Below are 72089 nucleotides of genomic sequence, written 5' to 3'. Positions count from 1 at the left end.
TATAATGCACATTTCCAACAGCATAACCGTAAAGTAGCTAAAATTTTACATATTGACTGGTTTTTTTTATTTACTGGTCAATTCTTATTTTTTCGATATTCATTTTTGATGTATTAATCGCACTCTCGTGTAACGTAATGCAACTTTACAAACAACTCCTTTCTATTTCATGGTATATGATAATGTAGTAGAATTAAATAGATATTTTTGTGCCGAAACTTAGAACGGGAGGAACAGATTTTTTTTTATTGGAAGGAAACAGGACCCGCAAAAATATCTTTTTTTCCGGGTCACCTGTTTGCAATTATATTATATTGTAATCTATTTAAAATACAAGTAATACTTTTATTTAAATGCTCTTCCTGAACAATTTTTTAAAAATGGATATAGAACACCATAATACTCTGTAGACGATTTCTATATGCAAAGTTTAATTATTTTTTGTATCGGTTAAAATTAAAAGTATCGATACGATACAATGAGCATCTCTAGTTTAAACAATTGTATACATACATAAAAAAGATAAACTTTTTTAGATAAAGTATTGATTCTAAAATACTTGGAATTTGAATAAGAAAAATTTATAATATATCAATTATTGATTATTCGTAAAGTGTTATATATATTTAGTTCGTTCCTTGATAAATATATATTTAAATGAAAAAAAAAATTCGTTACTTTATGATTTAGTTGGTTTTGTATCGGTTCGCCATTAGTCAGAACACCTAAAGTATAATATTTTCAAATGTAAAATGCATTTTTTAAATAAAATATCTGTAGTAGCATCAGTTTTATCACAAATCCTCCTGGATCCACCACAAATGTAGGTGCCTCCCTCCCCACAAACTAAAAATATTCGATTTTAAAATGGATACCTCTGACAGGACTATTATATGCTGACTTTCAAACAGTGCTGTTTGATAAAACTTTTTGATGAACCAGGGGAGAAAATGTAAGTTATTTTTATAATGGGATTCGTGAATTGGAAACTTAGAATGCTTTTACTGACCTTAATTGATTCATGCCTCATTCTACCACGTTTGTTATAAAACATATGTATCTCTAAAAATAAAATCAAACCAAGTTATACCTTGTGACGGTTTTGGCTTTAAAGCGAATTTCGATGGGCTTACCCTAAGACCTGATTCTTTGGGAGAAAGCGTGAACTTGCTATATTATATAATAATAGTGAGTGAAGAAGTTTTAAATATAATATATATTTTTTAGTAGTGTTAAAATAACTTTCGGTTATACATTATTTAAAAAAAAATAATAAAGGATTTCTGAATTGTCATATTTTTTCAAACAAAAATCGGCAATTTTAGGTATAACTTGCAAATTCTTAAAAAATAATGAGTTAAATACCTTGAATTAAATTAGTTTGAGTTAATTTTACCTAAAAGCTAGGTCATCTTGGGTAACTAGTTGTACCAAAGTAATAGTTATCTGAAGGAAGGCTAATTACCAGTCAATAACGAATTTGCGATTAAATTTTTTTAAATCACAATTGGCTTATATGTGAATCAGATATCTACGAATTCCGGCCCGCACGTGTGACCGACCCGATCATTCAGGTGAGCTCGATGAATTTTTTTCACTCTTTCAGCTCCCGTTAAAATTTTACGAAAACTCAGACCCGGCCCGTTAAATTTTTTTCTGTACTCATTTTCCGGCCATCATATTTTCAATATTCCCAAATGTCAATTAATGTTCTTATTCTTACATCTAACCTCTGTGGCTATCTATTTCTTCTATAAATAACCGATTTCAGCAATCTGCATTATGCTATACATGTTTTTAGTTGGATCATGACATATAATTTGCTTGATTTATTTTTTCATGAATTTACTTTAACATTTATATAGATTTAGCATTTTGGTTAAGACAGACCAGCTCTTAAAATAATGCAAAGAAAATAAGCATTTTGTAATTTATTTTTTAAAAGTGTTAATAAAAATAAAAAATATTGGATTTTTATTTTTTCTTTCTTTCTTATCGGGGTAGATCCATTAAAATTTACTGAACCACTTATGAACTATAATTATCTATAAAATAGGGAATACATTTTTAAAATTTTTATTTATAGATTTAAGTTTAGCCTTTTAAAATTAATCACATTTAAAATCAAAGATTTAGGGGATGCCCATCACGACTTTTTCTATGTCCTGCCCACCTTTAAATTCCGGCCGGGATTTGCGGATTTAAGATGTCAATGCCAAAAAAAAATTTAAAATTTGTATATTTTTTTTTTATCGCTTTTGGGAGGCTAAAGAAAAATTGCGGGTAATATTTTAAGATCCCCCTTGACGACTGTTCTGTCTGTCCATCAATATTCTATAAAATGTGACAGGATTCGTTTTAAACATAAATTTGTGTTGCACCATAAAATAATATAATTAATTTTAATTAAACCTTTTTTTTCTCGTTCGTAATTTAATATATTAATTTTTATTGATAACGAGTTAGTTCATTAGTTCATAAGTTCATAAAGAAGAAAATTTATTTTAAAAAAATTGAAAAAGAAAAATCATATGTTGCTTCTCAATCTCTCCACAACGCTTCCATTTCTCTCGGTAGTTTATATAAGAATTTTTATGAAAATAAATAAAAATCCTTGATTATTTTAAATAATTTTTAATCTGCATTATTTGTAAAGTTTTTTAAGACGCAGTTAAATTTTATATTTTAAAAATTAAAAAATTTTTTGTTTTTAAAAAGAAAAATAAATTAAGATTCACGAATGAAATTTATTTGTTTCGTGGATTCGAATACTTTTAGACATTTCAGAAATCTGTGAAAAAGGGTGTCATTTATAGATATACTGCCTAATAGCGCTCACAAATTGAGCGTTTCAAACATTGCTTTGCAAGCACAAATAATGCATTTTAAATGGCCTTTCCCGTTTGGCGTTAGCAACCATTTTAAAAAACCGGAAATAGGTTTGCTATTTCAATACTTTTTGTTTATTTCTTCGCTTTTAATATTAATATAAAGATGTGATATAAAATAACTTACTTATAATCCCAAGAAAGGAATATTTACAAAATTAAAGAAATAAAAACGCAGACGATAATATAATTTTTAAAGACAAATCCTTTTTTTTAGAAAACTTATTTAAAATTTTAAATCGACGATTTTTTTTTATTAAAAAAATCACGGCTAAACGTAAACGCTCAATTTTGTGCACTATAAACAACGATCAAATTTTTTATATCAGACTAATTTTTCTTTTAATATTATATTGCTCTATCTAACCCTTAACTCTTTAAACCTGTCAACCCCATCTGAGACATAGCTGTCATTTAAAAAAAAATAATAATTCTTTCTTTTGTTTGTATATACCATATTAAAAATATTCTTAGTTTTCATTATAACCTCCTAAGCGCGATATATCAATTCGAACAAATTCAAGTGTCCCGTTTTGAAATAAATGTTCAGTTTAAAATTTGTTTATATTCATAGATCACATAGAACTAACCACCCGCTAATTTCGTAGGGACCCGTGTACTTTAGTTATAGCGGAAAAAAGAATATAAGGGGATTATTTAAATTAGTGTTCAAAAATTTGTTTTGGACATAACAATAATATTACGTGAAAGCTTTCTGTTAAAATGTAAAAAAGCCGAGAAAAAATTCAAGTGGGGAAAAAAAATACAAGAGTATGATAAGATTAGGATGGAAAATCCTACGAGGTTGAGAAACAGGAATTTCAGGAATTTTCTATCTGCAATATTTGGTCGAGGGAATATTGTTCTCATTTACCAAAAACTTGTCTCATTGTATCATTCTTGTGAAAAATGATAATTACTAAATGGGAAATTGCTAATAAGTTAATCCTAATTTTATAGGTATCAAATCACAACATTGTACTTGGATTCGATCATCATTAAAGTGACATCGTCATCGTCCAAAGGTTGATAACGCCCTTTCAAGATTCGCGGTTTTCCAGCTGCTTCTGTTTCGTTGGCCGCCAAAACATAAAATTTATTTAAAATTATGTAACCCCTCTCTCCCTAATGACTTTAATACCAATGATTAGGACGATCGTTCATTAAAAATGTATTGACTATAGATGCATAGCTTAGAACATCTAAGAATTATTAACCGTCTCTTATCGCTTTATATAACCCATAAAGGGGTTGGAGATATATCCTAATACTATAGTTACAGTGAGGACAGTAAGATAAAAAAAACCGAGCTAGATATTTGAAGTGAACCCAATGAAGTTGGCCAATCACATTTAGACGAAATGTGTGGAAGGCATTTAGACAAAATTCCCCTTAATGGGAGCCATTGATTAACAGCTGGCTTCGATGTTTGCCCGTTATTTTAATAAATGAATCGGGAGTCTAAGTTTGAATGACATTGAGACACCCCCTCTCCGAAAATAAATAAAAATAGAAAGAAAGAAAGAAGAAAGAAAGAAAGCTTTTATGGTCAGCTGTTATAACTGGCTCACCATCTGATTTCGGGGATTCGATTTCGAAAATAGGCATATTTTCTCCGGACACCCTAATCACCGGGTTATCTATTTTGATCGCGTCTATGTTGGGATATATCAACGGGATTTTGTCGCGACTCGATTTTTTTTCCAGTAACATATTTTGTTCGTAGATATCCGCAACAATCGGTGGGACAAACATAGCCGGTATGGGTGCCACTATCGTACTGTCATCGATACCATCTTTCCTTGCACTACCATCGGATTCGTTCTTTAAGCAACTGTCCTTTTTTCCGCCCTTTTTACTCTTTTTTTTCTTCTTACTTTTCCTTGGGCCATTTGTATCTTCTTCGACATTCTCCAGTTGACCTTCCATCAATTTAATTAAGTTACTTATTTAAGATACAATATGAAAATTTGTCACGATACATAGATTATCAAGTAAAATGAGAAAAGAAAAAACATTAAATTAAAAAATAAATAATAAATATGATTGTTAGAAGGATTGAGATTTACTATAATTATAATATACTGCAACCATCGACGGAAAAGAGAGAATACGGGCTAAGCATTCCTTCTAAACCCACCCATTTTTTCGAAATTTTAGTAAACCCAAATGCCATCACACCTGGGGTTAGATTATCAGGGCTGAGTGCGGAGGGCTGAAGTCTGAATGGAGTATTTGTAGATCTCAGGAATCTGGCTCTATTACTGAGTCCATTCCATAATGCCTGGGGAGTCTTAACCGTGAAAAACGAGAATAGGGGTTCTAGCTTTGGCTATCGATCTGCATATTTTGAAGCGTAAGAAAAAGGGTAGATGTTACTATACAATATCACACCATCATCAAAGTTTCCTGCCTATTCCCAGCTCTTCGCTGATAGATAATAGGTCTAGATATTGTCTCCAACATTATTCTCCTAGTTAAACATGTGGCTGAGGGGTGGGAATTAATTGGATTGGTAAGAGAGAATATTTTTGCCATTCTGCCGACTGTTTAGATGGAGTAAAGAGGGTTAGGGATTTTTTTTTTTACGACTTTTAAAGTGTAGGTATTTGACGGAATAACAAAAACGAAAAATGCCTATTTTTAACCTTTTTTGTTTATAATATAAATCATTCTCCATAATTAAAAAAAAAACATAGCATTTTAAATACCCTTAAAAACATTGATTTTATCGAGACTGTGAGAATGGCTGAAAACATTTCTGAAAAATTTCTAATTTCACAATATCGTGTAAGAGGGCAGGGTAAACTTTAAAAATAGCAGCTAACAAGCTAATTTTTTCAAACCGGTTAGGTTAGGGTCTTAGCTGTAATAATGGTTAAGCTTCGATATTTGGCAAATAGATGTCCAAGCATTTAAGCCAGCTATGGGCAAAATCTTTAGACTCGTATATTGTTATTTTGGTTTACTCTGCATCGGGTCTTATTTTTCAAGCCCAGCCCGGCCCGAACTCGAAATTTTTTTTAAAGAAAATTTAACGGCCCGGCCTGGCCCGAACTCATTTAAATATATAAATTAATTTTTATAATTACTCAAAATAAAAGACGCATGTGTTATATGGCGTATAATAAGTTCAATAAATAATATCAAATATTTTGATTTTACATAAAAAAATTAGATATGAAATTGATAAATTTAAATATATTTAAAAAAAAAATTTCCAAGGCCCGACACGACTCGATCCGGATTTTATTTAAAAGTTCGGGCCGTGTTTTAAAATCGATTCGTCCGGTTTTTGAACAACACTAGTTTTACAGCTATGTAGTATCATAAATTTACAAACTTAATTTTAATTATTATTACCCTTGTTTATCAAACTTTTTATAAACATTTTTTGACCATAATTTCGCTTCAGGTTTTGTAAAAAAAAAAAGGAAAATAAAATTGTCATTATAATATAACAAAAAAAAATAATTTTTTAATCCACCTTTGAAAAAATATTAAAATACAGTATTACTTTTTCATTGTTTTAAAAATTTCCTTCCTTTATTTTTATTGACATTTATACCTACATTATTGACAAAACATTTTAAAAATTATTCTATAATTTTAAGCTTTCTTTTCTTTCTTTCTTTTCTTTTCTTTTCTTTTCTTTTCTTTTCTTTTCTTTTTCTTTTCTTTTCTTTTCTTTTCTTTTCTTTTCTTACATTTCAAACGCTTCATTTAAACAGCCTTCAAATGTAGCGTTAAAGTGGACCAGGCCTTAAACTAAATTAATATAAAATAATTAGAAAAATGGCGGGGCATAATATATATTCATAAATTTACTATATCTCATTCTCCCCCCTTTTTCTCCGTAAACATGTTATACGATTTTGTTTTAGATAGATTACATTATGTCATATGTAATCTAATTGTTGCGTAGAAAATGGGAAGGTTTTCCAAAAAGTATTTCTTTTGAAGGATTTTTTTAGGATTCACTTATAAACCAAAATTCCCCGTATTCTCATAGGATCATAGCCAGGTTCTGCTATCATTCTTTTATAAATGGTCTGAAACTTTTTTTCTTCTAAACCATGCAAATTATCTTTCTCCGCGCTATCCTGTAAAATGCCATCACCATTTCCACTAAAATTTTCCATCATTCAGGTACCTCCCCAATTCTTCGAGAGTTCTTCCTCCACCAATTATTCCCTCCCCCCCCCCCCCCTCCTCACTCCATTTTGTCGAAAGTAATAGAACAGCTTTATCTGAACTTTCTCCTGTCACATTTAATCTTTTTTTTCCCGGTTAATCTCTTCCTCAACGTGATCAATCCTTTGGAAACTTGTCTAGAAAAATTGCATCTAAGATCTGAGTATATTTAACATAAAAGCATAAAAACAAATTCCTTTTTTATTCTTTAACGGGTAAACAACATTTGACTTGTATATTTATTTTAATTATTTCTTATAAGTATTCTCTATTTATACCATATTCTGTGTTTTTATTTTGTTAAATGGCTCTTAAAAAACAGCTGACTCAAGATTTCACATCCGGAAAAATATCAACTCAGCCCTGAAGATTTTTGCTCATTAGGAAGGAAACAAAAGGTCTTTATTTAAAAGAAATTAAGGTAATATTTTAATTTAAAACTTTTTTTCGATATTTGAAAAAGTTTTAATTAATTAAATTTTTTTTTTGTCACATTAATTAATCGTTCATTCGTTACCTTGATTTATTTAACCTATTGATCCTATGATAAATTTGTGAAAAAATGATGAAACTTAAATTGGAATTTATTATAGATTATTTTATTTTATTATACCTAATTTTTTATTTTTTAAAAAAATAAATTAAAATAATTTGTTATTGAATATTTTGTAAAAAAAATTTAAAATGATTTTTTAAAAAAATAAAAAATATAAGTTTTTTTTTTTCAAATATTTTTAATTTGCGATAAATTGAAAAAAAAAATCGTAATTGTGTATATTTTAGATTGTGTTTGATTGACATCGAAATTGTTTAATTGACTGAAGGATGTGCTCCTAGATTCGACTCAGTACAAAACAGCTGGCTGTTTAGAGCCGGCGCCATATTGCTTCGGGTTAAACAAGTCTAAAAAATTAAGAGCGAAAAAAACGCAAAATAATAACGACAACCAAAGAATCAAAACAAACTAATCGTTCAAAAAAACTGTTTAGCCTAATCAAAAGTAAGTTGCAAGCAGGGACACGACCGAAAAAGCTTAGAAAAAGTAACTGTTTGTATAAGTTGCTTCAGAGTACCCCTTAGCTCAGATTCTAAACCGTAATACGAACTAAATACGCTAAAATTTTTAAAATGACCTTGACTCCCCCCCCCCCACCCTGCCAATTCCACCAAACCAGCCCCAAAGATCAAAAGGGTTAGCATAAATCTTCGGGGAAAAACATTTTTGTTGTTTATTTATTATCTTTATATAAAATTAATATTTCCTATGGTTCTTTCTCCCATTTATAAATCATAAAATATTCGAATTTATTAAATAAATGTTCTTTGTCGCAGGTTTTTCGTATAAATATTTTATTAAAAGCTCTTATCACGTAGAAAATCACCTGATTCGAATCGAATGACAAATTAATATCTCACGTGATACAATTTTTTTGAGGGTGTGATTTTTTTTTAGTGGCATCCAAATATTGTAAGTGTTTCTTGGAATTTAAAATTGCTAATTAACCTTAAAAAATAAATTGTTTCAAAAATAAAATAAATTTAAAAAAGAAATAAAAATAAAAAAATAATTCAAGGTTAAAAAAAAAGATATTTTTATTTTATAAAGAGAGATAAAAAATATATAAAATTTTAAAGAATTTCAAAAAAATTAAAAAAAAATGTGACGAATAAAGAGATAATAATATCTAATAAGCTAAATAAGAACGCTGAGATGATAATGATGTTATAGAACACGCGTCACCCAAAAGTAGCAAAAAAAACGCGTAAGTGATTACGATTACGCGATTAAACTTGGTTGCGTTTTCTAAACGCGATTTTAGAAAAATTGATAATTATGATGATTTTTTTTTTAAAAAAGACTTATTTATTTTTTGATATCATATTCGTTGTGAAGAAAAGTGACAAAATTTTAAAGAGTCATTAAGGAGTCTAAAGAAGACCTTTTCAGAACGGGATGAGGCTAGCTTATTCTACTATATCTTTGGTCATGAAGTAATAAAATAAAACATAAAACTTATTATTTCAAAAATAAATGGGAAAGTTGAAATCACGTCTTTTTTATATAAAAGAAAGAAAGAAAGAAAAAAGAAAAGAAAGAATTATGATTTTTTTAAATATATAGTTTGTATAAGGAATTTAAGTATGACTTGATAAATATAAATTTAAACACGTGACTGCGATCTACTTCGGTGCGAATGTTTTAGGGTAAAACTAGTGCTATATATTTATGATAAAAAGTGAATGTATTAAAAATTGGCCAATGGGAAGGTGACCCTACGAATCTTGAGAAAAATAAAAAATCCACTTATCAATCACATGACTGTTACGAAAGTTTGGCACGTGATATAACATGATTTTTTTTAAAAAAAAGATATCGGGGCCTGATTTATAGCATAAAGGATCATTTAAACTTATATTTGTCTTCTCGTGCTTTCCATTTTCAGTTATAATATTTTTATTTGAGTCGGGGTCTAAGAATAACAAAACCAAGACTAAACCGGAAATTGGTATAGAGAGATGGAACGAAGAACAAAAATGCTCATATTTTAGATAGAGGGGGGGGGGCATTTGAGAATTATCCAGAATGTGTTCCAGGTGATTTCAGAAATTTCTGGGGGAAATCTGGAAAGTAATGGGAGAACAAAAAATGGACCAAAACATTTTTTGATTTTCAAAGGTTCTATGGAACAAAAGCCTTGCTTCGGGGGTCTCTGGAAATGAAGATTTTTTAGGATTCTGATGATTTCTAGGTAGGATCAGTTTTAAAATACCCAGTTTTTATCCTTCCAAAACTTAGTTTGAATACGAATTTTGTGGCTAAAAATTTTATAAAATTAAATGTTATCTAATAAGCATTCAAATCCTCAAAAATATCTTCGCTAATTTTCATTGAGCTATATAAGAAAGCAGTTATAATTTCAATTATTAAAAACTGATTGATCGTATAATAATCAAACTTTTATATAAAAAAATAAAATAAATTAAGTGTTGTAACATATATATATATATTTAAATAATATTTAAAAAAAATATATACTATATATCATTAAATTTTCAAGATATAAATATAAACAAAATAAATTATAAAAAAATAATAGATAAATACGCTAGCCTAGGCTAGGCTAAACGTAAGTAAAAAATCAAGTTTAAACACAAAAAAAATAAAATTATTTTAAATTATTTTAAATTATTTATTTATTATTAATATTAAAATTTATTATTTTTTCCCCCCTGTCATTGTCAATATACCACATAAATTTATAAATATAAAATTTTTCAAAAAAAAAAAAAAATTAATTGTCAAACTTTTTTCCGGTTCACTGGAATTCTCGTCTTCCTCAGCGAGCTAACGAGCGATAAAAATCCGCGATAATAAAAATATAATATATTTAAAAAAAAACAAGATTCGTATCGGAGAGAATTTCGAGAATGACTATTTCGACATTAACCGGTCCTAGCAGCTGGAGCGAAATGCAGGCCGATATCCGAAAATTATTCGAACGGGACACGATTGACATTGATGTCCTGAAGAAAGTCATGGAGAATTACGAATCCAACGAGAATGAATGGGGACCTTACGCCTACTTCGATCCTTACAGGTTTAAATCATAATCTATATCATATTATATAAACTCCATATGGACACGATGAAATATTCGCAATGGTATGCTTAGTGGAGATCTTCATGGTTCCTTAATCCCCTAATTACAATATTCAAACTAGAAAATTAAAATGGATGATTTATCTGTCTTCTCTTCTTTATAGTCCTAATGTGAATGAGAGGTTGAACATTTTAATTTTTTTTAAATAAATTAATTGACCAAGTAATTAAAAGTGAATTTTTTTTTATTATTATTGTAAATTACCTTATCATGAGCATGTGATTTCTTCGAAATTCGTTTTTTTTCCCCTTATGTTATGATGATAAATGTAATTACATTCACCACTTTTTAATCGTAAAATCATTAACAATGCCAATTAAAAATTTTTTTGGAAGAAAATTGATTGGAAATATTTTGAGCAGTTGATCAAAGCTTAAAAATTCAGGCAAAACTTGAGCCGGCCTTAAGACAACCAGTTTAATTTCTTTTTTTTTCGGTTTTCCTTGAGGCCATTAAAATTTGAAGCCGCTACCATTTTTTGGGGGGTTGTGTGGGGGGTTAATTTCTGTCATAACTGAATTGGTCACCCATCACGAAAATGATTGATTTATTCAAAAAGCTACCACAAGATTTGATTATTTAAATAAGTGGACTTTGCATGATAGATGTCTTTTTCCAAATTATATTCCCTTTGCCAAGAATCGAAACAGCTTCATGTTGACATTTTCTTTTTTGACGAACATTTATATATATACTTAAAAAACACGTTTTTATGCCAATTTTACTAAAGCACATATGAAAAAAGGTAAAAAAAAAAAATATTTGTAAATATTTGCTGACTTCAACTTTTCAACTGTCTTATTATTTTTTTTAAACTTTTTATTCCTCGCCAAAAATAAAAATTATTATAAATATTGGCAGGAATGTATAGTTTAGTCTAGTAAACACACATTTTCAAAAATAAAATAAAACCAAAAAATTAGGACAAAGTTCGTAAAAATATAAGCCCTTGAAAGTATTCCTTTAAAAATAGAAATTAATTTTAGAGGAAATGGACGGAAGGAAGTGAGGAAGAAAGGAAGAGGAGGATAGACTTTTCGGGATGTCGGGACTCGATGGAGTGCTCGAACTCTAAATAATTTGTAAACAAATAGAGGGCGTTATCTTAAAATTTTGACTACCCTCGAGCTCCAAATAGCCCCACCCCTCCTAGTGATAGTGACGTCACTACTTTTAGATTCGCGCAGAAGCGCAGACAAAATACTATGACGACTCACAAACAAAAGAGCCAATAAGGGGATACGAATTTCATTTCTCATTAAATTTTTATAAATTAGATACACGCGAAATTTGATCGACAAAGGCAATGGCAAATACAATTTAATGCTTTTATGCTGGGGACCAAACATGTCTAGCAGTATCCATGACCATTCAAATTCTCATTGCTTTGTTAAGGTAAAATATTTTTTTTATTTGAGTTTAAAGATCGGCGCATGCGTGGAAACTTTTGATCGATTCACCTTTGTTTTGCCCCCCCCCCCAACCACCCCCTAATATATATATTATTTTTTTTCTTATAAAGGAAAGAGACTTAGAAGTGCCTAGATCCTAAACTTTTCAGGCCTTCTATAGAAACATTTTAAGCAATTTGTCTGGCGCCGACTCTAAACTCAATATTTTAGCCAGAAAAAATAGTGCCTAAGCCGCGAGATTTCGGTAATATAATGTTTAAACTTTTTTTTTCCTTCTGCAAACAAAATCTTCAAGCTTGCATAATTGAGTTAGCCCTTTAACAACACTACTTAAGATGGAGGCATTGTTTTGTGGTATAAAATAAATGATTTTGACTCAAATCAAATATTTAAATGACTAAATGTGGAATAATCAATACAGCTCCCTAAAGCTAATCATGTTCATAATACAATTTAACTTTAAAAAATACATTTGAATCAATCAATTTGTGCATTCATTTTCCATGGTTTAATGTTATAAAAAGGAAATGAAATTACCTATCCTATATGTATTTTTATATGTATTTTTTTAATAAATTCAAAATTAAGTATAATTATTACAGAGTTGTTGAAGGATCTTGATACAAGTATCTAGATCCTGTATGTATCAAGATCCTCTAGATATAAAAACCTGGTATCTGTATCTAGATCCATTTAAAAGGTATCTTTTAACAACTCTTAATTAACTAATTTTATGCTATAAAAAATTTTGTTTTTAAAAAACAAATTATCAATTGGCATACTTACCAATCACGTAATCTTAATATTTTCAACATAAACAATTATAATATTTAATTTGGTATATTTTCAAATATAAGATTGTAAAAAAAATACAATTTTCTAATTGAGTTCCATGGGAACCATAATTATGTCCAAAAAATTTCTATTTGAATATTTTGGCGTGTATATAAAAATTCTCTGGCTTGGTTTTTGTAAAAAAAAAGCCGAATTTTATTGCTTAGAGTGAAATATGTGTATTTTTTTAAAAAATTTTTTATAAGTTGTTTTGTAAGCATTTTAATTTGATTTTAAAATTGAGATAAAATATTTTTAAAATTTAATATCTATTTTGATATAATATTTATATATCGGCATGGTTTGGCTTAGTGTTGTTGAACTGCTCAATTTGAGCCAATTTTTTTGAAAACGGCTAAGTATAATAGCTTCGAAATTTGCGTGATAGATGTCCAAACCTTTGTGCCATCTATGAGACAGGTATATATATTATGTCACCCCTCTTATTATTACGGTGAGGGGTGATACACCTCTCATATGATATACCCCTATATCATTTTGAAGCACTTTTCCACCTTGCTTACCTTGGTTATTGGAATTGGGGACAATGTGTTTTGTCACCAACCCCTATATGCTGAATAAAATGAGTTTAGCCGTTTTTAAGAATCGGCTTCAGAGTTTTTATAACCAAACTTGTTTAGTTGTAAATGATGGTATAACGTTCGCTCAAAAATAATTTGTACGCATTTTGAAATTTTATTTTTTTTCGAAAACCACCAAAAAATAAAAAATATTTTCTTATTTCTGTCATATTGTATAAATTAAAAGTCGGCGCGGACCGAAAGACCGAACAGGGGAATTAGCGCCAAATATTTTCATAGATCGAGCCCTAAAATTAGCATATTTTTTTTTTAAAAAGCCTAAAATACAGTGCTGTTAAAGTAACGATATAGCTTTAGCGCGCTACATTTTTTTTAAATCAGGTTTTCATTAAAGATCTGCGAAAGAAGGCCTGGCCAAAACGGACTTCGGTCTGGGTCGGGTGGGGCCTTAGAATATTTTTTTAAAATATATCTTAAACTAATCAATTTTGTGTTGAATTTTTTTTATGTAAAATAAAGATATGTGATTTTCTTTATAGAAAGTAGACGCCAAAAATAACGGATATCGTTTATTTTAAACAAACTCGGGCCAGGCCGGACCGGCAAAATTTAAAAAAATCAATAACTTCGGGTTCGGGCCGGGCCGAGTAAAACTTTATAAAAAAATTTCTGCCGGGCCGGGTCGGGCTTGGAGAATTAGGCCCGATGTAGATCACTTGTTATCACATCAAAATTGAGGTCTAATAAGGTAAAAAAAAATTGTCGTGAACCTAAATATTCTTGTTGAGGGGGTTAAGAAGAGTATTCAACTTTTCGCTTGTAGGATGTTCGGTAACGGTAAGTAAGCGATTATTAGAATGATACGTTATATTGACGTTTGCCCTGAGTATTTGACAGCCTCCTATACTTAATGGAGAAACTCGACTTCAAAATTTTAGTAGGAAGATATAACGGCTTTATGTAGGTTGATCAATCATCCGCAAGCCCGGCCTAGAACGGGCCGAGTAATGGTACGAATTTAAATAATCGGGGGCCGGGTCGGATTCCAAAAAACTATAATTACGTTCATTTAAATCGGTTGGAAAAATATTGGAAAATCAGTATAATGGAACGGAATTTAATATTCATTTTATTGCTTCATATTTTAAATTACCCCTTTGAAAACCATTCGGCAAAAATAAGCTAAAAATTATTTCGAAATGACAAGATCTAGAGGCCGCGCCCAAAAATTGATCAAGGAATAGAAATCCGGTCCGATCTCCGGAATATTTTTTTTCAAACCCGGGATATTCAAAAACCGCTAACTCAATATTTCATTTGGAATGATATAAGGCAAGCCTGAAGATTTTGTTTGTAGAAGGGAACAAAGGATTGGACATCTGTTAACGAAACCTCGAGGCTTAGACAACATTTTTCCGGCTAAAATATCGAGTTGACGGTTTTTAAAAATCGGCTCAAATCGATCCGTTTAACAACACAACTAGTTAAATGTTGAGTAGAAGTTCTTGATAATTCAACTATTATTTTTGATTCCTAAGGTGCTGCAGGGACGCTTGAGCGAAGAATTGTACCACGTGGTAAACGATTTCGACGAAGCCAAGATGTACCAAACCGGACACAACGTATACGTTAAAAATCAAGTTTCTTACATCAATGGTTAGTTTATATTTTGCTCATTTCGTTATCATTTTTAAATAATTAGGACACTAGGAAAGCACAAACTTATATTCGTTAAAATATCCTAGAAAAGGAGTTCTAATATCTAAAATGGCGGGCGGGAGTGGTGCCTGGTGAGGGGAGACCGGGGTTCGTGTTATCCACGGGCACAGGAAAATTTCTTCTCGAAATAATTTAAAAAACTAATAATCCTTGAGATTCGAAATATAGGCCAAATATGTATTTTAATATGGTGAGTAAGTAGGTTACGAAAAATTATAAATGCAAAATCTAAATTTAGACATACCAAAAATAAACTTTTTAGAAATTTACATTTTTTTTATATAAAAGTTGACCAGACTTAAATTTTAAATGTTTTTAGACATCGATTATGATAATTTGATATGCTATAATTAATTTCTTAAATAATCCTGAGGACCTGGTGGAGGTATTAAGTCGGCGGATCTCATCTTTCATACATTCACTAAATTATACTTACAAAATGATTGGGAGTTATTTAAGAAAACAAGATAAATAAAATTTTGACGACAAATTTACAATATTTTCTATAGGATTAACAACAGTGACATTGTTACTAGATTTGTTGTATTATTTTTTAACGAATCAAATGTATAGAAAATGGGAGGCTCAAACATGCCCCACAAAAAAGGATAAAACGTCCCCAATGTATTTTTCCTAAAAAATAGATACTAATTTTTTTTTGCCATATATAAATAAATATATAAAAACAACGTTTAAAATTTAAGTCACTTCTTCCTCTCTATTTCATTTACCCTCGATTTATTATGGTCAATATTTCTTAAATATTGGACAAATTTTGGGCTCGTAGTTATAAAAAAAGTGATGGATATGAGAACATTCTAGAATAGAAAACCGTGCTGATATTTGTTTCCACTATCTCCTTTTCCAGAAATATATTTCTAGCATGTGCAAAAGTACCCCCATAATTTTCAGAGCAATTTGAACATGAATTCAATCATTCTTAAATGTACCGCGTCTGATTATAGACATTGCCTTTACTCGTATACAATTATGAGAATTGTCATTATTTCTAGGAGAACTTTCAGCGCAAAAATCTTTTTTTTTTTAAAAAAAAATTGATTCGTTAAATAAAAATAGTACAAGTTCATTCAATTTTTAAAGATACTATCGGTGTCCATAGGATGTCCAATCAGGACAGCACGTCCACAACGGTAACCTTACATTTATATTGCCCACCTTTCGAATCCTGTCACACATTTGACGAAAACAGTGGAAAAATAAACACCTGCAATGTCACCTTTTTCAGCCAATATGGCACAAGGATAGGAACGGTAAAATTTTTATTTTATATATATGTATGTATATATATATATATTAAGAGCGATAAAGCATTTCTAAAAATTATTTCCTATATCATATCAGAATATCGGACCAGACATGGATAGAATAAATCAAGTATTAATATATTTATCATTAATATATTTCGACAATATTGATTTTCATTATTAAATCATTCATAAGGGGGATAAAATAAATTCACTTTATATAAGCCTTATTTTAGCAAAAAAAAAGGACAGTATAGCCCTAATAAATTATGGAAGTGTTTGTTAATAAGTTTTATAGAGTCAGACTTCCCCCACTCATTTAGAGAAGTTGGTAATACTAAGGGTCATTTATAGCGTTGTTAAAGGTCTAGTTTCTGAGCCGCCTTTTGAAAAAAACGGCTAACTCTATATACAAGCTAGAAAAGAAAAAATTTGCTTAAGCCTCCAGATTTTTGGTAATGAGATGTCTAGACTTTGGTAACCATTCTCTGAGCAAAATCTTCAGGCCTGCGTTATAGTATTTTTTTTTCTGGATTAAATGCTGAGTTAGCCGAGCCCTTCTAACAAAACTTGTCATTTAATCTATATCTATATAAAAAAAAAATATATCATTTTTATGGATTAAAAGAACTAAACTAATTTTTCATATATATATTTTAAACCAATTAGAACCCTGTAGGCGTCACGCCTTCATTTATCGCTACGAAATAGTTCAGAATATTCGCTCGACTTATCCTACAAGACTGGAAAACGCGATTTTTATTTTATGATTTAGTAGATATATAAAACATGTGTAAACTACGAATCAGGGAATTCGATATACATTCTAATTAAATACTTCCTAGATTTATTTATTATGTATACATTATTTATTAAGCACTTGTAAAAGGTTTTTAATAATTTTAATGCTTAAAATATATACAAGTTTTTTTAATTTGTGAATATATAATTTAATATAATTTCGGAAAACTTGACAGTTTATAATTATTTTCTAGACTCTTACACCCATCCTTATTTTTAATTAAATAAATGCTATTTTACCCTGGATAAAATTTTTCATGTGTAACGACGAGCTTTTGTAACCGTTACATTTTTGTAATGTAAAAATGTAACTCTTGTTTTCTTTTAACTTTATAATTTGTAGGCTTTTTAAAAATTCTCCCATTAAAACCGTCAAAATAGAATTTGCCATCTCACATCACGTTAAATTATAAATAAATTTATTAATAATGGTCCATATACACGATGAAAACTCTCTTCCTACAAGTATTTTCTGCATATGATTAAGCCCAAAGATCAATGCTAAATTTGTTTCCATTATATAATTGAAATGAATGAATAAAAAAATGTAAGATTTGAATTTAGTGTCAATTTTTTATCATGAACATAAATCATTTCGATGATTTACATTTTGAATCCTTTGTGTCTTATTATTGACACTTCATGAAACTTGGATCACTTGACTCTATATTTACCCTTTAATGTGAATATTTTCTTATTACAGGAACCATGTACCTTTGATGTGGATTCCTTGTATCTCTACCTTAAAGATAAGTTTTGGGAGTATTCAATTTCCCCTATTGGAAATGTGTTCCTTTTTTTTTTCTATACAGAAATTAAGTATCTTTAAAATAAAATTTTCTCTAAAATCATGGGGAAAAAAAACTATATTTGATGGATTAATTTTTCCGGAAATATGACATAAAAGGGATGTCCACAAACAATTAATCTCACGTGACAATTTCAATACCAATATTTCCAGTTTTGGCTTCATTATTTTTATCCGATTCATTTATTCCAATTTTTATATTGCAATTTAAACATACAAATTAACTAACTAACATTACATACCCAAAGTCGAAAATGTGAAGAATATACAGAGAATCCTAAATCTCATGCAGATAATTTACATTTTTCCAAATATCTGTAATATCATGATTTTTTTTTTTAGCATGAATGCTTGAAACTCATTTTCAACCCCCCAATTTCAGAAGTTATTATAAAAATTTATAAGTTAACAGTTAAGAAAACTCTTCAAAAAAAATTTTGGGGTTCGTTTGTTCCAGATTTAGCTTTGAATCCTGATTTACTATTTAACGAGGAATTTAAGGGTCTAATGTAAGGAATAGAATGCTTAAGAAGAAAAAATCACATGCCGGAAACAAATAAATTAAAATTTAAAACAATGAATCGAAATTAATTTTAAAGGGTTTTAAAAATAAATTTCAGTTATTTTGTGATTTTTTTTTAAATATCCTTCATGAAAATGTGCGCAAGGATAATGTTAGCTTAGCCAGCCCCCCCCCCCCCAGAGATTGTAATGGCTAGTGCCTCCCCTGACCCCCTATGAATTTCCGAACAATTTTTGCCACTAACTTAATATAATTTATATTTAGTTTTCCCATAGATATTTTTTAAAATATATAAATTATATAAAAGACTCAAAGGTTGGAACGGCAACGATTGTCTACAATTCATGAGATAGTAGGTATTCTGAAGCATTGCTGGAATTACATTTCCGGTGGGATCGGATTTTATAATTTTTTTTTAAAAATATGGGCTCAAAATAATGATTTAATGCTGAAAAAATAACACATCGACACTAACACATATAATCAGCGTATACTGGGGAAAGTTTATAATCTGGAATTTCTTTGGGAATTTGAGCTCATCTTACAATGAATTCTTTAATGCTTGGGTGCCAACCTGCCTATGTATACAAAGAAGGTCTAACCCCGTTCAATCTATTTTCAGAGGTATTAAGTTCTAAAGAGTGCTGTTAAAAATGTTCGAATCACCCCTCCCGTTGCGTGCGTACTTGGAAATCCGACATATACCTTAGAACTTTTCCTATTTCCCTTTTTCATCTTGATAGGATGGATGGGCGACATTACGACCTTATTTAGGTACTTCTAAATAGTTGTATCTTTTGATATATACCGAATATATTGCTCTTTCAAGCATTCAACTTCAATTAGCCCAATTCAAACAAGGTCGAAATAAATATTGTAAGATTGAAATATTCTAAAATCTAAATTCATACATCTATTCTGCTCATTATATTACTCAAAATACCAGTGGTTTTTATCCATTAAAGCTTCTTTTTTTTGACATTTTCGTTAAAAAATTGCACTCCTACATTAGGTTAATATGGTAATGACTCATCACTTTTCCTAAGAACTTCAGGAAAAAAAACTCACTACTATCTATGATGACTCTAAGGGTAACTATTATCTCAGACAGAAAAGATTCCTAGAAATAGGCAGATATAACTGCATACCCATCCACAGATCTTATTATATTAGTTCGTTTCTTCTTCTAAATTGTATAATTTTTGCATCTAAATGTTTTTTAGATGAAATTAATTTTTTTAATACAAATTTTTACCCTGTTAATTTTAATGTATAAATATCCTTATGTCTAATTTTTAATGAAAAAATAATTATAAAAAATTTTGTATGATTATTTAATTTAAACGTCTATTAAAAATCGCTTTTGCCAATCATTAATTTTTTTCGGAAACGTTATTTAAAATATAAATGTAAATTTTTTTTTAGTTTAATGATGCTTACTACCAAGTCAACGTATAGCAATTTTCTAAATGCCAACCAAATTTGCTAAATAATGACCAAAATTTATTAAAATTTAATAAGATATTATAACGAAATCACGTGGTCGAATCCGGCCTCCATCACCCCCCCCCCCCAAGTACGGAAGCACCAAGTTCGATTAAGAAAAAAAAACATGACCATCGCTGGGATTCGAACCCACGACCATCGGATCGGTTGGCAAGCGACGCTCTTGCCGATTACCATTTTTTTAGAGCATATAACGCCAACTAACGGAGATATATTTATTAAATTTTAATGACGAAAATTCTCTTTTGGGGCATTTAAGTTGTTTAAAATAAATCTACCTTTTGGTCAAATACTATCGATCGAAATCGTTTAATTTACGAATCGGTTAAGTGTCAATCATCCTAAACGCGCGAAATATGCTTTTATTTCGAAAATATTTCTTAAAAGTTATATTTTAGCGTGGATATTAAATAACTCATAAAATATTAAATTAAAAAGCCCAGATGATTTTTGATAATTTATTTATAAATTATTTCGCATTCATTCTTTCACACTTTTAATTGTGATAATTTTGAATATAATTTTTTTTAGAGGAAAAAGTCTTAACTTGATCATCTTGATGGTTACTGCTGTTCATATCCGGTCCAGGAAACTTTATAGAAGAACCAAGTTGAATAAGTACACTGTATCTGTACTACTGTTTTTGAGCCTATTTCCAAAAACGGCTAACTCAATATTTCATCCAGAAAAATAGTACGCAAGCTTGTAGATTTCGTTCATCATAGAAGGAACAAAGGTCAAGACATACATTGTCTGTCCAAATCTTGAGGTCTTTGGGAATCTTTTTCTGGCTAAAATATTGAGTTGAGCCGTTTGACAACACTAATTTTTACAGGTATTTATATTTAAATCATGTTTATTTTTAGGTTTTAATTAACATAGCTAATATAACCAGGGTTGGCATGTCGGTCAATTGACCGGCCAAATACTCTAAAATATTAATGGCGAATAAATATTTTGATATAATTAACTAGTATGCATTAAAAGCATGTTTATCAATCTTATTAGGTTACAATTATTTAAAAAATTATTTGTATCATGAATTGTTAAAAACAAAAGAATTTTTTTATTGTTTGTAATTTTTCTAAATATAGTAATATTTTTAGTTATTTTTTTGCCTAATCATTGCCGTTTCTCGCCTTCTTTATTTTTTTCAATTCATTTTTCTTAAAAAAAATAAAAATGCCCGATTTATTATAATCATAATATAATTTTTTCATTCTTATTTTTTAATAAATTTAAATTTTATTTAATATTTAGCCGAGTATAAATTATATTAATTCTCATTTGTTTTACTTACACTTGCTATATTTGGTTTTTAAAATTAATTTTCATTTTAATTGTTCTGGTCAGATTTACGGAATATTATTCAATTCTGGTAAAAAGTTATATATATTATATTATATTATATTTATAATATTAAGAAATTATTGGAAAAATTGGTCGATAATTATAAAATAGTTAGGATTGATTAACTTTACAATAATCAAAATCATTTTTTGTTAAATTTTAATATATTAGGGATTATGGCCAAACCAAAGCATCATGTTTGGAAACATTTTCAAGAAGTACGCGATGGTAAATCAGTTAAAGCGGTGTGCAAGTTTTGCAAGATGTCCTATATCACCCACGTTGATAGAATGGTCAAACATTTATTAAGCAGCTGTACTATGTGCCCTGTTATAATTAAGGAAAAATTTTATTCAAATTCCAAAATATCAACCTCTACAAAAAATATCACAAATGTAATTTGTAATACTTCTAAGTCTAACTCTAATGAAGAATTGGGTGAAATTAGTGAGAATGATTATCAAATGAACAATATCTTGTGACTCAGGAGAATTTGATTCCATTATTTCTAATCAATCTACAAGCAAGGCGATTAAATATAAATCTCAATCTTGTATAACCGGTTTCATAGATAGAATTAATCCCAAAGAAAAAAATGAGCTGGATCAATTGTTTGCAAAGGCTGTATATGCGAGCAATTTACCTTTCCACATCACTGAAAATCCCTACATCCAAGAATTTTTTAAAAAAATACGTCCTATTTACACATTACCCAGGAGAAGGCAGCTGGCTGGATATCTTCTAGACAAAGCGTCAGGTGATATGGAGGTGAGAGTTGCAGATATAATAGATAAAGCTCCTTACTTATCAATTGTATCAGATGGCTGGAGCAACATTAGAAACGAGAGTATTATTAATTTTATGGTGATGACGCCTGTTCCAGTGTTCTACAAATTTCTAAATACTGATGAAAATCGCCATACGGCAGATTATATTGCCCAGGAATTTAAAAATGTAATTCATGAATTGAATCCGGTAAAAGTTTATTCTTTAGTTACTGATAATGCCGCTAACATGAAAGCAGCCTGGAGAATTCTAAAATTTGAATCTATTTATAATCATATACAATATTATGGTTGTGCAGCGCATACATTGCAGTTATTCTTTCACGATTTTGAACGATTGAACGCCTTCACTGACCATATTTCAATAATTAAAAAAATTGTTAAATTTTTCAAGAATAAACACATACCAGCTGCAGTATTTTCCCGTAATAAGAATCTTCATGGCATACCATCTACATTAAGTACAATTAGCCAAACAAGATGGGCATCGTCAATAAAATGTATGGAGCAAATTCAAATATGCAAGAAAGCTCTAAAAGCATTAGTTGTTGAAGAAGCTGTTTGTGATATTTGTCCCATAGAAATTACCAATAATATATTAAACGAAGAATTTTTGACGAAAAATTTAAAATTTTTAGCTATACTCCAACCTTTAGCTACCTCATTGTTGAAAGTGCAAGGGGATAAATGTACTTTGGCCCAAGTAAAAAACGAGATGCTTAATTTGGAAAAACACATAATACAATCATGCCATGATTCTATATTTTCTCCATCTCAAGAAAAAATAATTAAGGTTATGTTTGAAAAGAGAAAAACTGATCTAAATACATGTGCTCACAATGCTGCTTATTTATTGGACCAATATCAAGGGGAGCATCTTACTAATACTGAATTTGATGAAGCATGTAATATAATACAAGAATTGGGTATTTTACAAGGTGGTGATAATCAAAATATTTTGAGTAATATAGTAAATTTCAGAAGCAAAAGCGGTATATTTAATAGCCATAATATGTGGAAAGTTGTAACTTCCATAAGAAACAATCAAATTTCGGCCTCAAGTTGGTGGAATGCATTTTGCCCACCTTGCCCATTAAGAGAAGTCGCTAATATTTTACTAACATTTCCTAGTTCGACTTCTTCTTCTGAAAGAAATTGGTCGGTTTGGGGCAATATTCACACGAAAAACAGAAATAGATTAAAGGCTTCTACAGCAGGAAAATTAGTAAGAGTGTTTCATAATTTAAGATTGATTAAAAATATTAAAGAAAATAATGATATTGAATATGAATCGGAACAAGACTCTTCCACGGAGGGTGAAACATTGACTATAGAATGAATTAAAAAATATTATGATATTTATTATTATACATAGATTTATTATAATATTATATAAATGCAAAATTAAGTTAATATTGGTGTAAAAAACATTTATTTGAATTTGACCATATTTGACCATATTTGACCGGTCAAATATCGGTCAATTGACCGAATTGTATTTGACCGGTCAAATGCACAAATCGGGCACTGGCTTTTTTCCTCTTCTCTTATTTCCCGTGCGCGTTTAAGTAAGGGGCTTTGCCTCTAGCTCGCACAGGTAACTACGGCCTGCCCAAAAAAAAGTGGGATCCCAGTTTGATGGAGTTTTATTGAGAGAACCAAGCGTTCCCCATTTGTATATATATCTCTGGTACATATGTGACGTTTAGGGCTAGTGTGCTTAATATAACGTATCACCTATATAATATTTCTTTTCTACCTCCCCCTGCCTTGGTGAAAGAAAAAAATTTATTTAACTTTCCTAGTGTTGTTAAACGGCTCGTTTGAAAAATTTTAGCCATAAAAATATTATCTAAACTTCAAGATTTGGTTGATATATATGTTCAACCTTTTGAGTGCCACCTATGAACAAGATCTTAAGGGCTCGCGTAATATTTTTTCTGGGTGAAATACTGAGTTATCCGTTTCATAAAAATCAGCTCAAAATCAGCTGTTTAAAAGTAGGGCCATTAATTATATAAAATTCTCTCCTTTTTATTCGTTATCTCAGAGTCGGACAAAGTATTAAAAATTAACACTTTTTAATACATAATTCTTTTTATTAATTAGAAAAAAAAATATATTCTAACGTTCCTCACCTTCCATTTTTTTCCAATTATGAGTGTTTATATATATTTATTATAATTTTATTTCGTTCTTTCAGATATAGTTAGTATTTTTTTATTTTTTTTAAAATTAAATTTAATTAATAATTATGAAAAAATTTTTTTTTAATCTAACTTCTTTTAATTTGACCAAGACAATATGTTTGCAACATACAGCTAGTGCCCTAAAATGATCAAATCAATTCCGCTTATGATATTTTTAAAATCAGCTCGATACCGATAGCTATGTCATCAAATTATATTTGACGATGATTGACAGATCCAGAGATACACGCGCACCTTTAACAAATTAATCAATAACAAATATTTTATTGTATTATTAAAGAAAAATCAAAATCATGACAAATAAATCTTGAAAGTCTTGTGTTGCTTTCTCACAAATTCAAATGATTGACATTTTACCGATGTTAGACATGTATGTCAAGGTTGGCAGGGAGTAAGGAGAGATAGAACTAAAAATTTTTATTTATATCAAATATTTTAACTACAATTTAACTAAATTTTTAACTTCAAACTATAATAAATTTATCCTTTATATATACAAAAAATCTATTAAACAATTATATGAAAAAATTAAGCTAAGTTAATATAAATGATGTTAATTAAATGAATGTAACATGCAAAAATTTGCGCTATATAATAACCATTATAATAAAATAATAACCCATGTTCAACAATGTATAACATATAATATTGTTAAAAGATATTATATAAAACTAAATATATAATCTCTACGAATCTACATTTAAACATTACTTGATTGACATTCGATGTTTGTAAAAATACATAACAACATTTGAATCATTATATTTTAATTTGTTCATAGGTTTATAGCTAATCATTGCAAAATTTTTATAATATATTTGTAAAGAATTATATAACATTCTAATTTTTGTTTCAATAATAATGGTAAATAATATTGTTAAAACTAGACATAAATCATCAAATAAATTGAAAAAGGAAAATATAGAGAATATTAAAATATTTAAAATTGAATTTATAGTAGAAAAAAATAATATATATATAATTTTCAAAACAAATATTAATATTAAAAATAATCATCTTGTAAAAATGAGGTGCTACACATGAAGCTAATCTAAATGACCTTGTGAATTGCATTGGCTAGTCTGTCTCAAAAAGAAGTCTTCACTAATCGTCCATGACAGCGTCTACATGACAGGATTTCTACAAGGATGCAAATCCCTCTCAAAAACCTATGCCTACCCTTCTAAAAAATTTTCGCATTATTAATTACACCTGGGTACTCCTTTCATAAATTTAAAAAAGAAGAACTTAAAATTATTTTACTACCAACTATCAAAATATTGTGAACATAAAAGAATTCCTTTTTAAATCATGAATTCAATTAAAAACCCCCTCTTCATTTACAAAGAATGGATTATTATAGCATATTGTTTGACCATAAATTTGAATTTGATGAGAATGTCTAACCCTTAGTTTTATTTGGAAAATGATGTCTATGATTATTTGCAACATTATGTATTTGGTCGACAATAACATTGTATTATAATAGATATATATAATAAAAGTATTAATTTTTACAGCAATATATATTGTTATATTTTATCTAAAAATTTAGTAGATAATCCCCCAATAAATTTATCCTACTACCCTCCCCCCCCCCCTAAAAGTGCCTACCATATGTTTCTTGTAAAATCTCTGAATATTTTGCTATTAATTGTTCCTTTTTCTTAAGGATGTTTGGAGTTTGATTAAAGGACGTCATTGAATTAATCCACGAATAACCCAGACCAGAAGTTGACTTCTCTTCTAAGGAATTTGACCCCATCTGAACATTTCCCATTATTTTAAAAGACCTAGAGGTTCCAGAATTAATGGAATCTGAGATGATCTCAAAGCTCATGATCGAATTTAAATTATATCTAACAATTTGACTTTTACAAAAACAACGATGAGGACTATGTCTTGTATTTATCTCAACAGTAAAACTTGCAATAAGATTAAGTGTAAGGTTGGGTTATTAAGCAGTTTATACAAATGCCAATGGCGTGAGTAAGTTCATTTTGGTTTAGTTGTAATTGTAAATTAACCGGGGAATAGCTTTCAAGATACTAAATACAGATTCCATTTAGCAGAGAAGTGTGCAATTATAGGTGGTGGAGATGGCTGAAAAGACATGATACTTTATGTTTTATTCTCGAAGAGCAACTAAGCTTCGAAAGGTAGAATCTTATTCAATGAGCTGAATATGATCCGTGAACTTCTGAAGAACCATTAGACTAATACCAAAAAAAGATTGGAGTAACGAAGCTGGGTACCTCAACTTTTAAAATGTTTATTGCAAAGGCGAGTTATTTTTAGCAAGGATGAGAAACTGTGAGCATAATTAGGAGGGAGTGATGTCTTGAAAGAATATAGGAAAGGTAACCATCAAGACCATGGGTGGAAATTACGAAGAAAGGAATGGATAGCCTACACTTCTTTCAACGTTAACTGAGAGGCAATGGAGTGAGGTTGAGGGGATATTGGGCTTGGTGATCTGATCGAGCCTAGTTTTTCAAGCCCGGTCCAGTCCAAAATTTTTTTCAAATAAGATTGTTCGGCCCGATCCCGAACAAATTTAATTTATTTGCCCCGAAAAACCCGACCTGAAGTAAAAATTATTTATCCGCCCGGCCCGACCCGGCCCGAATTTATATAAATATATAATTATTTTACTCTTACAAAATAAAAAAAAATATTAGCGCCTTGGACAAAATGTAATGATATCGTAAAAAAAATTCAAGCCCGACCCGAACCGGCCCGGTATTTTTTAAAAATATTAGGCCCACCAGCCCCGAAACCGAATTTATTTTTAAAAATATAGCCCGGCCCTGGCGAATCTCTAATTGAAGTAATGGTTGGGTTGTAGTGTTTTTTTGGCGGAGTTCAATATTCGTATCATGGGATGGCTCAGCTAGGGAGTCATTAGTGAATGCCAATCTCTTCACGTAGAAAAATATTTGTATATCGAGTTTTAATTTCTTTTCTTAATACTATATCAAGAATTCGACTTAAATCATCACTAAGATTTAATAATAAAGTATATCTATATGATACAGATTAACAATTATATTTTAAATTAAATTTAACAACAGATGGTTTAAATCTCTTAAGGATCCAATATTACTAGCGGGATCCCTATTAAAATTAGGAGTATTTAAATCTAACAAGGTAAGAAGCGTTTATTGTTACTCAATAAATATAAAACATCTACCCTCAAGCAAAAAAATTTTGAGTCAATTTTATAAAAAATTGGACATTTTTGTAAGTGATTACAAATTTGTATTTTATAAATATTCCCCGAAAAAAAACCCGTTTTATATCCCAATGACTAAACATATAATATATAAAGATTACTACTATTAAATTATTGATTTATATATAAATTTTATTAAGCAATATTCCCTTTTGACCCCTTATACATTATTTAAATTAATGGAATGCAAAATCTTTATTAATAGTGTAAAAGATTCGTGGAGTTCTCTAATCAGCATTGATTACAAGATTTTTTGCAAAATTCCCCGTGATAATTACCACCACGACATAAACCTTCTCTAACAACCCGATCGCAATGAATCTTTTCCCATGCATCAGTGCATTGTCTATTATTATTATTATCATTATTATTATTATCATTATTATTATTATCATTATTATTATTATCATTATTATTATTATCATTATTATTATTATCATTATTATTATTATCATTATTATTATTATCATTATTATTATTATCATTATTATTATTATCATAATTATCATTATTATTATTATTATCATTATTATCATTATCATTATTATCATTATCATTATTATCATTATTATTGGGCTGATTATGACCTTTATATTTATTTATTATTTGTATAATCGTATAATAATTATTAGTTTATTTTTATTTTTTTTATAAATATATATTTTATATGAACTTGGAACTCCGTTTTTGCATTTGCAGGATCTGGTACATTTATCCTTACTACTACCCATACAATAACCTGGACTAGCAGCTAAATACTCGCAATTGTTATAGAAGTTGACGCAAAATTCATCTATAATTATACGTTTTAATGACTAGTAAATTTTTTAAAAAATTGTTAACATAATAAATGGTATACTATCTTTATTTTTTTTTACCGCATTCTTTTAACAATTTTCCGCGATATTCGCCCGTTGAACACACGCCACCTTTTAAGCAACCATCGCATGCTTGTCTATCTGATCTGAGATAGGGCAGACCAATATCCGAATTACCCCTGAAGATTATATTATTAGAGAGGTACAATGTTTTTAATCAATTTAAGGTTGTAAAAGCAATGTGGTAATCAGAATCAACAAATAGATTCAAATACTATGGAAAAAATTGTTTAAAAAAAGTATCTGTGCAATTTTGTCGATGTGAGACCACAAAAAGACGTAAACACCTTTATAGGCATTTTCAGTAAATAAATTGCCCTACAGATAATGCTAGTATAATAATATCAGTGGTTTCAATGGCCGACTGGCCATTTTTTAGTAAAGAAACTCCAGTGAAGACCTTTAAAAATGCAAGTTTTGTGGCCATAAAGATACCACTTCGAAGTTATTAAGCTTGTAGTGGTGGGCATACCACTTTTATCAAAATATCTTGTAGTGTTGGGCTCTTTTTAAAGCCCCCCAAAAATATATTAAAAGGCCCAGTATTTTTTATTAACATTTTTATAAAGGTTAATTGTATTTTTAAATGACTGAAATTGTTAATGGCTAGTTATGATAACCTTATACATTACAAAGTTATTAGCTATTAATTCATAAACATATTTATTTTCTCTAGAAAACTCATTTTACATTTGTGACAATTAAATTGTGTATACCTTTTATTTTCCTACTTATTCAATACCAAACTAATACAAGTTACTATAATAAGTATAAATATACTATACCATCGTAGTTAGACTTTCTTTATAATTTAAAATATGTTGAAATATTTTGGGAGGCTTTGCTGCTTAAGTTTTTTGGGACCCCTGATAAACCCATCTCACTGCGCCACCTTGGCTTTCCAGTCAGATCCCCTGACTGATTCTATATTTCAAAAAAATCTTAGAATTCTAAATAGCTAACTTCGGGTAATAATTGCAAGTGTAAATGTATTTTCCGGGACATTTAGTCTTAGCGCATCCAATTTCTTTAGTGGCAGCCCACACTATCTAAGTTTATATTTCCAAAAATAAAATAATATAAATTCTTACAAATATTTTGTTTCCGTTTAATGCAATGTAAATGATTTTCGCATTTTTCTTTTTTTTCTATCTTTTAAATGTCGATTTTTTTTGTCAGAGACATAGCCACATTATTTTATATAAACAAAATGTCTTCCTTTCCGTCCATTTATTGGTTTACTAAGAAAAGACCAGATGTTTTTAAAAGTCACCAAAGATACCTCGAAATATGGTACTAAATGACTAAAAGCGTTCACCTGATCGATATCGTCCGTCTCCTATAGAACAGGAAGTGCTAATATTGCTGTAATTGGAAAAAAAGATTTTAGTTGGGGATTCAAATATGACATAAAAATTTCTAGATCAATATAAGTGAAAAATAATTGAGAGATGATTGTAAATTCATAATACTTTACAGCTGAGAGCCTTAAAAGAAATTTATTCAAAAATTTCTTGTGAAGATTTTATTTAATAAAATTCAAATAAGTGAGAAGCAAAATAAGCACTTTGAAAATCATTCTTTTGTTCAAAATGCTTTCATTTCAATTTTAATTTGTTTAGAGAAAACTAAACTAAAATTTAATTACTAGCAATTATCGAACTATATAACAGAGACCCACAGAACCCTATCAGGGCTTAGGTCTATGCTATACATTATATAAACCTCAATCTTTACTTAATTCTAATTTATTCATAAATTACTTAGCTAAACAAAAAAAAAATGACGGCAAATATTTTGGATTGAGAAATTTTTTTCAATGAACGTTAATTCCTTTCATAAAATTTAAGCTAAAGTGCACTATGGGTGATTCCATTTATAAAATATGATAATTAATATCACAGATAATAGCCCAAAATTGACAATGCTCTAATGTCCCTAAAAATTGACATATTTTAAAATCTAGTATTTATTTAAATATTTATTGAGAAATTATACGATCAAAATCATCTACTAACTCATAAATCTTAAAAAAAAAAGTCGAGTGGAGCGCAGAGAATTGTATAGTTCTATCTAAATTTAGTAACAATTACATTTTAAGAGAATCTTCTGATTGTGCTATTACCTTAGTAAGCTATAAAAAAAAACCTATTTGGTAACCTATTTATAATATTTTATAAAATTTTCGGTATAGAAATTATAATGTGTCTCAATTGTAAAATCCTTAAATTTACCATTCTTTAAAACTTTTACAGTTGTGAATATTTAAAAAAAAGGAGATTTTATTTTAAAGTTAATTCCAACATTAATTTTTATAAAAAATTGTAAATAGCCACTGTTGGAAAGATATTATAAACATTATTTTTACTATCAAAATATAGATAAGAATGAAAGATTTTAAATAATCAACGAAATTATGTATTAAATATTTAAAGCTTATTATGATCTTTTAATAGATGAACGAACACATATCATTAACCTGATTAATTTAATGAATTTCTAAAAAATTAAGGAAGAATATTATTTCTGTAAATTGCTGACTAAGAATATCTTTATGTCGCTTAAGAATTAAGAAGTAACGAAATGACCATTAATTAAGTTGTTTTTTTTACTTGTGTAAAATGTAAAACATTTCTTCCTGCATTGTTTCCTCCATAAGAAAAGTCCTTGGTTTCATTGTACCATCTTTCAATGGGATCTTTCCAAGCCACATTATCCGAATTCCAAGCTAAATTTTGGCCCGCTGTATCATATTCTTTTAAAATAAAATTTTTTTTTTCCAGGAAAAAAATGAATTGATTTTGGGTCTATAAAATGCCAAGAAGAGAATTAAAATATTTGAGTTAACATTTTTGCAAATTGCAAACATTAACAACCTTAGCGTGTTATCATTATATATTAAATCGATTCGCAGAATAATAACATATTTTAAAAAATAATAGTAATATTTATACTAGGGATTTTTCTATCTTGATCCGAGTCATGGTATGTACTACAACGTCTAGTCATCCTGTCTGCCTTGGCTGCTCCCTCATTATTCCATCTCTAATATCGGTGTGAATAATATTATGTATGATTAGTTACATATACTTTATTCTTTAGTAGAAAGAAAGAAAGAAAGAAAGAAAGAAAGAAAGAAAGAAAGAAAGAAAGAAAGAAAGAAAGAGAATGAAAGATTTTTTTTAATAGTGATTTCTAATCACAGTGTGCTCCTCTCGTCAAATTAGTCTCTGAAAAATAAACACCACGTGTTTGAAAAAAAAGTGGAAGGCACTATGTTAATAAAAACGCTCTATATAAAAATTTTTTTTGATTTACCAATTCGAACATATCACGTGCTGGTGGCTTGACATTAGCCCTAAAGTCATTGTGAGTCTTAAGAATCTCTCTTATTTCTTCAGCACTCGGAATATCCGCATCTTATATAATTTATTTATTTTTTTCATTAGAAATATCATTTAATTTAAAACGGGATTAGAAATTTCAATCTAGACGTTGCCGATTGAAATTCAATTTCTTATTCTTAAGCCTTATGTTATAACATTTTTTTTTTGTTAGTAATTAGTTGAAGGATCCAAAATCTTCATTTATGCTTAGAACCAAAGAGGAAGGAAAATTCAAGAACTTTTAAATTTTTTTTTTTTTAAATCTATTTTTGAGTAGTAATTTAAAAAATAATAATAAAAAGAATTTAATTTTTAATAAAAAACTTATTAAAATGTCCCTTAAAAAGATTTTATTTTTTAAAAAATAAAATATAATGAAAGCTGAGGGAATTTGTTCATTAGATGGCACAGAAAGATTCGAACCTCTATTTGTCAAATCGTAAGGCTTGTACTGAACAGCACAAATTGAACGTTTCAAACGCGGCGTTTTTTTTTCAAAACGCAAAAACATAGCCGCGTTTACGTTTATGAAGCGCGGTTTTGAAACGTTCACGTGAAGCATTGATTAGAGATAATATTATTTTGGTCAAAAAAATCTTAATCGGGTCATGTTTTAAAAATAGAACCACGAAATAAAAGCATTTTAAATCCCTTCCTTGTCGGTAATTTTTCTCGATGACAAATATTCTTGGGGAAAAAATAAAATTTGAAATTATTAAAATGGTTTCATTTTAAATAATTTTTCTCATTAAATTTAAAAAAAATATATATAAATCAAAATATTACGCGTCATACACACCATGAGGAGTAAAGTGAACAAAATTGGCACATACATAATCGTCAAAAGAATTATAATTAAAAAAAATTTATTTTTGAATTTATTTTAATTTTCAAATTTTATTACAAACTTTATATAGCGGTTTAAAAAATAAATTTTTAAGAAAAATATTTTATTATTTAAAAAATTAAAATAAAAATTATAAATTTAAAATTTATTACTAGAAATCGTAAAAAACAAATATTAGAACCAAAGAAATTATAGGTTAAAACTAGAACGTCATAAACCATCTGAGCAAGCAATGGGAAAAAAAACTTTTCTTTTTATATCAACCACCTGAACGGTGTAATATAATACGAAAGATGCTTTTATTTTATAGCGTTATTTCTCTCCTTTATTTTCGAAAAAATTTGAAAATGAAGACGAGAACACGTTTACCACGTGATATACATACATGATTTGGACCAATGAGAAAATTGAGCGCAATATTTCAATTTTTAATTTTTTTTTAATCGTTGAAATTTAATAGTAATTTGATTGGATGTACTTACTGTACGGTTGAATAACTTTTATAAAATGAAATAGGAACTCTTTTACCACCTGAGCTATTATATTACGGTGACCTCGTTTATAAGAACTCATAATTTCACTATGATGAGCTAATGTAAAAAATTGATTGGGATATTTGATTATTGATTTTAATTTTTTATTTCCTTCCCTTTTTATAAATATATTAATAGGAGATGATAAACTCTTATAAGGGAAGTTCCCAAAGTGGAACCAATAAAGCTCGTTAAATTCCATCTAAGAATTTTACCTATATTATTCTTATGCAGCTATAAGAATTTTTTTTTGGGATAAATATTGGAGGTATTAGTTCTTAGTAGTCCTGTTAAACGGGGCTCGAATTTATCGCCCCTCCCTCCGCTCGCGTCTACCTGGAAATCCGACATATTCCTTAACACTTTTCCTAGTTCTCTTTTTCTTAATGATAGGATGGGCCGCATTATGACCTTAATCTCAAGGAACTTCTAAATAGTTGTATCTTTTGATATATACCTAATATATTACTCTTTCAAGATTCAACTTCAATTAGCCCAATTCAAACAAGGTATCCTATACGAAATAAATATTGTAGGTTTGAAATATTCTATAATCTAAATTTATACATCTATTTTGTCATTATATTACTCAAAATACCAGTGGTTTTTATCCATTAAAGCCTTTTATTTTGACATTTTCCTTAAAAAATTGCACTCCTACATTGGGTAAATATGGTCATGACGCATCACTTTTCCTAAGAACTTCAGGAAAAAAAAACAACTGACTAGTATCTCTAATGACCCTAAGGGGAACTATTATCTCAGGCAGAAAAGATTCTTAGAAATAAAAAGGTATATCTGCATACCCATTCAGAGATCTATCACCTTACAATATTCGTAGTTTATTATCTTTTAGATAAGTTAATTTCAATATATAATATCTATGTCAAATTTGGCATAGTGAAAAAAAAGTCTATAGATATCGCTTTTACCAAATTACTAATTTTTTTTCTAAAACGTTATATAAAATTTACATGTAAATTTTTCTTTATAGCATCTAACGCCAACTAACGGAGAAATATTTATTAAATTTTAATAACGGAAATTCTCCTTGTGGGGCATTAAAGCTGTATAAAAGGAAATCTAACTTTTTTTGGTCAAATACACAAAAATTATCAATCGAAATAGTTTAATTTTACGAATCGGAATGCGTAAAATATTGCTTTTATTTTGAAAATATTTTCCTAAAAGTTACATCCTTCCGAGATATTTAACCGTGAAAATAAACCATATAATATAAAAAATGAATGTAAAAGGTACTTGATTTCTATTAGATGTTATTTAGTAATAATAGAATTATATAATTTTTTTCCTAATTATTAGCAGGTATTATTCTAAAAGCTTATTATAATATCTTATATATAAATTTGTTAATTTAGCCAAGAATAATTATGTCTGATTTTAAGATATCTTATCTAATTAACAGATAAATTGTCTGATCTCTTATAAATTACGTATTTAAAGAAAAAACAACAAACCTGGTATTATTTGATATATAATGTTGTGATAATATAAAAATATTTAATTCGATATATAATGTTGACAATATAGAAATATTTAATTTGAAAAAAGAAATCACCGATTTAAAAAATGCCCCCAAGGAAAATTAAAATTTTAAATGCAGGTTAATAATTTAAAATTAATTATTTTTAAAACCGTTTTGGACCGGTTTAAACCGGTTCAAAATATTTATAACGGTTCGGTTTGCTCTTTTAATATTTTCTTCATAACGGTTCGGTTAAGGTTACGGTTCAGAATATCATACCGATTTATTCCGGTTTTGCGGTTCGGTTTGGTTCGAACCCCTGACCGGGTATTAATATATAGATTTATTATTAAATTAAAAGCCCAGGCGAATTTTAAATATTGAATAATTGTTGCAATAATTCGGATTTTTATAAACATATTTTTAAATTTCGAATAAAACGTGGGGACAAGATCTTGAATCCCCATGTTGGGATTCCGAATCCCACACGATTCCATATCCCAAATACGACATATATATTTATTATTTCGCATTATTTCTTTTTAAATTTTAAATTTTTGTTAATTTGAAATATTTTTTTTTTTAGGGGGATTTAACTTTATCATCTTGATGGCTGCGGTTCATTCCGGTGCAATTTTTTTTTATGGAAGAACTAAGTGATAGAACACTGTATCTGTACTGATGTTGTTAAACGGCTGGCTTTGAGCTAATTTTCAAAACCGGCTAACTCGATATTCCATTCAGAAGAATATTATCCAAGCTTGAGGATTTTGTTCATAGAAGGAACAAAGGTCAAGACCATGATTATCTATCCAAACCTCGAGGTCTTAGGGTATATTTTTCTGGCTAAAATATTGAGTTGGCGGTTTTTAAAAATCGGCTCAAAACGAGCCGTTTTAACAACACTAATTTTTACTGGTATTTATTTTTACTTAAATCATGTTTATTTTTAAGTTTTTAATATACGAATTAATAGTAAAATTAAAATAGCCAATATATCCTGCCCCCATGCATAATTTTTTATTTAATCGGGCAGGGGTACCTCTTCTCCTATTTTCCATGGGCATTTAAGTAAAGGGCTTTGCCTCTAGCTCGCACGACAACTGCGGCCTGTTTAATAAACGTGGATGGTCCTCTTAACCTCTTAATGGTTAACGGTGCAGATACGCACCAGGCTAGATTCTCTATTTAGGATTATTTTTTTCGGTTGGTTTATTTAGAATATCAGATTTGAGCATTAAATCAATATAATTTGAAAAAATTGAGCATTTTTGTCCACTAGAAAAATCTTGACCATTAATGGGTTAATTATTTCTCATTTTATATCCTACTTTGATACTTTTCATGAGAGAACCAAGCGTTGCGCTGTTGTATATATATATCTATGGTATATATATGACGTTTAGGGCTAGTGAGCTTAATATCATCTCTGGTATATGTTAAGGTTGGCAGGGATAAGAACAAAATTAAGAAAGTAAAACTTTATTTAATAAATTTATTTTTATAAATATTTTGACTACAAAACTATAATAAATTTATTCTTTATATATACAAAAAATCTATTAAACAATTAAATGAAACTATTAAGTTAAGTTAATATAAATGGTGTTAATTAAATGAATGTAACATACAAAAATTTACGCTATATAATAACCATTATAATAAGATAATTATCCATGTTCAACTAATATATGTTTAGGGCTAGTGCACTTAATATAATCTCTGGTTTATACTATATGACGTTTAGGGCTATTGCGCTTAATATCATCTTTGGTATATATATGCCTTTTAGGGCTAGTGCACTTAATATCATCTCTGATATATAATATATGACGTTTAGGGTTGGTGCCAGTGGCGTAGCTACGGGGGTGGTTTTCGGGTTTGGACCCCTCCCAGAGCAAATTTTTTTATAGATTATACGTTCAAAAGACTTAAAAGTGACTTTATATCAAATAAATACCATTTGGTTTTGATGTTTGTGGAAGGATATTATATTACTATTGAAATTATTCTGGGTAGTATTATTAAAGTCATTGAGAATAATCTACTATCATAATAATAACATACTATTCATGCGATTTTATAAGTATGGACCCCCTCTAAGAAAAATTCCTAGCTACGCCACTGGTTGGTGCGCTTGATATCATCTCTGCTATATATATATGACGTTTAGCCTAGTGCCCTTAATATCATCTCTGGTATATATATGACGTTTAGGGCTAGTGCACTTAATATCATCTCTGGTATATATATGACGTTTAGGGCTAGAGCACTTACTATCATCCCAGGTATATACATTAGCGTAGCCAGGGAGGGGGGCAAGGGGAAATTCCCCACCCCCCTCAGAAATTTAACACTTTTTGTGAATATCATTTTAAGCTAATAAAAAATATCCCCCTTAGCCCCCCCCACTCCCTGACCCCCAAAAATGTATGCATATATCTTAAATAATAATTTGAAAGAAAGAAAGAAAGTAGATATATTTTAATAAAACTATACATCATGATTTATACATTTTTGGAAAAATGCATTTTTATATATAAAAAGTGAACCCATAGGCGTAGCCAGGATTTTCCTAAGGGGGGGGGGGAATAAAATTGGGGCCTCGCCCCTAGACCCTACCTTAGTCTAAATATAGTCATAAAATATTTTTACAAGAGAGGAGGTTATTTTAATTAAGCCTGGAACAAATATGAAATATGTTTTTATTAGTTTATATAAAATATAATAAATTACTTATATATACATTAATATAAAAGCATGGTAGTTATTTATTGCAAACATAAGAAATTTATTTATAGAAAGTAAGTAGACATATAGTTGATATTCCTTTATTATATAGAATTGGTTACAAAATACTAGTCTAATTTCCACTTTTAAAGACATATTTGACATAGAGGATATATTACAGTTAATAATTTAACAAATTTTACTAATCAATGCTCTTGATAATAAATATATCAACAATTTGCATTCAATTATTTAACGCCATCTATATAAATAAACATTGATATTAAAAATTAATCTTTATATTATTCATCCTACAATGTCTTTAAGAGATATTTTCTCAAGTGTAAAATATTTAATTCGCTATATTGGTAAAAATTACTTGATTGTTATATGATAATTGAAAAAATTAGATATACTGTAAATCTCCGACATATAATATTTTAATGTTTGTAATGTGCCTTAATTTTTTTATTAAATTTATGATTTAATTTTATCAATAGTTTTATAATTATAATTTACTTTTAATAAGATAAATAAATTAAAATAACTCACTTTATAAAAAATTATCTTTGATACATTATATTATTTAGTAATTTTATGGATATATTATTATTATTTATATCATTTCACTTTTGTCTTAAGACTTATCTTTGGCTTATATTCCATTTCTTAAAAAACATTTTTGGTTCACTTTTTTTATATATAAATGCTTTTTTCCAAAAATGTATAAATTATGATGAATAGTTTCATAAAAAAATACCAACTTTACATTCTTTCTTTCAAATTATTGTTAAAGATATATGCTTACATTTTTGGGGGTCAGGGAGGGGGGGGGAGGACTAAGGGGGTTATTTTTTTATTAGCTTAAAATGATATTAATAAAAAGTGATAAATTTCTGAAGGCGGGGGGATTTCCCCTTGCCCCCACCCCCATTATGCCTATGAGTGAACCAAAAATGTTTTTTAAAATATGGAATATTAGCCAAAGATAAGTCTTAAGACAAAAGTGAAATGTATTATAATTATTAATAATAGATCCATAAAATTATTAAATAATAAAATATATCAAATATAATTTTTTATAAAGTGATTAATTTTAATTTATTTTTTTAAATAAAAGTAAAATATAATTATAAACTATTGATAAAATTAATTCATTAATTAAATAAAAATTTTAAAGCACAATACAAACAGTGTAATATTATATGTCGTAGATTTACAGTATATCTAATTTTATCAATTATCATATGACAATCAATTTATTTTTACCAATATAGCGAATTATATATTTTACAGAAAACTATAAAATATTGATAAGGACATCAGAAAATATTTTTTAAAGACATATCGTGAGGATTAATTTTTAATTACAATTTGTATTTAAAATAAATAGATGGCGTTAAATAATTGAATGCAAATTGCTGCTATATTTATTATCAAGAGCATTGATTAGTAAAATTTGTTTATTAATGGTAATATATTCTCTAGCTGGTAAATATGTCTGTAAATGTGGAATTTTATCTAATATTTATAACTAATTCTATATAATAGAGGAATATCAACTATATGTCTACTTACTTTTTATAAATAAATTTCTTATACTTGTTTGGAATACATTATTACAATGCTTTTATATTAATGTATATACAAATTTTTTATATTTTATATACTAATAAAAATATATTTCATATTTGTTCCAAGCTTGTTTTTTTTAATTAAAATTAACCTCCTATCATGTAAAAATATTTTATGACTATTATATATGACGTTTAGGACTAGTGAGCTTAATATCATCTCTGATATATAATATATGACGTTTAGGGCTAGTGCACTTAATATCATCTCAGGTATATATAAGTATGACCTTTAGGGCTAGTGAGCTTAATATCATCTCAGGTATATATATGACATTTATGGCTAGTGTGTTTAATATCACGTATCATCTATATATTATTTCTTTTCTACCTCCCATGCCTTGGCTAATGAATAAAAAATATTACTCATAAATTTTTGTTTTTGTTTTATTTTACATTTTCTTCCTTTTTTTTATTTTGTTTAACATTTTTTTTTCAGAGAAAAATAATTATATTATTATTTGCTTATTATTACTATAAAATAAATTATATTTTGGATATGAAACATTCTCTAAGTGTATTTAAATAAGATATATAACAGCTTTCCAGCCACCAGAGATTCCAAACAGCAAGTTGGAGATGGTTGAAAAGACATGATACTTCATGTTTTATGCTCGAAGATATAGTTTTAGCAATATGAATATGATCATTGAACTTCTGAACGACAATTAGCCTAATACCAAAAAAGATCGGAGAAAAGAAGCTGGTTACTTTAACTTTTAAAATGTTTATTGCAAAGGCTAGTTATTTTTAACAAGAATGAGAAATTATGAGCATAATTAGGAGGGAGTGATGTAAGAATATAGGAAAAGTACCATCAGGACCATGTGTGGAAATTACGAAGAAAGGAATGGATAGCCTACACTTCTTTCAACGTTAATTGAGAGGCAATGGAGTGAGGTTGAGGGGATATTAGGATGGTGATTTGCGAGCCTAATTTTTTAAGCCCGGTCCGCTGTAAAAAAATGTTTTTTATATAAAATAAATAGCTCTGACTTGTCCCTACCCGAAGTAAAAATTATTTGTCGGCCCGACCCGAATTTATCTTTAAAAAATAGATCGGGTCCTAACAAATCTCTAATTGGGGTGATGGTTGTGTTGAAGTGTTTTTTTTTAGCGGAATTCCATATCCGTAACATGAGATAGCTCAGTTAGGGAGTCATTAGCGGATGCCACAATCTCTTCTCGTAAAAAAAATAGTTATATATTTGAGTTTTAATTTCTTTTCTTGATACTTTATCAAGATTTCAACTTAAATTATTACTAAGATTTAATAATAAAGTATATCTATATGAAATAGGTTAACAATCATATTTTAAAATTAAATCTAACAACAGATGGTTTAAATTTCTTAGGGATCCATATTACTAACGGGATCCCTATTAAAATTAGGACTATTTAAATCTAACAAGGTAAGAAGCGTTTATTGTTACTCAATAAATATAAAACATTAACCCCAAGCAAATAAATTTTGAGTCAATTTTTATAAAAATTTGAAATTTTTTATAAGTGAATACAAATTTGTATTTTATAAATATTCCCCGAAAAAAAACCGTTTTATATTTCAATGACTAAATATATAATATTAGGAGATTACTACTATTAAGATTTATATATTAATTATATTAAGCAATATCCCCTTTGACCCCTTATACATTATTTAAATTAATGGAAAGCAAAATCTTTATTAATAGTATAAAAGATTCGTGGAGTTCTCTAATCAGCATTGATTACAAGATTTTTTGCAATATTCCGCGTGATAATTACCACCACGACATAAACCATCTCTAACAACCCGATCGCAATGAATCTTTTCCCATGCATCAGAGCATTGTTTATTATTATTATAATTATTATAATTATTATCATTATTATAATTATTATCATTATTATAATTATTATCATTATTATAATTATTATCATTTTTATCATTATTATCATTATTATCATTATTATCATTATTATCATTATTATCATTATCATTATTATTATTATCATAATTATCATTATTATTATTATCATCGTAATTATTATCATTATTACTATTATCGTTATTACCCTTATCATTGGTTTGATTATGACCTTTATATTTTATATATTTTTTTATATATATATATCGTATAACACCTATTTGTAATATTTCTTTTCTATAAATATATATTTTATTTTTTTATCAATGAAAATTAACTTGGAACTCCATTTTTGCATTTGCAGGATCTGGTACATTTATCCTTACTATTACCCGTACAATAACCTGGACTAGCAGCTAAATCCTCGCAATTGTTATAGAAGTTGACGCAAAATTCATCTATATTTATTTTAAAAAAATAATAAATTATTCGTTTTAACAAATTTGAATTAGTTAAATTTTTTAAAATTAAATAAATTTTTTGGATTTTATGTTATTCGTAACATAAAAAATGGTATACAATCTTTTTTTTTACCGCATTCTTTTAACAATTTTCCACTATATTCGCCCGTTGAACACACGCCACCTTTTAAGCAGCCATCGCATGCTTGTCTATCTGATCTGAGATAGGGCAGACTAATATCCGAATTACCCCTGTAGAATATATTTGTATATAATGTTTTTTAATCAATTTAAGGTGCATATGTATACAAATATAGTAATCAGAATGGGTAAATAGATTAAATACTATGGAAAAAAATTAAACTATAATTTGTTTAAAAATGCATCGGTATAATTTAGTCGATGTTACTTATAAATAAATTGACTTACAGATAAGGCTAGTATATCATTATCAGTGGTTCTAGTATTGTAATTAACAGAGTTAAAAATCACTAATTAACTATATTATTCATTTTTAAATTTAATTAGCATGTCTCTTCATGAAAATATTTTTAAGACCTAAACAAGTATAAGAAATTTCTTTATAAAAAGTAAATAGAATAGTTGATAAACCTCTATTATATAGAATTAATTATAAAATATTAGGTAAAATGCCATATTTACAGACATATTTGACAGTTATAGAATATATTACAGTTAATATTTGAAACTTTTAATAATATAAGTAAAAATTTGCATTCAATTCTTTAACGCCTTCTATATAAAATATAAAATTAAACATCTTATTCATCTCACAATAGGTTTAACAAATTCACTCTTTAACTATGCTGTCCCTTTTTGTGCCAATCATTTTTCCCAAATTCCCTCATATTTTTTAAAATAGACTTTAAACTTTGTGAATTTGATATCCACAATTTTGTTTAATCAGGTTTTAAAAACCGATGATTCGGACTGCAGCTTATTCCTTTAGACTTTTTATATACAGTATAGAAAAAATTTTGTTTCTCAGTTATAACCTTCTTTTTTTTTATGGCTGGAACACAAACATGAATTTATCCACGAAAAAAAAAATATATATATATATTTTTTCAGATTTACTTTCTTATTTAAAATTTGTAAAAATATTATTGGGGTGCTTTGCCCCCTTAAGTTAGGGGCCCTTGGTAAACGCATCTCACGGTGACTTTGGCTTTCCAGTCAGCTCCCCTGATTGATTCTATATTACAAAAAATCTTAGAATTCTAAATATTTAACTTTGGGTAATAATTGCAAGTATATAAGAAGATCCCGGGACATGAGGTCTTGGCACATCCAATTTCCTTAGTGGCAGCCCACACTAACTAAGTTTTTTATTTTCAAAAAAAAATTATATAAACTCTTAAAAATATTTTGTTTCAGTTAGACAAAAAAAAAATTTCTATTATAATTGATGTAAGGAATTCGCGATTGTTCTTAATGTCCTTTTTCAGAGACATAGCGACTCTATATATATATAATGTCTTCCTTTCCGTGTATTTATTGTATACTAAGAAAAGAGGACCCTAATTTCATCAAAGAAAACTCGAAAAAAATGATATTAAATAACTAAAAGCGCTATATATAAATTCTCTTTACACACCTGATAACTAAGTTTCAATCGTCGGTTTAGAATAATAAGTGTTAATATTGTTGTAATTGGGGAAAATGATTAAATTTGGATTGAATCGTAAGAAAAACATATAGATGAATATCAGTAAAAATTGAGAGGTGATTGTAATTCATAATACTTTGCAACTCAGAGCCTAATAATAATTTAATCAAAAATTATCCTTTTGAGGATTTTATTTAATAAAATTTTTAAATATAAGCGAAAAGCAAAATAAACACTTTAAAAAAAATTACCTTTTTTCTGTCCCAAATGCTTCATTTTAATTGTAATTTGTTAGAATTTATTAATTTAAAATAAAAATAGACCAAGTTCCTACTATTAATTATCAAACTATATAATATAAAGCTCAATCGTTTTAAGAAAAAGTGCACAATGGGTGATTTGATTTATAAAATATGATAATTAATATCGTAGATAATAGCCCAAAATTGACAATGCTTTAACGGTCTTCAAAAATTAAATATTTATAAATCCAGTTTTATTTATATATTTACTGGAAAATTAATCAATTAAAATCCACTCCCTAACTCATAAATCTTATGGAATGTCGAGTGTAGCACGTTCCGGAATTACGATATGATTATCTAGCTATTTTATCTTTAATTTTAATCTATTGTCATCTACTATATTTTCAATTTAAAGTGGCTCAGATTTTGAAAATTTTTAAAAATTAGATAATTTGAGAAGTGTATTGTTCTATCTAAACTTAGTACAAAAAAATACATTTTACTAAAATTGTTCTGATAGCGCTATTCTATAAAAAAAAAACTATGAAAAAATTTTGGAAATCCAGTTATGATATTACATAAAAATTTTCCATATAGTAGTAAAATATTATGTCTCATTGTAAAAATCTTAAATCTACCATTCTTTGAAACTTTTACAGGCGAGATAAAATATTATTAAAAAAGAAGGTTTTATTTTAAAGTTGAATTCCAGTTTTATAAAGATATATAATTAATATTTATTTAATAACTAATTTTTTTTTTATAATTATGAAAAATGTTTCAAAATAAAAGTTGTAAATAGCCATTGTTGGAAAGATGTAAACGTATATAGATAGAAGGAAAGGTGTTAAATAATCAACGAAATGATGTATTAAATATTAAGCTTATTGTGCGCTTTTAAGAGAGATGAACGAACACACATATTAAATAAACCTATAAAAACAAAATAAACCCATTTCTAAAAATTTTTGTTAGTTTAACATATTCTATATATATTCCTTTTACTTGTGTATAATGTAAAATATTTCTTCCTTCATTGTTTCCTCCATAAGTAAAGTCCTTGGTTTCATTGTACCATCTTCCAATGGGAACTTTCCAATTCAAATTTTCCGAATCCCACGCTATATTTTGGCCAGCATTTTCATATTCTTTAAAATAAAAGAATGAGATATATTTTTTATGAATACTTTATTTTTTTTTAAATTTTTTTATTAAACTAGAGATTTTTCTATCTTCTGCCGAATCATGGTTGGTAATACAACGTCTAGTCATCCTGTCTGCTTTCGCGGCTCCTTCATTATTCCATCTCTACCGAGTGAATTATATATGATTACATATACTTTTTTTAGTAGAAAGAAAGAAAGAATGAAAGAAAGAAAGAAAGAAAGAAAGATAGAAAGAAAGAAAGAAAGAAAGAAAGAAAGTAAGTAAGAAAGATTTTTTCAATATCTCTAATCACAGTGTTCTCCTCTCATCTAATTAGTTTCCAAAAAATGAACACCAAATGTTTAAAAATGAAAAGACATTTATGTGATTAAAAATCGCTCTATACATTAAAAAACATTTATTTGGGCTAATCTGGATTAATTATTTACCAATTCGAACATGTCACGGGCTGGTGGCTGGACATTAGCTCTAAAGTCATTGTGAGTCTTAAGAATCTCTCTTATTTCTTCAGCACTCGGAATATCAGCATCTGATATATTTATTTTTTTTTTTATTAGGAATATTAATTTAAATACAAGATTAGAAAATTATTCAAAAAATTATTTTCCATTCGAGACTTGCCCGATTAAAATTCAATTTCTATTCCTAGCCTTCATTTTATATTTAAGGTCAACAAAGACCGAACCGAAAAAAGGTTATCCAAAATCTTAATTTATGTCTAGGAACCAAAGAAGAAAAAAAATATTCAAGAATTTCTGAAATTTTTTGTTTTTTTTAACTCTTCCTTTTGAGAAATGAAAGATTAATAAGAAATTTGTTCAAAAAAGCTCCTAAAAGAATTTTTTCTAAATAAAAATATTATGCAAGGCGGGAGATTTTGTTCAATTAGATGGCGTAGAAAGATTTGAACCTCTATTCGTCAAATCGTAAGGCCTTTAGTGCGGACAAATTTAACGCTTCAAACAGAGCGTTTTTTTTCTCTTTTTTTCCAAAACGCTAATAATGCATTTTAAACGCGTACGTTTAAATCGGACAGCATTTTTTTAAAAAATATTTATTTTGCTTTAAATTTATAAAATTAACGGTTCAATTTTAAAACATAGCTGCGTTTACGCTTTATTTATTCGCGTTTTGAAACGCCGCGCGCCGAAACGTTCAATTTGGTGCACAGTATTAGATATGATAATATTATTTTGGTTAAAATTTAAGTCGTTATCACATTTTATCGTTTTTTAAAAATCCTTATTTTGTTCATAACTTTTCTTGATGAGAAAAATAAAATTTGGAATTGTATAATCGTTTCATTTTAAATAATTTTTCCATTAATTTTAAAACAAAACAAGATAAATCAAAAATCAAATTTTTACCGGCGATGCACACCACGAGGAGTAAAGTGAACAAAATTTTCACATACATATTCGTCAAACAAATTTGTAAAATTATTTATAAAAATTATTTTTTTAAAAAAAATTAAACTGGTAAATTAAAATTATGATTTTATTTTCAATTTAATAAAATTTATACAAAAAAACTTTATTTACTATTTAAAATAACATTTTTGTTTTTTATCAACCACCTGAGTAATAACTGGTTCTGTTTTTTTTTTAAAAAAAAGATAAAAAACGCGTAATATAATATGAATATGTTTTTTATTTTTCAAAAAAAATTTGAAAATTGAAAACGAGAACACGTTTATCACCTGATTTAGTATTTTGGGCCAATAAGAAAATTGCAAAAACTTCAATTTTTTTTAAAATTCACTGTTGAATTTAATAGTAATTGGATGTACCTACTGTACGGTGACCTCTTTATAAAAATGAAATAGTAACTCTTTTCCCACCTGGAACCATTTATTATAATAGACATCGATTAATAATTTTTTTCACTATGAACTAATAATGTAAAACTGATTGCGATAATTTAATTATCGATTTTAAGTTTTTTCTCCCCCCCCCCCCCCCGTTATAATATATATTAAATATGAGATGATAAGCTTATGAGGAAAGTCCCAACTAGAAGGAATCAATGAATGCTAGTAAATTCCATTTAAGAATTTTTCCGGGATTATAATCTTTCTTTGATATGCAACTTTATTTATGCATATATTGGATCGCATATAAAAATTTTACCTCCCAATATACGAATTTAATCCTTAAGAGATAAAACTTTTTAAACTGCTTGCACTTTTTAACAAAAATATATATATAAATTATCGATATTTTTTTAAAAAAACTAATAATTGTCTTATACAAAAAATTTAACTCTTAGGTTGGGAGGGGGGTGTAAAGGAGTAAGTTTCTGAAGGGGAATCCCCTCTTGCCCCCCCCCCCTATGCCAATGAAAGACTAATACCATATTTGTTTTGCACAAGGGAATTAGAAAAGTCTTATATCGATTCCATGCTGATTATAACGTCTGAACCTCCCGCTTCTTCTGTTAGAACCGAGATAACGAGGGATTACTCAGCTATATACTTTCAATGACCGAACCGCCCCTAATTGAACATTCTATGCATAAGATAGACTTAGGCTTTTGCTCCCAACTAAAACGTTAACGCTAAAAGGGATCTAGGATCTCAATCAATAAAATACAAAAAATTAATTGACTTTATATATAATTGTGATTGACTGATACATTAAAATATAATCTTTTGTGATACATTAAATACTAATACCTTTATAATATTTACCCCTATATGATTTATAACAAATCAAATTATTTATATATATATATATATGAGAAAATTAGATTCGTTATGGGAGAACCGGGGTAAAACGGACTGGTTATTTTGCATTTTTTACCATATATTTTTAAAACAAATACAAATCCAAATTATAGAATTTTATATGTAACCAAATTCCCCATCTACAAAATATCAAAAATAACGTGTGGCTCTCGACGTATAATACTTTTAGGAGCTGAAATTAAATGTGGCCATTTTGACTATTTTATACCCCATCATACCAGGGGTAAAATGGCTAAGTATTAGGATAAAGATATTTATACGCCTACATTGCCTCATTGAACAAGATATTGCAATTTGTAATTTTTGGGTAAAAAAAACTATTTTTATGGCAAGAATATATTCAAACCAGTAAAGTAATTTGAAAGATGAACATAAGAAATTACTTCACGCCAAATTTAAGATTTTTATGCTTGTGGGGTTGAAAAATTTAAAAATTAGTAGCGTTTTAATTTTGTTACCCCTCTAATCGCTTTATACAGGTCTACTTCCTATAAAGTTAGTGTTTATTCATAGATCTTATAAAAAAAATTTTTTTACTTTTTTAAATAAGAAGAAAAAATAATTATTTCTGAGCGTTTTTTTTATATCAATATAAAAAAAGAGTATTATGAAAATAATATTTTTCCTAATAGAGAAGAGAAGAGAAGAGAAGAGAAGAGAAGAGAAGAGAAGAGATCCATGGTGAGGGGAGGCTTCAATCACTAAACCACCCCTTGACTACACCGTTTAAACTTTAGCTATCTACGCTTAACCTAGCGCAAATTTTACCAATCCACCCCGACCCGCTCGAGAAAAACCCCCGGTTAGGGCTAGGGTTAGGGTTAAACTCTTTCATATTAATAAAAAAATAATCGATATATTATTTTGAAAAACGTTCATCCAAATATATTTTTCAAAAAAGAAAATAACTAGAAATATAGGCTCGCGCCTGAATAAATAGCTGAGTCAATATACAAATAAAAATTCATTTTATAATATTTTTCATTTAGAATATAAAATTGTACGATAAATTTTTATTTTTTACCCTACGCCTAGATGATAACTTCATTTCTGTCTTTAATTTTAAAAGATGAAATGAACAAGTATAACCTTGCTTGCCACCTGGGCAATGAATGAGTTAATTTTATATATAAAAAAAATTTATAACGGTAAGTATACCAAATTTAATATTTTCATTTTAAAAGATTTTATCACGAGGGATGTAAGGTTAGGGTGTAGCCCGTCAGTTAAGATCGCGTGATTTCATTGGCTATTCTTTGTAATCGGATATAACCTGTTACTGGCAAAGTCTCAGTTTTGAATGGAATTATGATTCTTACCGTTTTTTTTTATATGAATATAAGCGCGACAACACATTAATGGCTGATATCAGAGTATTTCACTTATTTTCATTTTTATAGCTAATGAAACAATGTATAGATTTATATTGAGAAGAGGAAGATTACGTATGTAAAACCTTTTTTTTCTCTAGAAATTGATTACAGCTTAAAAACTTCTTTTAGCCTTATCAAAGTTCCATAATTATGGTTTGTGGAGACTTTTAATCAGAGTGTCTAACCAATACTGAGCCTACGAAACGTAATGAATGGTTATAACTTTCTAAGCGGTAACCATGATATTCGAGCCATTATAAAAAAATAATTTCGAAAGGAGAGAATCAAAACGTTACAAGTCCAATCAAACAGATTTACATAACAGTTACCCATTCTTCGAAATATAAATTTGTTACTTTTCAAAAAATGTAATCAGTAATAGTAATTAAATTACTTGTTGAAAGGTAACGACACCGACACAAGTAACTACTTACATATTTATTTATAACAGCGTCTAACGAGATCGAAATTGATTGAAGGCAATTACCTATTGCATATGCGCGATCCACCGAAAAAAATTTGACAGCCTTTGTTCTTTTGATAATTATTTATAATTTTTACCTCTTATTTATTTTAATGCCATTTTTTTTTTAAAATTAAATAAATGCCTTATAAAAATAAATAAAATTCTATTAAAATGATGGCAAATTATATTCACTCTCATGGACTGACAACGTGCCGATCATTATACATGCAGATAGACAAAAGGTCCACAAAACACAATAACTTTACAATAGATAATCAAATCAGCGATTGATTGAAGAACACTAATAATTGTTGATAGTAAGCGGGTTTCATATCTAATTTTCTAGTATGAACTGAAAATGATGGCGACTTTAGAGTTATTATTTTAAAAAAATTTAAAGTTCCATAGAGTGCAACCAACTATTCTATGTAGATCGGAAACATGGCCAACCAAAGAATTATGGAGTTGAGAATGCTGAGGATGATTGCTGGGGTATAACAAGAAAAGATAAGGTGCGAAGTACACGAATACTAGGAAGTTTAAAGGCAATGCCCATAAAAGCTAAGATGGGCATACAATGAGAAGGCTTATGAACTATATAGGAAATAAGGGTCTTTTTTTAAGAAAGGTTAAAAACCTATTTAAGAAACACAACCGGTGATATACGTTTAAATGGATTAGCCCTATTGAATATTTATAAGGAGATTATTTTAGATAAAAATTTGATTCTAGATAAATTAGCAAACTGTCAGAGAAAAGTAGATCTCTCTTTTTAAATTCAAATCAAAAAATAGCAATAAAATTTTATTAGTTTTAATATATAATCAATTTTTTTTTGTAAAAAAAAGTATTATTTATAAGATAATATCGTCATATTTTTTAAATACCATTATTTGCATAATAGTGCGCACAAATTGAAACAATGCATTTTAAATGCATTCGTTCTCATCGTTCACATTGAGAACATTTCCATTTTTCATTTTAAATTATTTTTTATGCTTGCGTTTTTCAAAACTTTTTAAATTTTGAAGTGATAAAATTCTTCTAAAATTTAAGAATAATAATTATTAAATGATATAATAATATTTTTAAGATATGGAACGATGAAATAAGCAAAAGATTTGGAGAAATCCTAGACTACCATAAAAAAAGTTTCATTGTTATGGAACATTTATCAGTTATTGTTTCAGGTATAAATATATAAGAATGTTAAATATAATTAGATTAGCATTGGAATTGACAAACTTCAAGGATAAGCTGAATAAGGAGAAAATAGGAAATCGTACTTATTACTTATTTTATTGGTAAGTTGATAATAACTACTTAGAAAATAAAGAGTAGAGCTGTGCCGACCCTCAAATTTTGTTCTGATATTACTACAAAGCCTATACAATACTGATCCAAAATTTATATTGATTTTATTTACCATCTATATTTGAATAAATCCCACAAAATATTTTACTATTCATAAAAAATTATAAGTGTATTTTGTTTCTTTATTCTCAAAATGTTAATTTTAAAATATTTGAAATGTTAAACCTTAAGTGCTAAATGCTAAGAGGTTAATAAATTTTGGAAGAAAAGCCATCTGGGATGCAGTAAAGCTAATTTTTATATTTTATTTAGACTTTTTATGAATAGCCTTGTAGAGTCTAGACAACCAAGTGCTGTTTAAAACTGAGGTTTTAAAATTTCTACACTATCTGAAGACAAATGGTACCTTACCAACACTTACAAATGAATCTGCATTGAGATATTTAATAGCATTATATAAATTATTTATTTATTATAAAAATATATTTTATATTAATTTTTATATTGACATTAGATTCTTTTAATAAAATTTTTATATATTATATTTGTCTCTATTTTCATATTTCAATTTAATTTTTCTTAACATTCAAATTATATTAGTGTTCAAATTAACATTTAATAGAAATTAAGAGATATATCAATATAATTTTTCTTAATATTCAATTAATTTAGTTATATCATTTAATTATTATGGTTGATATTGAGAATCTATTTATAGAAGCAACAAATAAATCTTATTTAGGTATAGTTTTCACACTAGAATATAATTAAATTATATGTCTTAAATTCTATGAAAATTTCAATTGTATCGTGAAAGAAAGAATTAATATTATTTTAAGTTTGAGGTTCATTCCCCAAGCTTTAAAATAGCTCAATGGGCTACATCTTGAATAGTGTCCAAATTAACATGCAATAGAAATTAAGGGATATATCAAATAAATTTTACTTAATATTCAATTAATTTAGTTATATCACTTACTATGGTTGATATTGAAAAACTATTTATAGAAGCAACAGATAAAATTTAGATATAGTTTTTACACTATAAAATAATTAAATTATTCTTAAAATCTATGAAAATTTTAATTGTATCAAAGAGAATACAATTAATATAATTTTAAGTTTGAGGTTCATTCCCCAAGCTTTAAAATACTCAATGGGCTACATCTAGAATCATGTCCGAATTAACATGCAAGAAATTAAGCGATATATATATCGTGATTGACGGGGTTCAATCACGATAGGGGGGGGAGGAAAAAGAAGACGAAGGCGAAAGGAAAAAAAAATTATTTTTAGTTTTCGTCGCGTCATTCTTATTATATAATTTGAGATGTCGTGATTACTTTATTTGGGAATAGAATTTATTATTATTGTAAAATTGAATATATTTTTAGATAGGGATTTTTTTTAGCTTCCCTATAAATGGGAAGCTAAAATCGTGAAAGATGATTATTATTTTTTTTTAGTTATAAAATTCATTTTCTTGTTTTTGTGAATTGTTTTATGCAAATAAAGTAAAAAAAAAACAGTCTCTAGTTATTCTATTATTCATAGATTTGAGGGATCAGGTAAAAAGCGGCCACATCGGTAATAGTATAAAATAAATTTTTCTTAATATTCAATTATATATCATTTTAGAGATTAATGGATATATCAATTAAATTTTTCTTCATATTCAATTTATTTATATCATTTAATAACATAATGTCTATAAAAATTAAATATGTAAACATAATTTAATATAAAATATTTTCAAAAATAAATTTTATACAATAATAAATATTTAATAATTTATAAAATTTATAAATTTGTCTCTAAGAATTTTTGATTCTATTGAATAAGATTTATTTTCCCTGCTAGGTAAGAAAGGTCTTGTAGTGATTATTTGTTTTAAATTTGAATGATTTTTGATAACTATATATTGAATAAAAAGATAGCATTTTAAAAAAAAAAACAAAAAAAAAAAAAAATGCTTATTATTGTAAAAATAAAACTTAACGTATCAATTTAAACATGGCTGCGTTCACGTTTTTTATATGCGTTTTGAAACGCCGCGTTGCAACGTTTAATTTGTGCGCACTATAAGAATTACACATATTTTATATAATTGTAAAAAATTACTTTTTTTTTAAATAGAGTCTTTATACATTATAATTTTTAATATTAAAATCTGTATTATATAAAATATCAAGAAAATATTTTAATTAATAAAAATATACACATGATTAAATAAAGGAATGTAAAATATATAATAAAATACCCTAAAATTTTGTTATGTGAAAATATAATTTTTTTTTAACAAATCCAAAAATATAAACTAATAAGTGTTCAAAAAAAATGGGAAATTTAGGGGGCTTCGCCCCCCCCCCTCCAAAAATTTTTAAGCCCCCCCCCCCTTATGATAAAATCCGGCCTACGCCACTGGATAAATCTCTAACTCTCTTAGCATATAAGAACACTCAATGACTTCTCTTCATTCTTCACTAATTAAATTTCATTATTTTATTTTTTTTCCTGACCAAATTATGTTTGGCTAGTGAAAAAATACAGACCAATTGTATTTTTCTAATAATTATACTCTACTTATTTAATATTAATAATTACTGGTAAAAGTAAAAGAATGTACTAATCAAAAATAACTGAAGAATTTACAAAAATATATTAGGAGTTTTCGTCATTCTTTTGAGATGTAAATTTCCCCGTGAAACTATAATTTCCCTGGATAATATGGGAAAACATAGGAAAAGAAAAATATGGAAATTTTATAAAAAAATAAAATTCTACTATGACTTTTTTAAGGCTTAATAATTAGATTGTTAATAATAATAATGAATATAGAATCTAATTTCAATGGTTATTTTTTATTTTTTTTGAGAGCTAAATCATATCTTCAACATCAAGAATTAAGCAATTAGTCAATCCTAACCTTTTCTACATAAAATGAATATTGGCTTCTTATATGGAAACAAGAGTTCCAAACTGCTCGTTTTCAAAATTGTTTTAAAAGTCAAATACTAATATAAAATTCTAATGTTTATAAGTTGACTAATATAAAATATTAACCTTTTTTATTATTCTTTAACTTTTTATTTTTTATTTTCTAGATTAAACGACTTTCTTTTATTTTATTTTCTTATCAATCTCAAATAATTTTTTAACACAAGACAAAAAAAATGAATGAATACAACGAAAATGAATCCACGAAAATGAATGCTTTAAATTTATTTTTCTTTGATTATATATACTTGAGAAATATAATAAATAATAATATAAACAAAAAAAATAAAATAATATGCAAGAAAAATATAATTATCGATTTTTCTTTAACATTATTTATAATATATTCCAAGAATGAATGCGCAAAAAACATCAAAAAATATTAATCACAAATTAAATGCTTATTATCCAAAATGACTCCACGCTAACACGATACACATAACAAATATATTATTTCGAGACTTTGAATAAATGTTTTTTTTAGTATAATTTAATTATTAAATTTACTATTTTCATGGTTGTAATAAATCTTTATTATTGTAACACCACCATGGAGACAAAAATAAAAAATAAATAGAATTATTCAAAATAAAATTATAACAAAATTTAAATAAATGTATGAAAATAATGTCTTGAATATCTTTTTTATTTTTCTAATTATCCCTTCATATATTGTCATATATAACATCTCCCTCCTTAATTTCGCTCTATCCCCGTCTTTTGATTTGTTTTTATCTCTATCATCTCCTTTCATACCTTCCATGTTTCTCTCATTTTTCTCTCTCAGTATGGAATTCCATACAACCCAAATTCAAGATTTGTAATCATTTATTTCCAGGTTATTTTTTCCAATAATCCCAGCATTTGATGTACTCGTACACCAATGTTATGATTCTTTTCGTTATTCATCATATTTCGACATATTATTAATTACTTCTCCATTACTACCTTATTCTTATTCTTGACCGTTATCGTTTCTTTTGTTCCCATTTTGACTTCATTTCAATTATTTCGTATTTTAAAGTTTCACCATTCTCGTCTCACGTCAATTCTTGTTTTTTCTAATATTTAACTCCTCCTTCAATTCATATTATTTCTCTGTATACGTTAATGGTGGGTTGTCATAGGTTTATTATAATTATTGTTACAATACAGTAAAAATTGTTTAAGCATCTTTGTATTATAAAATAATATGTTTTATGGGTGCTCTATAATGCCATATAATATGCCTTTGTTGTGTATATAACAATAAAAATATTTTGTTTGTGAGGGTAAGTATTACAATATTATACTTATTCTGGGAATGATTATAAAATTTTATGATAAAGAAAATATAACTTAAAATTATAAATAATTATGATTAATTAAGAAGCAGGAAAAAGATAATTTAAATTTATAATAGATAAAATATGAAAAAATTCTAATCTTTATTGTTCGCTTCCCGACTTCTATTTAATCTTTAGTGTTCGATGTAATTTTATCAACCCTTTCCTATCAGTCTTTATATTTGCCAATTATTAATCCCATATATAACTTTCCATTCCTTCTTCTCCCTTTTCCCATCCCATTGCTTTTTAACTTTATTTACCTTTTTTTCTCCTCTTCTTTCCTTAATTTTGTTTTCAATCTCCGATACGCAATTCTGCGATTCTAACAAAAAGGACTATCCGGTTTTCAAACAATAGTAGAAGAAATATTTTTTCAGTCATCATAATGGGCCTGCTGGCAATTTAAGATTGTAAAAAAGTAAATTTAATGTGCATTGTATGTTTAAAACGCAAAGTTTTTTGGTTTCTCCATTTTATTAATAATCTAAAAAAATTTGCATATTTATTTGCATTTTTCGAACTTAAGGAAATAATTAAGTATGAAAGTATATTACCATCGAGTATTCTTAATATTAGATATATGTTTTATTATTTTTAATATAGATATAATGATTTAAATTATTTCATAACAAAAATATTACCTAGAGGTATAGAAGCGAAAACATCTGTATTTAATCATATGGTATGAATAAAATAAACAAGAAACGTGCTAGGGGTATCTCTAAATCTGCTCGTGCTGGAATCATATTTCCAGTTTCAAGAGTAGGAAGATATTTACGACAGCTTTTAGTAAAGCATCGATTTGGTATAGGAGCTCCGATCTATTTAGCTTCAGTCATGGAATATTTGACAGGTAGATAATAAGATAAGATAAGTAAATAAAGATGCTTTTTTTTTTAAATGTGAACTTAGCCGAAATTATGGAGCTAGCGGGAAATGCTGCTCGTGACAATAAAAAAAGTAGGATTACACCTAGGCACATTCTACTTGCAATTATGAATGACGAAGAATTAAATAGAGTTTTTTAAATTGAAATGATTATTCTTTTAAGTTGTTTGTAGATGCTTAAAGGAGTTACTATTCCATCAGGCGGCGTTTTACCAAAGATTTTGCCAGAACTTTTGCAGAAGAAAAATCAAACAGATATTTTGTTAAATCATAAAGTGAGTAGCTTTTCTGGTATTCATAAAACTAAAAATTTAGTCAACGATATACCTTATAATGTGAACAAAAATATTAGTAACAAGAAGAAAATTAATCAAATAATAAAAGTAATGTTTTTAAAAATGATGTAAACAAATTAAATATTATTTAATATAAAGAAAGGTAACAAACCATTGTTAGAAAAAGGATCATTTTTAGATCAAAAGGTGTCAAATTTTTAAACTTTGTTAACCAAATTTTTAAAGATTATTTTAGAGAAATCTGACATTAACAAGCTTATTTGTGATGCAGTAATAATAGGATTAGATGAAGATGGACAATTTTATATTGAAAGTAATCAAATTGATAACAATGCTATATTTTATATTTATACTTAGGCAAAAAAATTGAAAATGAACTTAAAGCCTGGATCAAGCAAAATAATTTTGACCTAACAAAAAGTATTATAACTTATTCACAAGCAAAAAAATAATAAATAAAATAAATATTTGTTTTTCTAATGCCATTTATATATAAATATTTATTTATATATCCATTTATTTCCCAATTAGTCCTACTTATTGTTTTTAAATAGTATTTATCAATGAAAATATTTATTTAGGTCATGGCTACACCGATTTAATCATAGGCTTTATATAGACTGTGCACAGACCAGCCATAGGCTGGCTGCCAATATTTTTTATCACACCAAAATTGTTGCTATTTATGTAATGTAGTGGCACATGGTTGGTTCATATTTTTTTCTTATTATTAATTTTCATATATTATACATTTTTATTCTAATGATTGGATTGGTCATCATCCCTGTTGTAATTATATAATGTCATCTGAGAAAATGCCTAAATATAATAAATCTCTAACATTGAATATGTTAGATCTTGATAGCATGATCAATACCCTTTTATAAATGGTGATTCCAATGATGATAATAAAAAGAATACCACTCAAATGAGAATATTAAAATTAAATGTCCCAACCAGATGACATAGTAGGCCAATTAGACTCAAATACATGTCTGAAGCTAATAAAAATCAATATTTTGAAAATAATTGGAATTTTTAAACTATTGAATTGGTGAAAAGGAACTAATAGTTGAAATTTTTAACTTCACAAAAATGGCCTACATTAAGCTTGGCATTACTTGCCAGAAGTGAAATAGAAACACATTTAATGTTAAATGATAATGATAACTCAAAAATACATTTCACTTAGGGAAAATGTGCTAAAAAATATATGCGTTACATATATTTTAATTTATGTAATTCACCTTCTAGACCAAGTTCAAAAATTTTTACAAAATATATAATAGAGAAGATTGCCCATCATATTAAATATATAAAGCTTGATGATGTTATAAATATAGGAGATTGAAAATTAAGAGGAAATATAAATTAGTTGGCTAGGTTGGCAAATTAACATTCCTTGCAATGAGCACAAATTATGATTCCACTTTAAGTGACTTAGAACAAGTATGCCATATTTATACGGCACAGATGTTCTAAATTTTTGTAGTGGAATAGTTTTCTATACTGTTGGGGTGACTATTATTAAAATCGCCCTATGTTGACGGCGGCTAAAATGCGGCGCGCCCCTGACAGCTGATTATTATTATTTGGACGTTTGTTTCTTTTTTAAGAAATAATCTAAATTTATTATGATTTAAGATAATTGTAAATTTAATTATATCATTCTTATTTATTAATTTATTTGTCCATTGTTTTTAATTTTATTATTTTTTAAAAAGTAACCACTTTGGGATTCATTTTATCTCCAATGTTTACTAGGGATATAATTTATATGAAATTTATGCCTATTTATTTCACTATTATTTCGGTAATTCACATGGTCCAAAGAGTGCAAATGCAACGTTTTTCGAAATAAAAATAAATATTTTAAATTTCCCGCCACTATTTTATTTTCAAAAATAAAAGCCGTGCTATAAAGAGTTTATTTTATATACGAATTTTATTTTCAATTTTTAACTGACAATTTTGACAAATTTTTCGTAGCATAACAATAAATTCAATGTAACATGTATAATTAAGATTTTAAGTATTAAAATTTTATTGATTTATACTTGCATTTTTTTAAATATTTATATCATATGGGAATTCTTCAATTTGCGTAATTTTAAAGTTTCTAGAATATTTCGATAACGACAATTATCTTTGTCAATCATTTTGAATTGTTTCCGGCCAGACCGTGATTCATTTTTCAAAAAATTTGGTTAGAGGTGATCACTAACGTACCTAATTAAGAATTCGAATATTTTTTTACAAACATTCTTTCATTAAATATGACAATGTAGACTCATTTTCTCGGTCGGTCATCAGTAGCGGAGGTCGGACCGGAGCGGACCGGTTAGAGATAAAAGAACTAAAGTCTTAATGTAGCCCGACCACTTTTGAATTTTGTTTATTTTAGATCGCGGGGCCCTGTGAACCGGTTCGGATTTACCTTCTTCACCAGTTATCAGGTGATGCGATTGCGTGATTAAATGTGAATATGTCGCATCGATCATTGGCTGCTAATGACGCCAGAATACTACGCTGTTTTTTCTTCCCCTGTTTTTTTTTTAAAAACAAAAAACATCAATTGTCCACGTTATTAATTATGATCATGTTTTTTAAAAATATAAATTTTTGTATTATTATTATTCAATCTTTAGGCGATTTGATAGACCCATCTCGAACTACTCACCCGACTCCCAAGCATCCTACAGTTCTGCAAAACTTTAAACAAGTCATTTTGTGCCGTTTCGATGCCAAAGCCGACGAGAATGAAGCGAAACCCGCGAAATGCCTCCAAATACTTGACGATTCTTTGAATTATTGCCTTTCCCTAGCCGACCAACAGGGCCTTAAAACCGTGGTTATTCCTTCCAAATTGTTATCTTCCGTTGTCAGTTTCGGATCCGCCGACAAGAATGCCGGGTAAGCACTTACCTCCTATTACACGTTTCCGATTCTTTTGGCTAGAAACTCGGTCAAAAACCGTTAGGTCGGCTCGATTGAATTAATTAACTAAGGATCCCAAAATATTAGTGTTGTTAAAAGGCTAGTTTAGAGTCGATTTTTTAAAAACGGCTAACTCAATATTTCATCTAGAATAATATTACGCAGGCCTGAAGATTTTGTTTGTAGAAGGGAACAAAGGTTTGGACATCTATTAGATTAATCTCGAGACTTTGGGCAATATTTTTCTGGCTAAAATATTGAGTTAGAACACTACAAAATATTAACTCCCCAAGTTTTTCAAAAAAAATATCAAATTTATAAAAAAAAGATTCATTTCAGAATTGTTTTTTTTCTCATGCTTCCCTTATAGAATGTTATCCGTCAAATTTTTTTTTTATAAAAAAAATACTATTAGTTTTTATTTCTCAAATGAAAAATAATTCGTTGCAAAAAAGTTAGTCCAAAATTTTATCGTTAAAAATGAATATCTTTTTTAAGTAGATTTGAATATTTGTCACGTGTTGAAATGGTTTAAGAAATATGGGCTCTAAGTAAGTGATGTTAAATCACCTAATTTTAACCAACTCCAATTTGGCGTGGTCAAAGATTATCCCCTAAAAAAAATTGACTTAAACGTCTAAGTTTAGCCTTAACCTTAATGATAGATACTATTTTTTTTGGGAATAAAGTCCTTTTAGAGCTGGCCTAAGTTAGATGGTTTAACAACAGTTAGTTCTAAGAAAGAATATTTATTTATTTTTTAAAAAAAAAGACAGGAAAATTTTGTCGGCTCTAACCTCCCGCTAAATGGTTTATTTTTTAACTTAAATTTTGGAAAATAAAAAAACTATCGTAATTATGCTGAGAGATTAATTGGAATATTAGGTTTTCTAACTAAAATAGACATTAATGTTGTTAAACGGTGAGCCGATTTTTGCCTAAGCCTCTAGGTTTCGCTAATAGTTGTCAGAACCTTTGTTCCTTCTACAAGCAAAATCTTCAGGCATATTCTAGATGAAATACTAAGTTGAAGAGCCGTTTAACAACACTAATACGCATAATATTTTTTTTAAAGCAGTTAATAAAATGAGTGAAACTAACTGACACCACTTTTTTTTTGTTAAAAGATTTAAAATAGATACTTATAATTAATAACAAAATGTTATTTATTAAGATATTATAGTTGTATCTTTTTTTTAAAAAAATGTATTTAAAATGTAGTAACTCTCCAATGCAAGATTCGGCCATATTTATCATGAAAGTTATCCAAAACTATTTTAAAGTGACTCCAGCCTCGTCACTGAAACAGGTTTGTTATGACAATTTGACTCAGGGTCTTAAAGCATTTTATAATTCTATTTTTAGGCCTCATTCATAGTGGGATCCATCCAACACCATTTAACAGCTGATTGATTTTTAAAAATCTGTTTACGAGATTAATTTTTTAAAAATAATATTAATTTTATCTTTAATTCAATACATGATAATAACCTAAGAAATATTGGTTTTAATAAAGAAAAATTGATTCTCATATACCGATTTAAAAATCGATCAGCTGTTAAATTGTGTCGGATAGGATCCCACTATGAATGCGACCTTATTAACACAAATGTCCACTATTTTATTTTACCTCTTTTTTTATCCCCAGATTTATTTAATGAGCCCATCGAACGAGTATGCCCAATGCTACATAAGCGCACTGCCCAAATTGGGCGAATAAGACGAATTTTTTTTTAAAATATACTCCTTTCATATCAATTCATAATTTTTTTTGTTTGTTTTTTAAAAAGGTTTTTTTGTCCTTAATTTTTTTTATAACAATATATAAATAATCATCCGCGAGGGGGAGCTCTATGCATTTAATGTTTTTTTAATATTTTATTTTTTTTAAACACGGTTAAAATTAAAATGAAAATAATTAAATATTGCTAAAATTAATCAATAAATTTATATTCCCTTTTTCCTTCTTATTGGCGATACACCGGTTAAAAAAACATCTATTTTTTTTAAAGTCACCACATTAGGAAAATGTCAAATGTCCAAAAAAGTGATTATCGAAAATTCTAGTATAATTAGCATAAAACTGACATTTATATATATATATTTATAAAAAAATTTTTCTTTACTCTTTATTAGTTAAAAGTGCTTTTTTAATATTTTGTTCACCCTTTTATTAGCAAAATTTTTTAAGATATATATATTTGTATTAGTAAATCTATTATTAATTAAATTAATTTTTCCCCCCTTCGAAATTTTAAAAAGAATACTATTATTATTATTTTTTAAATGGAAAATAATTATTATAAAATATTATTATTGTGAAAATAATGTGAATTCAAAAAAATTATAAATTATTATTTCATTTATTTTTATTTTTTTGATACTACTTTGTCTCTTGTGATATCTTGGGGATGTGTAAAGTAAAAAAAAAAGAAAGAAGATTATTTATAAGAAATTTTTAAATAAATATATTTTTTTAAAAATATTCATAATCATACATAAGAAGTTAAATAGTTAAAATAAGGTGAAAAAGCGATATATTTTTCTAGCAAAATCAATGTAGTAAAACCCCTGTATTAACCAAGTCCCATCTGACTGGTCTTGTGTCGGGCGGGCTTGGGTGTACATTCTTCTGGACTCGTTTATATCCTAACCTTGATTTTTTAAAAATATAATTTGGACCGTTAAATCGTAAAAAATCATAGATTTATAATTAAATTATACAAAATTTAGCAGAGATCTGCGAGCCTGGCCCTAGGATGGGCCTTGAAATAGTTATTATTAGCTATAAAAATCAAAAATAAATAAAATATATTTTTAAAAAAAACCGGGCCGGACCGTGCAAATGATACCTCTGTAGGTTTCTGAAATTTAATAAAGTATGTTAATACGAACTTAATGATTTACTGGGATTGTGGAGGATTTAAATTGAAATGTAATAAAAATGTTACATCAAAATAGGATATAGTAAATTTTAAAAAAAAATCTCTAGCAGATTCTGGGTTGAATAGGGCTCCTACGATCTGTTAAGTCTGGAGTACAATTCCTAACATAAATATCCCGAAAAGATGCTAAATATGTATAAAAATTCACAAAAATTAAAAAAAATATATCTTTTTTAATAATAGGAATAGGGTCGACCAGCCGATCTTGCGCCATTCATGATCTCAGGAATAGGTCCTGCTTGTTTAACTCAGTTGGCATTTGGAAGGGCTTTAGCTATACTATTAGAGCAAATAGGATTTTAAGCGTTGTACAAGGTTGTTGGGTTTATGGTGTGTGGGCTATATCTCTGTATTTTGTTGGGCTATTATCAATAGGAATTTAATGCACTGAATCTATAAATCATCGGATCTAAATCCTTTGGCCTTAATCGATGCAATTTGGGGGTTCATCCTCCCTTCCCCACAAGGCCCTTAATTGTGAGGAATGGAAGGAACTTTTGACCCATAATTCGGAACCTGAAATTTTGTCAAATAATCTAATATTGTCACTTTATAAATAATTCCTTTAAAAAAATATTTTTTCAAGTTTGAATATTTTATTTTTTATTCAACCATCTTGTCTCATAGACGAGATGCTTACTCTTAGCTTTCCAAGAATTGACATATGACAAGCAATTTATAGTAAAAGCGGAATTTTATTGATTAGGGTTTTCGGCGAAAATCTTGTTGGGGTAACGCCGACCTCTAATCCTTTGCATTTCTTATCTTTTAATTTTTTTAAAAAAAACAATATCTTATCGTGTTAGGTAAATTAAATCTAAATAACTTAAAGTTTTACGAATGAGATGCCAGGTTTAACCTTTTGGAATTAAGTTCTATCTGGTCCATTACATATTTGTGCAGAATTACACTAGCATTAAAGTCCTGTAAGTTATACAACCTAAATTGGAATTTTAGGGATATTTATGTACAGTTATACTTGGTGGCGTCGCTGGGGTGGCCCAGTGGCGTGTGATGTATGCTTGTAAACCGAAGGTCCCAGGTTCAATCCTGGTAAGGAACTAAAAATTTTCGGGGTTTTCTTCGATGACGGATGGCTTTAGACATCTGAGCCGAGAAATACCACCCCGGTCACCAACAGGCTTATACAGCCCGGTGCTAGGATACTTGTCCAATAAACCAAAAAAGACGGCCAGCTGAATTCGTGGGTCAGACGATAACAATTTCTTGGCCAGCGCTAGGATGATGGGATAATGGTGACCTCGGGGGCCGCTCAAGTTCAATGTCTACCAATACAATGGACTTGATAACGATACTCCGGTGGGAGATCCATCGGGATTGATACTCCAGTGGGAGATCAGGATTGGGATATCTGTCGATGGGTGTGAGGAATACTCCGGTGGGATATCTGGTCGATATTGATTTGATACACCGGTGGTTGATTTGATACACCGGTGGGAGATCAAGATACTCTGGCCTCGATAGCGATACACCGGTGATCGATACAAATGAAATCGATCAGAAATACAAATATAAATTAGATAAAAATAGATGGCATCAGTAATAATAAAGTGGAGATAGATAGAGAAGGAGATTACCACCAGAAAAGGTGAAAGCTAAAAGGAAAAAAAATACTTGGAGGCATCTATGAATGGCTGCACCAATTATGTCACTAGGGACTTTATATGGCCCCTTTGGATTTGTGCTGACCCAAGGATCTTTCGCTCTAATAATATGTAAAATGATATCCCCACCATCAAAGATTCTTGGCTCAGCGCAAATCCGAAATAGCTAGGAACACAACTTTTTTTTCTCTCTTTTTTGGTTCTATTCCAATAAAACATTTCCCTCTCATTTTTGTGTCATAACTCTTAAAAATTACCTTATTTATTTTTTGATAACTTTACCATTAAAAGCCAAAAAAATTGTACGTTAAACCATTATTTATATGTAAATTAATGTAATTTATTTTTCTAGTCTGTAATAAGTAAAGGCATTTCTTGTAATACAATTTGTTTGATAAAATTTGTTGTAAAATTAATTCAAATGGTTGTGATATAAAAAAAAAATTTCATAAGATGTTTATAATTTAAAATTGAAAGATAAAAATTTTTTTGTTTGATTTGAGTGAAAAATAATTTATTTAAATCATTTTCTGACACTTAAAAGCCGCCATATTTGGTCCATATAATTGTTATCATCATTTAGCGCTATTTCCAAATGTTAAACTGATCGGAAGAGGCCAAAACTAACCTGTTTCCTCCTAAATATTATTTTTTAAATTTAACGATAATGTAAACCATTTAATCATTTTTTTAAAAATGTTTGATCTTATTACCGTGCTGAAAGTTGCATCAAACAGCTAAAGTAAAATTAAAAATCTGTTCGATATGACTAAATATAATGAAAACGGGTTCTTTTGCCCCTATCGTCGCGATGATGCATCGATGAACCGTTCCTTTTAAAATTAGCCGGAAAAAACATGTATGGTTAATTTAACTCATCATTTAATTTAATGAAAGGACATTTAAGATATAATTTTATTGATAAATGATCCTTAAGATTTTGATCCCTTCCTTGGTTAATTGTTCATGTTACGATGTAAACTCCCCCAAAAATGTTAGAACTGGAGTAGTTGATGGGAGATGTTTATGTTGTAAAATTTGTGGTAAAAAAAATCCTTCAATTTTATACATAATTTTTGTTGCAGCATTTTATTGACAAAGATTTTATTTAAATAATATCATTGAGAAGCCGATATCAGAGTTAAACCCTTCTTGTTAGCTAGAACTGCAGTGTCAAAGCAAGATTAATTCAGGGTTCTATTAAAGAATTAAATCCTATACATAATAATAAGCAGAGCATTCATATAATAATAATACATTTTAGATTCAGTTTAATCGAATATTTTTAACTTGAGCTTAAGGATGGGATTTTTGGCACGCCTAAATATAGAAATATTGACTCACGTCGTAATGATAAGAGCTTATAGTACTAATAAATTCTACCTGGAATTGATAGGAGCAACTCAGACAGGATATCCGACATGTTAAGAGGAAGTAACTGATAAGGAACATGCAGAAAATATAAGGTTTATATTGCCTCGAAATTCCACAAAGAACTCTCTAACACGGGGGAGGGGGTACGACTATGTTGGCGTCAATACGTTTTTTTTCTGGCAATGTGTTATATTTTGACAATTTTAAATCATTTTTTTTGAGAGCGTTTTTTTGAATTTAAAAATCTGATTTTAACCGGAAATATGTTCTATCATGTTTGGAATATACCTATCTCATGAATTGTAGACAACCGGAAATATGTTCTATCATGTTTGGAATATACCTATCTCATGAATTGTAGACAAATTTTTGTGTTAACCTTTCAGTCATTTATAATTTATACAAAAAAAAACATATTTGGAAAATCTAATATAAATTGAAATTAAGTTTAAAAAAGTCAATATAAAAAAATTGTCTGAAATTCAGAGTGGTATAGGTATTCCAAACATGATGCTAACAACTCTATTCTTATTTTGGCATTTAATACAGCTCTACTGAACAGCTTTTATTAAATCTGCCCAGCTTACATTTCCGGCAAAATCAGATTTTTTTAAAAATGTTTCAAAATTTGAAAAAAATAATACATTGACGATAATATATAAAATTATAAGGTATTAATAGTAAGACTTGTATCGAAGTAATAATAAAATATTCGTCCTCTAGTTAAAAAAAAAATGTTAAATTCGTTATAAACACAAATCTATTTTACTATATATATAAATATATAATCATATTATAATCGTGTGATATATTTTAATCAGAAATTACAGAAATATAATAATACACAATAACACAAAGTATAATGCAAAATGATATTAACTAGCAAATTCATTGTAGATGTTCTTATAAATCCGTAGAACTTGAATCGCGCTGGGTCGAAGTTTGGGATCATCATTTTTGCATTGAAGATGAACCTTATCTCGCAAATATCTTTTGAATAGCCGACTACCACTGCTGTTACCTGATAAATAAATAGATGATATATCTAGAGAGTTCTAATGTTTAGTTTTCTTGACTATGTAAAAATATGTGGTACTTGGTAGTACACAAAATTAGCGCAATGCAATAGATTCTTGAGGCAGCATATTATTATTAACATTTAATTGAAATTACACATTTTTTTAAATTTCTTATAAAGTCTAATTTGTCGAAATAAGTTTTTTTTAAAAATTAATGACAAAATTTTAAGCATTGATAATTAGGGGATTACTTAGGGCCTCGCCCAAACCTTCGACCAGACCGGAAGGAAAAGGCTCGTAAAAGCAAGTGGAAATATATTGTGGTTCTGTTATTTTGGGTTAAAAAAAAATCTATCTCCTAATTTAGCAAATTATGTCAAAAAGATACAATGATGTTGTTTGTTACCGGATTACATAATTGTTTTGAGAGGTAATGTAATGCTTCGGAAATAGAATGAAATACATATGTAGAGAGTTAAGTGAAAACCGTACCCGCTAAAGAAACCGTGCTACTATGGTTGTTTATTCGCACAAGTGTCTCGTATACGATATTCCCCAAAATCAATAATAAAATAAATTGCTATTTTTTTTTTTTTTGCACAAAGGGGAGGAAATACTTTAACTGCGTTTTAATTGATAGAGAAAACTTGACGAAATATTGATCATTGTAAACTAATCTAAGCGATAATTATTATACTTGGGTATTTATCTTTAAGTCTTTTTTTTCAGCCGGCTAAAAAAATCCGCTAGACCAAATTTTTTAAACTGTTATTTTGACCTCGGGGATTTTTCTCTAAAAGATAGAAGCTCAAATTTGGAAGAAACTAACATAACTTAAGACGCCTTAATGTTAGCGGAATTTGTCCGGCAAGCGCCTGCAGATTGAGTCGAATTCGTCGACATTTAGTCATTACTCAACTCAGAGACCCACAGAACCGTTTGCACGGCCTGGTCCGGGTATATATAAAAATATTAAAATAGAGCCCGGCCCGTGTACCCGGACCTGACCTAGGGCCGGGCCTGCAGGTCTCTGACTATAATAATTATGTACAAAGGTAGAGTTTATTTTTATATTAAGGGCAGATTTAAAATTCTATGATCATCATACATACCTAAGATGTAATTGCAGACGTCAGGTAACTTCCATATGTCTACTTTCTCGTCGTACAAAAGTTGGCTAGAATGACTGTGATTGACGCCCCCTTCAGGCCATCTTTGTTCCGGCGCTGAAAACAGACCCACTTTAGGCTTCTTCCCGCATTTAGTGTTCTTCTCACCTTTGGCATAGTCGATCAAGGGTAAACTTTCCACGTCGTTTAGTATAACCCTTAAACTATTCGTCAAAAGGTATTGACGCAACAATTTGGACAGGGATGAAGTGTCGCACATTATTCTGACACCCCCGGACATTTTTTCTGGGTCCGCTAAAAAGGATAGGATAGTCGCGTAATCTACACAAATCCGGAAACGGGTATACAAGGTGTTTAAATGAGGTAAGGTGTCGGATAAAATTTGGTCAAGGTTTCCCAGGTTACCTAAAGGATGAAATTCGGTTAACAGATAGTTTCGACAGTGACCTAATATTTGATCATCAAAACATATGTTTTTATCGTTATTATAAACTGTGAAATTAATATTTTCTTATCCCCCCCCCCCCCTAAAAAAATTCCTTTCTTTAAGAAAATATTAACATGGTAGAGTCGCATTCAGTTTATTGGTCAATTTTCCTAAAAAAATTTATAGGATTCATAAAATATGCATGCACAGCTCATATATCAAATAGCACGATATGCAATTACTAACTAACTTGATTTTACAAGAAACCTTCCTTCCTTCCTTCCTTCCTTCCTTCCTTCCTTCCTTCCTTTCTTCCTTCCTTCCTTCTTCCTTCCTTCCTTCCTTCCTTCCTTCCTTCCTTCCTTCCTTCCTTCCTTCCTTCCTTCCTTCCTGCAACGAATATTAATTGTTTTCACCAATATACTGCGTTACGTGCGGACTAGGTTGCATTTCGATTAAGTTTTTAAGACCTCGGTTGAAATAGGACTTGAGGAAAGTTGGATTGCCACGATTGGCTACTAGAGCCATAGTTTTCCATCTGGCTTTATAAACCTAGGAAAGTTTAAATTCAAAGTATCTAAAAGAAACGGATTATACGTATCGAAGGGGTAATGTAACGAAACTATACCATAGTAAATTAAGAAAATGATGCAACATTATCATATTTTACGTGGAAATGGGGCATATCATTATATCAAACATTTAGTATTTTTTTTATTGGTCTTATATAGTTCAGTATTTGTATTAACATTGATCGACAGCCAATAAAAGGTCTTTGTTCAAATTATTTTTAACCCGCCCTGCCAATTTATTAATAAATTCTACTTAGCCCGGGTCATCCAATGTTTATAAAATAATTTGATTTGATTGGTTGGTTTGGCGTTATTTATTTTATATTTTATACTTATACTTTAAATTCCAAAAATATGAAATATTATGAAATAAAAAAATATATAAATTTTAATAAATAGTGTAAACAGAGGTAGTCTATGAATGCCAATAGCAAGTAGAAAAACTTCAATTTATATTGACAAAAATAAAATTAACATCAGACGTTTAAAAAAAAATGAACTACAACTAGATAATTATTATAAACACATAATCGACAGAAAAATATGTCAACTCAAGTATAATTATATAATCCCCCAAAAATAATTAAATATATTTACTATTTTTATGTAATTAGACTTTTAATATTAAGCTTAAATAGCATACATATACCATAAATATTCGGAAAGGAAGTTACATAGCTACAAATAGAGTCATATAACATCAAGACTTTTTCTTAATATTTTACCAGTGTTGTAAACGAAAAGCGTTCAAAGTGAGCAAGCGCGTAAAGAAATTTTATTTTATTGAAATAACCGGTTTTCATTCTATTTAAACGAATTTCAAAGGTAAACTTATGCTTTCTTTTTTTTAAACATCATTTCCTCCAAATATTTTTCGGCATGCTTTTTTTTTCTTTCTGACCATTGTCTATTTTACTGTAATCGGGTTTATACTTTTATTATGTTTGAGTTTCAAAAAAAACTATTTTGTAGATGAATATGTCTTATAGTTTCAGACTTCTGATTCAGATGATGTATCAATTGCATAATTGTAATGAGTATACTTTCAACTTCAGTTACTTAAAACAAATATTAAAATAAATAAATCATAGAATCGAAGATAGCTGGTGTTTGGAGTAGTTGAGACCTTACACAATAACGATAACTAATACTCAAATTAATAAAACTGTATATTCAACTTATTATCAACCATCTGTTGTCGCGTTAATTGACAGGACCGATAAAAAATTACCTTATATACCAATATCCTATCAAATTATATACTTAAATATTTTTAATTTTTTTTAGATTTAAGCATTTATCAATGCAAATTAATATATTATTTTGTGTGCATAAAATATATACGGTATTTAAACTCGAGTGACCTTTTTAGCAAAAAAGTTTCAGGGAGTATATCCTGAAATCTCTTTTTTCTTGCAAAGAATTTCCATTTCTTGGTTTGGATCCTAGATTCTATGATTGATTTGACAAAATCCCTAAATAATCCCTTTGTCCCAGATACCCCCTTTAATAAAGACGGTCGTCGATATTTACCAATGCCATATAATAATCCCTAGAACTGTGCAAATCAGCTGGAGCCGCCATTTTGGTAGCCCATATAGCGATTATTAAATTGATAACCAGCTCCTTTAATTTCTCGATGATCGGGCATTGATAAAGTTTGCGTCAGACTTAGGAATAAATTGGCCTCTCGTGTAAAATGATTAATAATCATTATTGGTAACCAAAATGGCGTCCCCAGCTGTTTTTAATTGATGTACACTTTTAATGCATGCATCATCAGTCTAGGTATTAACATATGTGGGTGAGATTAGATCTTGGGAGAGGGAAGATCGTCCTTTAAATCACTTTAAGTAAGTTTGCGTCAGACTTAGGAATAATAGTGATATGGGTAACCAAGATGGCGTCCCCAGCTGTTTTTTATTTTTAAAACTGCTATTGTTAGTCATGACTCTGAAATAGATGGCGCTAGATCAGGGTTCATCTTTTTTTTTACCATTTGAACGGCCCGGCCCGGAAATTTTTCTATACCTAAAAATGGAGATTTCAAATATTCGGTTTTAAAATATACGGCCCGACCCGGCCCGGCCCGACCCGGCCCGACCCTAAATCCGGTCCGGGTAGGGCAAAGGACCGGACCCGCAGGTCTCTGATTTAAACGAATGCTAAATAAAAATATCTTCGAATGTGGAAGCGTATATATTGTTAATCGCCGCACTAATATAAAAGCAAATACAGAATATAGAATATAGAATAATAAATAGGGAAGAGGATAATATGATTAGTAGCTAAGGAAGTTTTTCTAATTTATGGGTCACCCACTTGCATGAATTATCCAATAAAATTTATTAATTATCCATGTAAATTACTTCTGATATACTTTTTTCTTGGGTAAAGCCGGAAACCAAACACATCTTTCTGTCTTTCTTTCTTTCTTTCTTTCTTTCTTTCTTTCTTTCTTTCTTTCTTTCTTTCTTTCTTTCTTTCTTTCTTTCTTTCTTTCTTTCTTTCTTTCTTTCTTTCTTTCTTTCTTTCTTTCTTTCTTTCTTTCTTTCTTTCTTTCTTTCTTTCTTTCTTTCTTTCTTTCTTTCTTTCTTTCTTTCTTTCTTTCTTTCTTTCCTTCTTTCCTTCTTTCCTTCTTTCCTTCTTTCCTTCTTTCCTTCTTTCCTTCTTTCCTTCTTTCTATAAATCGTTATTATAAGCCTGAACAAGAATTTAAAGTTTTTTTTTATTACTTTTTTGATGTTTCCGCTACCAATTTTGGGTCCAAATTTGACATCGATCCGTATATCACTGCAATCTAACCAGGGGTGACATTCTGTCATACCATTTAAGAAAAAGTGACCTTTTGGACATCTTTTTAAAAAAAAACGAATGAAATTATGCCTACCTGCAATTTATGATCCCTAAAAAAAAGTATGGAATGGATAGAATCGTAAAATATTTGACACAAATCTGGCCAAATTTTATTTATTTTTACTTGGTACGATCCAGAATTTTTAATACCCGGGCTAGGTAAGATTTTTAGGAAAAAAGATTTTTTTTTCTAAAGTTCAAGCCCTCACTCCCCTTCCCCTAATCCCCGAGGAAAATTTGCAGGACTAGAGTACAATACAGATACCTTAGTAATGACTCTTCAAGTTTATGATGAAGATATTAAAAAATTAGATAAAAGTATTAAATAACATAAATGTTTAATAATAAAGCAAAGCCTAACTCAAATCCTAGACATTTGCCAGGCGATGCCCATGAAATTTGGAAACCCAGTATATTATATATATTACATTTAAAATTATATCTTTAATTTTAAAATAAAATATTTAGTTATAAGTAAAAAATCTTATTTTAACCGAAATTTTTTCCATGGGAATTGTTTTTTTCCGGATTTATTCCCGTTGGAGTTATCTTTTTTTTTTCCTGGGATTTTTTTTTCCTTAAAATCATTCTGAATGATTGTTGGACAGACAAAAAAATATCTAAATAAAATTAAGGTTAGTGGAGAAAGTATATTTAATTGAGGCAACGTTTGTTGATTGTTAGAAAGTTGTAACTCCTAACTCCATTTTTTGGGTAGATATTGAGTCGGGTCAAAATACTATTCTTAAGGAGGTTCTTTCTCCTAACCCTTCTTAGAAAATCAATTTTTAAAAAAAATGTATATAGTATATATATATATATTACCGAGGTCTGCATGTAGGCCCACCATTCTTTCTAACATAATCAGGTTGGCATATGTTACCTGTATAGTTGCCGTAATCGCTGTATTGATCATTGACAGATTTTTCCAAATTTAAGGAATTCCTTCTCGAGTGAAAGGCATACATTATCATGAAAGATAAGATAGTCGCGAGAATATATTTTTTATTCGCCGCGAATTTACATATCATTGGGGCATCGCGATCCGTAAAAAATTAACCGTTTTTTAAGTTATGACTGGTTCATTTGAAACGGGGTAATAAAACCCATAAAATAAGAATTATAACCCAATATTTTTATGATAAAAAGTATAAGAAGTGATTATGCCTAAATTCATAATTCGCGATTAGGCACACCTAGATATATAATTTAAAA

General features: G+C 28.4%; 7 protein-coding genes across 8 annotated transcripts in view; 3 read left to right on the top strand and 4 right to left on the bottom strand.

Moving 5' to 3' along the window:
- The window catches only part of LOC135927450 (uncharacterized), a 5881-nt gene extending 667 nt beyond the window's left edge, over positions 1–5214 (bottom strand). For both annotated transcript variants that reach the window (XM_065463427.1, XM_065463428.1), the window contains exons 1-5: positions 4958–5214; positions 4430–4810; positions 3871–3955; positions 1091–1170; positions 679–725 (exon numbers count right to left, since the gene is read on the bottom strand). In XM_065463427.1, coding sequence (XP_065319499.1) covers positions 679–725; positions 1091–1170; positions 3871–3955; positions 4430–4810; positions 4958–4982 — 618 coding nt within the window. In that variant the 5' untranslated portion in view covers positions 4983–5214. The remainder of the gene's footprint in view (positions 1–678; positions 726–1090; positions 1171–3870; positions 3956–4429; positions 4811–4957) is intronic.
- A 5088-nt stretch (positions 5215–10302) lies between these two features.
- On the top strand, positions 10303–17480 carry LOC135926029 (cysteine dioxygenase 1-like). Its single transcript, XM_065461681.1, has 6 exons — positions 10303–10681; positions 12022–12139; positions 15071–15188; positions 16353–16522; positions 16614–16646; positions 17186–17480. Exons 1-6 carry the CDS (start codon positions 10512–10514, stop codon positions 17225–17227), a joined length of 651 nt encoding a protein of 216 aa, XP_065317753.1. The 5' UTR covers positions 10303–10511; the 3' UTR covers positions 17228–17480.
- Positions 17481–17745: 265 nt separating this feature from the next.
- LOC135927112 (uncharacterized) lies at positions 17746–23628 on the top strand. Its single transcript, XM_065463050.1, has 3 exons — positions 17746–17782; positions 21676–21942; positions 21992–23628. Exons 1-3 carry the CDS (start codon positions 17746–17748, stop codon positions 23626–23628), a joined length of 1941 nt encoding a protein of 646 aa, XP_065319122.1.
- A 3959-nt stretch (positions 23629–27587) lies between these two features.
- LOC135927111 (cysteine-rich venom protein-like) lies at positions 27588–32560 on the bottom strand. Its single transcript, XM_065463049.1, has 8 exons — positions 32422–32560; positions 31931–32031; positions 31567–31657; positions 31225–31367; positions 29576–29661; positions 28613–28731; positions 28408–28527; positions 27588–27616 (listed from the first exon to the last, which is right to left on the bottom strand). The coding sequence occupies exons 1-8, from the start codon at positions 32558–32560 to the stop codon at positions 27588–27590; spliced, it is 828 nt and encodes a 275-aa protein (XP_065319121.1).
- Positions 32561–40746: 8186 nt separating this feature from the next.
- LOC135926431 (cysteine-rich venom protein-like) lies at positions 40747–46094 on the bottom strand. Its single transcript, XM_065462316.1, has 8 exons — positions 45949–46094; positions 45010–45110; positions 44632–44722; positions 44420–44562; positions 42794–42879; positions 41673–41791; positions 41417–41536; positions 40747–41310 (listed from the first exon to the last, which is right to left on the bottom strand). The coding sequence occupies exons 1-8, from the start codon at positions 45995–45997 to the stop codon at positions 40949–40951; spliced, it is 1071 nt and encodes a 356-aa protein (XP_065318388.1). The 5' UTR covers positions 45998–46094; the 3' UTR covers positions 40747–40948.
- A 9358-nt stretch (positions 46095–55452) lies between these two features.
- Positions 55453–60978, top strand: LOC135927522 (core histone macro-H2A.1-like). The gene is made up of 9 exons (XM_065463547.1): positions 55453–55658; positions 55718–55824; positions 55867–56076; positions 56128–56175; positions 56215–56302; positions 56347–56409; positions 58638–58902; positions 60148–60235; positions 60575–60978. Exons 1-9 carry the CDS (start codon positions 55490–55492, stop codon positions 60644–60646), a joined length of 1110 nt encoding a protein of 369 aa, XP_065319619.1. The 5' UTR covers positions 55453–55489; the 3' UTR covers positions 60647–60978.
- Positions 60979–65745: 4767 nt separating this feature from the next.
- LOC135927110 (protein O-mannose kinase-like) lies at positions 65746–71842 on the bottom strand. The gene is made up of 5 exons (XM_065463048.1): positions 71700–71842; positions 70754–70874; positions 67863–67998; positions 67002–67466; positions 65746–65891 (listed from the first exon to the last, which is right to left on the bottom strand). Exons 1-5 carry the CDS (start codon positions 71840–71842, stop codon positions 65746–65748), a joined length of 1011 nt encoding a protein of 336 aa, XP_065319120.1.
- Between the last annotated feature and the right edge of the window lie 247 nt (positions 71843–72089).

This window comes from Gordionus sp. m RMFG-2023, chromosome 3 (genome assembly GCF_954871325.1).
Source record: "Gordionus sp. m RMFG-2023 chromosome 3, tfGorSpeb1-WG-v2, whole genome shotgun sequence".
Lineage (NCBI taxonomy): Eukaryota > Metazoa > Nematomorpha > Gordioida > Chordodea > Parachordodidae > Gordionus > Gordionus sp. m RMFG-2023.
This window is presented reverse-complemented; position numbering and strand designations above follow the sequence as displayed.

Excerpts from the sequence above, each read along its gene's own strand:
- LOC135926431 (XM_065462316.1), bottom strand. The coding sequence starts at position 45,997 with ATGTATGTGAAAATTTTGTTCACTTTACTCCTCGTGGTGTGCATCGCC. Across the intron at positions 42,880-44,419 it reads ATATTTTACATTATACACAA|TTAGTGTGGGCTGCCACTAA; the intron begins GTAAAAGGAATA and ends TAAAAAACTTAG. Across the intron at positions 41,792-42,793 it reads ACTTGCAATTATTACCCAAA|GGGTAATTCGGATATTAGTC; the intron begins GTTAAATATTTA and ends TATATTCTACAG.
- LOC135927110 (XM_065463048.1), bottom strand. The coding sequence starts at position 71,842 with ATGTATGCCTTTCACTCGAGAAGGAATTCCTTAAATTTGGAAAAATCT. Across the intron at positions 67,467-67,862 it reads GCACGTAACGCAGTATATTG|GTCACTGTCGAAACTATCTG; the intron begins GTGAAAACAATT and ends ATCAAATATTAG. Across the intron at positions 65,892-67,001 it reads CGTCTGCAATTACATCTTAG|GTAACAGCAGTGGTAGTCGG; the intron begins GTATGTATGATG and ends TTTATTTATCAG.
- LOC135927112 (XM_065463050.1), top strand. The coding sequence starts at position 17,746 with ATGGTCCATATACACGATGAAAACTCTCTTCCTACAA. Across the intron at positions 17,783-21,675 it reads TGAAAACTCTCTTCCTACAA|GGATTATGGCCAAACCAAAG; the intron begins GTATTTTCTGCA and ends TTAATATATTAG. Across the intron at positions 21,943-21,991 it reads TAACTCTAATGAAGAATTGG|GAGAATTTGATTCCATTATT; the intron begins GTGAAATTAGTG and ends CTTGTGACTCAG.
- LOC135927522 (XM_065463547.1), top strand. The coding sequence starts at position 55,490 with ATGAATAAAATAAACAAGAAACGTGCTAGGGGTATCTCTAAATCTGCT. Across the intron at positions 56,077-56,127 it reads AAATTAATCAAATAATAAAA|AAAGGTAACAAACCATTGTT; the intron begins GTAATGTTTTTA and ends TTTAATATAAAG. Across the intron at positions 56,176-56,214 it reads GATCATTTTTAGATCAAAAG|ATTATTTTAGAGAAATCTGA; the intron begins GTGTCAAATTTT and ends AAATTTTTAAAG.
- LOC135927111 (XM_065463049.1), bottom strand. The coding sequence starts at position 32,560 with ATGCTTCACGTGAACGTTTCAAAACCGCGCTTCATAAACGTAAACGCG. Across the intron at positions 32,032-32,421 it reads TTACGATTTGACAAATAGAG|ATGCGGATATTCCGAGTGCT; the intron begins GTTCGAATCTTT and ends AAATTATATAAG. Across the intron at positions 27,617-28,407 it reads ATGCAAAAACGGAGTTCCAA|GGATCCCGCTAGTAATATTG; the intron begins GTTCATATAAAA and ends TAATTTTAATAG.
- LOC135926029 (XM_065461681.1), top strand. The coding sequence starts at position 10,512 with ATGACTATTTCGACATTAACCGGTCCTAGCAGCTGGAGCGAAATGCAG. Across the intron at positions 10,682-12,021 it reads GCCTACTTCGATCCTTACAG|ATACACGCGAAATTTGATCG; the intron begins GTTTAAATCATA and ends TTTATAAATTAG. Across the intron at positions 16,523-16,613 it reads ATGGCACAAGGATAGGAACG|AATATCGGACCAGACATGGA; the intron begins GTAAAATTTTTA and ends ATATCATATCAG.